Raw genomic sequence first — 72089 nt, forward strand, 5'->3', positions numbered from 1 at the left:
CGGTGGAGCATCCACAGGCACGCCTGCGGGAGGTCCACAGGAACTGCAGGACCAGCGGACCCTCCGCAGCCACGTCTGCGGAAGATCCACCAGAGCCGCTGGACTGGCAAGCAGCAGAGCGCCCCCCGCAGCGTGCCGCCATGCTTGGGGTGATGAAATGGCTAGAGCCGGCCCTGTCCGCAGAGCTGGCTGAAAAATTTTCTGCTAGCCTTTTCTGTTGGAAAATGCTGTTTTGTCTGGAATGTTTTTCAGGTCCAGAATGCAGGGAAGAGAAAGAAAGAGAATCTATAGTTTGAATAGGCAGCACAGAGAAGTCAACCTCCCACATCCCTGCTGAGTGTCCTGACCACTAGGCTATTGGCTATTCTGGGGTGTTGCTCTCACACTGTCTCGCCAACAGGAAAAAGTTTCCTCAAAAACTTTGAAATGTCAACATTTTTTTGCTAAACGCAATTGTTGTATTCCATTCAGTCCTAGTGCTCAGCATCTTCGAGGAGGCCGTTAGTGCTTTGCAAGTTTGGGCTCAGTCCAAACAAGTCCTGAAAACCATGAGGCTGAGACAGTCAAAGCTGTATGCTTTCATTTGGTCTGGTTCACTGAGGGCTGGGCCACATGCACCCTTGTTTTGATATAACAAAATGTGTGAATTAAGACCAGTTTAGTTATTTTGAATGCAGACCAGCTCCGAGGGAGGAAATCTGTAGTAATTTACTATTGCAAAACACAGCAAGTGCTCAGTGCATCTTGAAAAAATCTGTGTGGAATGCTCATATGCGTTGTTATGATGGCAATGCAGTGCACACACAACATGCCAGAAACAAGGGCATGTGAGAGGATTCAGCCCCACCAAACCTTGCTTGATGTGTTAACAACCCCTCCCCTCAACCCCCCCCACAAATAAATCAAAACTCAGTATTAGTTAATGCTACAGCTATCCAGTACAATATTAATTCTCACCACATAGTAGGGTTGTCAACAGTCTAATCACACAAACCCAAACACCCTTGCCCTGCCCCTTCTCTAAGTCCCTGGCCCACTCACTCCATCTCCCTCCTTCAGTTGCTTGCTCTCCACCACCCTCGCTCACTTTCACTGGACTGGGGCAAGGAGTTGGGGAACAGGAGAGTGCAGGCGCTGGGCTGGGGCCGAGGGATTTGGAATGTGGGAGAGGGCTCCAGGTGAGCCTGGGACAGGGGGTGGGGTGCAGGAGGGGGTCTGGGATGCAATCTCTGGGAGGAAGTTTGGGTGTGGAGTGCAGGCTCAGCGCTGAGGCAGGAGGTTGGCTGTGAGAAGGAATGTGGGTTCTAGTAGGGGGTTCTGGGCTGGAAAATAGGGTTGGAGTGCAGGAAGGGGTGAGGGATGCAGGCTCAGGCCAGGCAGTGCTTACCTTGGGCAGCTCCTGATTGGCAGCACAGCAAGGCTAAGGCAGGCTCCTTGCATGCCCTAGCCCCGCACCTCTTCCGGAAGCGGCCAGCATGTCACTACAGCCCCTGTGGGGGGAGCAGGAGGCTCTGCGAGCTGCCTCACCCATGGTACACGGCCAATAGATGTATGCATGCATATCTCAGTCAGCATCAGCATCAATCAGCATCCCAATGTAAACTCAGTGGGCTACAGAGGTACTGCAGATCTGTGGCTAGGGCACTTGCATTCAGGAGGCCTGGTTTCTGTTCCTGGCTCTGCAACTTAATTGTTGAATAACCTTGAACAAATCTCTTCATGTTGCTGTGCCTCAGTTTCCGCATTGGTAGAATGATACTGACCTCCTTTCTAAAGGGCTTTGGGACCTATGGAGGAAAATTATTATATCAGAGGCATTATGAACAGACAGTGCTGAGCATCATCATGAGGAACTATGGAGTTTGCACTCACTTCTAATTACCTATGACCAGCAGGAAGCTACTGGTATTTTCAGCTCTTGGAGGAAGAATGAGTCTCATGTCACTCATAAGTGATGTATTGCTGATTAGCAATGGCATTAACTATTTAGCACTCCTGGCTGGAAGACAGGCACAGCAATATAGGTGTCTATTCACAGGGATGGCACTCATTATACAAGAGAGAAATGAAGGCTCAGGGCTCAATCCACACTTCCCATGTTTTCAACGTACCAAAGCTGGATCAGTCCAGGCAGCAACTGCAAAGAGTTCAGGAAACCTAATTCTAAAGGAATGTAGCTAGAAATGGAAAATTACGCTTGGATGGTTAGCAATTAAAGCTAAATTAAATGTGAACTAAAGTAAACTCCAATAGAAATAATAAATGCTAGGTGACATTCTGATCTCAGCTACATGTCTGCAAATCTGGAGCAAATCTCTTGGTCTCAGAATCTAGCCTGCTGTGTTTAAATTGCCAAAAGCCTTTTACTTAGAAAAGCCCCAAATAAGTGATATAACAACAACATAAACTGCAAACCAGACTGCCCAACATTTCACCAGCTTGTCAGGAAAAACCCAAAGAGTTCCAAGTGGATTTCACATAGCAGAAAAATCTCCAAACCAATTTAAAGGAACAATTTATAATTTAGGAAGGAACTAAATTGGTGCAGTGCTTGGCTTAAACTATGCAGTCATTTTCTTTGTAAGAAAAACACAGCTAAATATGACCATTTTATGGAATGCTGCAAAACATCAGCCATCTCAAACAAGTATTACTGGTGCCAGGAACCAGCATGTCACTCCATATTCTGTGCAATTACTTCTTTGGGATTTCTCTTAACCATTGGCAAAGCCATTTTGTTCTCAAGGTCACACTGCCTCCTCAGACTTAGTTGGGCCCTCCTGTATTTCTGATCTTGGGGACAGTGGGACTCCCTGGAGCAGTGGTCCCCAACCTTTTTTGATGAGCCACGGAGGACCATGGCAGCGGATGAACATCCTCCGAAATTCCACTGACAAGTGGCAACGTCAGTAGGCATTGCGACCGAAATGCTGCTGACAAGCAGCATCATCCAGAGGCATGGCTGCCGAAATATCCTCACTGCCCAAGGATCAGGGGAGCACAAAGGTGACTAAGATTAGGTTGGCCGAACTTGGGGTTCTGGCCAAAGTTTTCCAAGTGATGGTGTGACCAGCGTCTGAGCACATGATCAGCATTTCCCAATAAATGCTAGCAATGCTTTCTTAGTGTTTTCAAAGAGTGCCCACTCAGGGGCACATTATGGCTGGTCTGGGACAGATGTGGGGGAGGGAGGGAGCAGGGCGCTCTTTCTATCCAGCCTCTCTCACAAAGGAGGTAGCTGTAGTGCTGCAGTCAGGACTTCAATTCAAAGAGGAGGGCTGTTCCAGATGGGGTGTTTCTGGGTGGTTTGGTGGTGTGGCCAGGAGGGCAAAGCTGGTATCAGTGCAAGCTATGGATCTTGTTAAGCTGTAGCAAGTGCCCTCAGTGACAGCTGTTCCTCCCCTCTGTTCTTGCCACTGGCAAGTAGTACAGAGCCCTCTCCGTGCCCAATCCACAGAGGCTAGGAGTCTGTTACAGCTCCGGCTAACAAGCCTTGACTCTTTAGCTCAAGCTAAAAGCTTTTGCTTTAGCCTGGTGTATCAGCCAAGATGACAGCTGTCACACCCTGATGACATTATGCCTGCCTCTGCCCTAACTTATTCTCATCCACCCCCACTCAGGAAATGCACCTTCTGCCCCACATCTACCACAGTTCTGGCCTTACCTGAGCCCCAAGTGAGCAATTAGGGGAAGTAGGCAAATGAAATTGCTCCTACAGATATGGAGATATATATTCCCAGGAGTGCAACTGAAGTGCCTAGCTGCAGCTGAAAATAGTTACATCTTTGCCCGTGAACAGTTGGGCTCCTATCTGTCTAAATAACGAAGCTTTTCCCATTTTCATCAAAGCAGGATCTGGCCTCCTGGTGTCACCACCTACTGGAGTAACTCTGCACAGCTATGCTGCACTCAACACAGTGTTTGGGCCCTGATAGCATTTCTAATGGCTATAGCCAGCTGTGTGCAATTATCATTATGCGCTACCTTAGGGTGGGAATCAGGAGTCATTGTGGAATATTCTTGCCTTGACTGTACAACCCTTCCCTATGTGAGTGAGATCTTACTCATGTGAGTGATCCCACTGACACCACTGTGAGGAAATGTTTAACAGCAGGTGTTGAATATGCTGTAGCTCTTATACCCCCGACTGAGTATGTACAGCCTGAGTTTTTGAACCCACTGTACAGTATTCCTTGGAAAAACTAGCTCTCAGAAGCCCAATTCACAGCTATTCAAGTTCAAGTCAGGTATGGCTGTAAGTGTTAGAATTTATAAACAGAACAAATTCATCACAGAATGCTTAATGAGCCAGCCCTTGAAAATGGAGGACACCAGTTTCTTTCTTTAGCATCCTGCCTGGTCTGCATCTGACATATTCAAGCCAAGTATACACCATCAAAAGTATTCACATTCAGGCCAGCAGTGGAAAAGCAACAAAGTAGCATTTCACAGTCTAAGATGGTACTATTGTTCTGCATAAGATCTATAAATTAAGCAAGTCTCAAAGCTTCTCAATAAATAAAGGCTTCTAAATCAATGCATTAATAAAACTGAGGTTTTAAAATGAGCAGATTTAGCTTTCCACGAGAGTGCTATTGTATATTGGCTATGAAATATATCTTTGTTTCTCACGTTGCTGGTTTTCAGGTTAATTTTATTTGGAAACTTGTGCCAAAAGAGCCTTTCTTTTGTGGAATGGGTATCAGAAAGGTTAATTTCGGTAAATCTAGGAGGCCTCTTGAGCTTTTGGAGAAGGGAAAGCTTAAGACTTAAGGGGCCTGTAGACTTTAGGTATTCTCCTGTGATATTTTTCCAGACAAGCTCAGCTTGAGCTAGACTGTTACTTAGAAAAATGGAAATGTCTGTAATTGCAATGGATCAACAATAACAAGCTGTGGCTCCTCTGCTTTGATACCAAGGGAGGAGGTGGAGAAAGGCATCAATAGACAGCAGCAAAAGGCCTGCTGCAGCTGGCTTACATTTCAAAGCTACGAGCCACACTTATTATTTTTTTTACTGTTAACTCTTAGTTTTGAGAAGTTGCAAGTTAAGAGCCACATTCTGATCTCAGATAAACCGGTGTAAACTCTACAGACTATTCCTGATTTACACTCATGAAACTCAAATCATAATCTGACTCTAAATAAGACCGATATGTTAGGAGTTGCAGCCACAAGGGAAGGATGAGTCCAGCTCTCATATGTACTTCTGGGTATACTCAGACTATCCTGATTTAACTCTGCATGTCCTAAGACATTTTATTATTATTTATTTCAGCATTTTCCTGTAAATCATTCCTCAGACGTGGGATATTTGTCTGACACTCCACATTTAGCATTGTAGCGGTCATAGTCCCATGACAAAAAGATGAATTACTAACTTCTCCCCAATGCCTTCTTCTCCACTCACTGATTTGAACAGCTGTAGTCCGTATAATGGAAACCAAGCCACAAGGATTTGGAAAAGCTTGAGTTGTCCCCTCAAAAGAAACTACTGATTTATGTCTACGGGACCATCTCTGATTATAAACAATAGATCAAATACTGACTGATACTAGAGATAAACTTAACATTATTTGTCTTATTTTCATCCGTTTTTACAAAGCTCTCGCCTGGTTTGCATACCCACTGCCTTGCCTGAGTCAGGCTCTCTCTGCAGCTATGCAAGTGTGGGAACAGATTAATGAATTGTCCAGAATTAAACAAGATAGCTATCCTACCCCCTCCCCCACAAATTTGACACCATATGCCCAGTTTTGCATTCCTTAGTAATTGTATTGCATGCATTAAAAAAAAAAAGCAATTATTTCTCTCCTCCCCCCCCCCCCCCCCCCGTAAAGTCATTAGGTACGTGACATTTCCACCGAAACAATAATGTTTTCAAATGTTGCCAGTGAATGTTGGAGGGTTGAATTGAAGTGACAAAAGACAGATGTGAACAAGTTAACAGCTTATTTCACCAACTCAAGGAAAGCAAACCGAGCAGTGTCTCCTTTCAAAGAAAGGAGCTTGCAAATGAGTTTCTGAACGTCCTAGTGAGCACTTATTGTTTTGTTTATTTATAGATGTCTCATTAAGTATGTTTTCTGTCAACTGCTAATATGCTTAATGTAATTCAGCAAAGTAAGCTTCATTTAATTAATAGATTGCAATATCAGCTATGACTGAGAGATTTCTTGGTGGTCTTATTATTAGTAATGCTACAGAAATAGCTATAAATAAATGTAAAAGTTTGTTCTTTTGTGTTCTATTTGTTATCCTGGAGCTCAGGCTCCCCCTAAAAAGCCAGTCTGTCCGATCCTGACCTCTCCCTATTACTACTAAACATTTACACTATGGTGGCATTCAGATTCCCCAGGTGGGTTGGGGCCCCATTATCGTGGGCTCTGCACAAACCCAGACAAGACTATGTTAACCCTGATAACAGACGGGAGCGTCACAGGTGTAGTCTCATTGACCTTTCAGGACAGTGCAGGTAAAGGTTTTTCTGGGGGCCTTTTAGACCTGGAACTGATTTCCATGAAGCATGTTCTGTTATCAGAATTTGGTCTTTTTTGGAATTTGGCCCATGCTGATGCTGACTGAGATATGCATGCATCCAGCAAGTACAGTTCAGCTTGGTTATCCCTATATTCAGAGATTTTTAAAACCAGGTGGGACCATTTGATCATCTAACCTGACCTCCTGTATGACACAGGTCACAACATTCCATCCAGTTACCCCTGTACTGAGCTGAGTAATATGTGCTTGACTAAAATGTGTCTTCCAGAAAGCATCCTGTGTCGATTTCAAGACATCAAGAGATGGAGAATCCATCCCTTCTCTCAGTAGTTTGATCCAATGGTTAAAAGTATGTGCCTAATTTCTAATAAGCCTCATTTACCTGGACCCTCTGTTATCTACAATAAGGTCGTGTCCCCTGCTATCTATTAAAGATGTTGAAAATTGCCCTTAATTATCATTGCTTATCTGAATGTATTCAATGTCCCGAATATATTCAGATAATCAAAGATACAATGTAGTGATAAAGGCATTGGGACTACAGAGCTGAATGACATTGATCCCCCAGCCTCTAATTAAAATCTTCCTCCCTAATTATCTACCTTTTAAATCAGCCATGGCTTTGTTTATGCTGTTCATCCTGGTGTAGAAAATTGCCCTTAATTATCATTGCTTATCTGAATGTATTCAATGTCCCGAATATATTCAGATAATCAAAGATACAGTGTAGTGATAGTGGCGTTGGGACTACAGATCTGAATGACATTTGTCCCCCAGCCTCTAATTAAAATCTTCCTCCCTAATTATCTACGCTTTAAATCAGCCATGGCTTTGTTTATGCTATTTATCCTGGTGTAGAAGAGGGTGTAAAGGCAGAAGAGGCATAGAAGATATAATTTGAACTGGGGAGAGAGAGGTGATGGAGGTACTACTGCCACATGTGAGACCACATTAAGACTCGTAGGTACAGCACTGTGATGGTCTGTGTTACTGTCCACAATCGACCATACTGGATAGCCATAAATTATACAGTCAATGTGTGTGAAGCTTCTAAAATGGTTTTGTGCTATCTGCATATATACCCTGTCCTGGAGGGGTACGGGAAGCTGCCCAGAGGTATCATTTATGTTTACTTCCATTCACTATATATGTTACACCAATTTAGACATGCTTTGGGCTCCCTCTTCTATCTTTCTCAGTACCTACATTGCCTTCATCACTAGCACCCGTGTGCCTCCCATGGATTTATGGATTTATTCTCGCAATATCCCTCTGAAGCAAAGAAGTAGTATTATCCCCAGTTTATTGATGGTGGAACTGAAGCACCGAGAGATTAAATGACTAGTCCAAAGCTTCTTAGGAAGTCTGTGACAGAAATAGGAATCCAGCCCAGATTTCCTAAATGAAGGTCCAGTGAAATCCCAAAAGATCTTCCTTTATTCTGTTCTATATAGGTTCTTGTACCACATTCATCAGCACAGTATCTGAGCTCCTTCCAGTATTGCATTAATCTCATGACTAACATCTCTAATTGCATTGTTTGTTCTCTCATCCACTTCCCAGAGAGAGAAGTATGTGTGGTAGAGCATTGTGTTTTAGTAGATCTTTTTAAAATATATACATTTTGCTGTATATTTATGTTTGAATCATAGGACTGGAAGGGACACCAAGAAGTCATCCAGCCCAGTCCCCTGCACTCCTGGAAGAACTAAATATTATCTAGACCATCCCTGACAGGTGTTTGTCTAACCTGCTCTTTAAAATCGCCAGTGATGTTGATTCCACAACCTCCCTAGGCAATTTATTCCAGTGCTTAACTACCCTGACAGGAAGTTTTTCCTAATGTCCAACCTTAACCTCCCTTGCTGCAATTTATGCTCATTGCTTCTTGTCCTATCCTCAGATGTTAAGGAGAACATTTTTTCTCCCTCCTCCTTGTAACAACCTTTTATGTATTTGAAAACTATTACCTTGTTCACTCTTAGTCTTCTCTTCTCCAAACTAAACAAACTCAGTTTTTTCAATTTTCCCTCATAGGTCATGATTTCTAGACCTTTAATCATTTTTTGTGGCTCTCTCTAAACTTTCTCCAATTTGTCCCCATCTTTCCTGAGATATGGCACCCAGAACGGGACACAATACTCCAGATGAGGCCTAATAAGTGCTGAGTAGAGCAGAAGAATTACTTCTCGTGTCTTGCTTACAACACTCCTGCTAATACATCCCAGAATGATGTTTGCTTTTTTTGCAACAGTGTTACACTATTGACTCTCATTTATCTTGTGATTCACTCTGACCCCCACGGGCTTAGTCAAAAACACTTTTCCCTATATATTTTTTAAAGTACAATTAATTACATGTGACTCTGATCTTGAGCAGCCATGTTGGGTTTTACTTAGTTATTAGACTCAGGCAAGTTTATTGTGTTTCATTTTCATTGTCCGTCATTTTCTCTCTCTTTTCTAAAATTGTTTTGTTTAGAATAATTGAGATTTAAATGGTTGTTAATGAGGGCAAGCACTGTTGGATGAAAACAAATTCAGATCTTGGAGAAACAAAGGTATCCAGTTAAAGGCATAGGCATTGGAAAAATGGCCAAGTGAGTGGCAGGCATGAGGGATGATTGATAAATACATTTTGTGGGTTTCCCTCAATACATTAGAATCCTGTAAAATAAAAATTTAGCACAGAAGAGTTCATCATAAGCTCATCATCCTGTAAAGATCAGCACAAATGTTTCTTGCTTATACATTTCCAGGACTGTGCTAACATGCATTTCCAGGCTCTGGATCCCTAGGGCTGCGCCCAGCTGTGTTAGTCTATATCTATCCAATGTGGTCAGAAGCTTTTTCTTGCTTTTTCAAGGCAGCAAAAAGGAAAAGCCAAAGGAAGCTCTGAGAGGAAAGCTAAATATTTTCTACAGAGAAGTGAGGCACAGATTGTTAAATCTGAAATTATGTGTCTTGAAAGCTTTGTTCGGCATTATCAGGATAACAGGAACATGATGGTTGAATCAGGAATCTGGGCAAGTATTAACAAGTCAGAGTACAGAGTTCGGAGACATAGACACAATAAAGCTCGAGCAGGGGAAGCAATTGAGTCTGAAGAGAGAAGCAGTGTAAATATTTTGGCTTACACGGTACAGGCCATTTAACGGAAGTTAAGGACAACAAAGGAGTTCTGGGATGGTGGGATGGTTCGGGTGGTTCTGAGATATTTTTATAGACCTCAAGATAGTGAGAGGAAGTAGGGCAAGAAATATTTGACACAAGAGATCTTAAATAGCGAAGGGTTTCTTCTCTCCCTTTATGCACATGTGGAAGGGAGCCTCTGCACACAAATCTACCCGCTTCCATGGTGAAGGGAGCTCAGCCATCTTCATTGCACTGTTCCTCTCTTTCCCAGATCCTGGGAGAGGAGGAGGTGGGAACTAGAGGGCTGTGCTGTGAGGGGAGAGTACAGGGCTGAGAACAATACACACAGACTCCCAGCTGGTCTTATGGGAGAGAATGTGATCTCTCCAAGGAAAGATCATACAGTTTGGGGCAGTGTTATCTCTGTGGTGGGGAATCCCTTCCTAAAGGAAGTCCCTGGGACTGGGAAGAATCTCTGGAACTACAATTCCAAAGACAAGTGTAGGGAGAGCTATTAAGAACCAGAGCTGCTTGCAGTGGCAGAGAGCTGTTGGGCAGATGGCCATCGTTTCCTGTTGAATCTTAGGGATCTTTGGAGCTAGGGGCCAGGTCCGGAGTCTGTTCTGTACAGGGAGCAAACTCCAGCCCCAGGACAGAATCCTATGGGGTGAACTCTGTGAGATCTTCAAGATAATTACACCACTTTAGACTCCTCCCACAGGTTCTACGGCAGGAAGTGGTGGTCTGGCACTTGTCACAGCAGTTTCTTGGTATTCAAGTAGTGTCTGGAATAATAACTGAGCAAAAACTACAAGCCAAATTCTGCCTTGTATAGCTGAATCCGCCGGCAGAATTTCCCCCTAAAGCTAGAAATGAGAGGTAGCAACGTATTTTTGTCGTGGTTTTAACTATGGTTTCCTGACTCAAATTCCAGCATGGATACTCTGCCTACTGAGATCTCCCCTGTAGTTTCCATTGGTATTCTTCTTCATTTCCTTCCCTGACTAGTTGTGTAGTATTGCTTTACAGTATTAAAGCGGGCATGTTTTATTTCAGTGGAAAGTGTGAAGTGATCCTTGTGTGTTCTCCATTTAAAAAAAACCCCACACCATTGCAAAACAATAAGTCGGCAAAAATGAAGCACTCAACATTAGGAAAATTAAGGTTGCCTGCAAAATCTTTACTCTGGGCCTTGTGCATGTGCATAATGATACAGTCTTTAATTCTATGCTCACAAACCATTATTTCTAAGGGACATTCTAAACTGGAGCTTATAGGAAAATTTTTGCACAAGAATTTTTATGAAAAAAATCCTTTTTTCCCCACAAAAGTGTTTTGAAAGTAGACATATTTTTTCTCTGCTTTATTAAGAATCCAACCTGGATGGGGCTCAGCTGGATGAATTTCACCGCTGAGAAAATAGCCATATATTGGCTATCCACCACTTAACTCTGATATGTCACAAGATAGGCTTTAACTGATGCAGAAGCTTTTTACAAGGGTGAATTTTGCAAAGGGATGAATTTCACCCTGAATTAACAGCAGTTTGATATTGATTAAAATGCACCCTCTTGAATGAATCTGCCTCAGTCGCAGCAGGCCTGCAGACTGACGGAGTCTCCAGCCTGCAGACTGACGGAGGCAGTGATATGGTGTATCCTCCAAGATTGTATGGAATGATGCTGAGCTCTAGTAAATACCTGAACCTTGAACAAGACATGGTTTTTCACAATTAACATGAATGATGTAAAATTCCACCCAACTTTATATGCATATTAGTGTCGATAGAAGACTGAGCCATCACTGCTAAACCAGATAGGGAGTCTGTCTATCAATTTGCTCTGCTGGAGCCTATGGAGAAAGTGCAAGGCCTATGCACCATGTAAGTCCCTCTTAAAGCTTATTTTGAGAGCTTAAGTGATGCATTGTCCTTCTGCTGTCCCTCTGCCCAGGGTGAATGTCATGCCCATTTAACAAGAAGTTTGTTGAAGAATATTCTGCATGGTCAGAGAGACCACAATAAACCTAATTCTAAGCAATGAGCCAAGTGTGCAATAAGTTGGACTTTGATGGCACATCAGGTGTTCACAATATTATTAGATTTCAGTGTCTGGGTGGGGAATGATTGGAGAAAACACAAACACTGTGATGTTAGGAAAGAAGCCTTTGTGGTAATATGAAGTGACTAACCATCTCAACTTGATTTCTGTAATGGGTGGGCGGGAAAATGGGAGATACTTCTAAAAAGGGTATTTGCCAGGAGGCTGCAATTTAAGTTCAGCTGTAAACAGGGGAAAGAGCAACAAAGGCCAATGTGGTTAGGTACAGATGTAAAGGATAGTATAAGCAATAGCTTCGAGGCTTTTAAGAAACATAAACAATCCGGTAAGACAGAGCATTGGGAGAGCTATAAAAATAAGCAAAAGGAAGCTAAAAGGATATTATATTTAGAGGAGCAAAGTGAAATATTGAACATTGAATTTTAGTGAATATTTCTACCAACTCTAATGGATTCTTCAAAAAATATTTGCATTAGACTGCAGGGGAAAGAGACAATTGGTCCTTTTTTTCTCTCTCTAAAGACAGCTGGGAATTGGAGACTGGGGTAAGGAAAGGAGACGTATTAAGTCACTCATTTTGGTACTTCATTTACTTACAGAGCTGGAGAGCAGCATATAATAGTAATTGGTATGACAAGGGGGAGTTTGATAGTAGCACTTAAACCTAGATATGGGAATAAAAAAGTTCTGGGGTTCTCAGATCAGACAAAATCTCATAGCCAGTTGGCATGTGTCTCAGATATTTAAGATACTCATGCATGAAGGATAGACATGAGTCAGTTCTTAATAGATTGTTCCTCTGCTGACAGATCACTTTCAGCAACTACTGGATACAGGCAAGTGGCCCTCAATATTAATTTTTTAAGGACTACATTACCCATATGGAGAGTATGAAGGAGTAAGAACCTTACTTACACTACTGCATAGACTACTGCTGTTTAGAATCCAGGCATGCAGGAGTTGGACCCTATTCCTGCTCAAGTCAATAGTAAAACTCCCAATCATGCAGGATTGGGCCCTACGTGGAGGCTACACACCCATTTACTCCCTCCCCAGAGCAGATAGGAAGGGAAGAGCAGCGATCAATCCATCTGTATTGCATTCTTTGCAAACTGGGGAGAAAAGGAAGCAGAGTAATGTTAGAAATCTAATAATGTCTTTACTGTACAAAATACGTTTTTCCTTTTCTATGTAAATTGTAACAGCACTTATGGGAATTTTGGATCCAAAAGAGCAGAAAGCTCTAGTCCAAGGTGCATAAGTAAACAGAAACAAAAATTGACTAAATAAAGAAAAGACAGAGAATAAAAAATGCCTTTTATCAAAGCTGTACAAATGTGCTAAACATGTCAAGAAATGTAACTTTTTTCACTTAGATCACTGCACATCTGTGCTAATGTGTCTAGAGAAGAACTGCACTTGGAGGGGAAAAAAAACAATGGAGTAGAGATGGCCATAGCCTTGGATATAAACCTCAGGGCATTTTTTCTCTCCCTTTTGGATAGATTTTCGTGGGAATTTCGAAAACCAGACTTGCAGCTAGCTCACAGTCAATATAGTGAAATGCATCTTCCTATGCTTTACTGACATAACGTAATGATCTCCATTTCCTCTGGGTCGATCTTTGATCTCCGCTGGCCATTAGGCGGTGTATTGGCTTGACACGGAAAGGTCATCCAGGTGACCCCCCTCTTTCTACTTCCTTGAAGGCTTTTGGTTCCATCTGCTTCAGGTGCTAACACCTGGAAACTCACTACTCCTTTGCAGCTGCAGTTCCAATCTCAAGCTAAACTGCAGATGTAAATTTGGTTCTGTGTCAGTTCTGTAGTAATATGAGTCATCAGTCTGGCTATAGCTTCATTTCCTTTGATGCTCATGATTTATTTGTTTGCTTGTTTTATTTTATTTTATTGGTCTGGGTTATTCACCCCAGATTATTTTACTCCATGCACACTGTACCGTGGATGTAAATTGTTGGTGTCCACATGTTAAGATGAAGAATTGTTTTCTCTAGAAACATTTTTGTGATTGGGCATCTGTCACAGCAACGTTTCTCCCTGAGGTTACAGTATGGAGCTCTCAAAGAAGTTTTAAATAGATGAAATAGACAAGATTTCTACCTTCAGCTTTTGATCTTAAATGGTTGATGGCAGTTTCCTTTTTAAAAGGAAGCAAGGAAATCCCGCTCTATTCTCTCTCCTTAGATGATCCTGTAGATTAGCTTTCAAGCTATTCAGCCCAGTGAGTTTGGGTGGTTTGACAGATGTTACAGGCAATGGATTGAGTGAAATGTAAGCATAGCTTGCAAAACATGAAGGAAAACTTGTGTTAAGCAGCAGAGACTATATTCTAACTGCCAATTGCCTTTAGAGTGGGCATCCGCTCTGGTTTATCCAGAGCATTGTGTACACACATAATTTCTGAGATTTTTTTCTCTGGTGGTTTCTTGGTAGAGATGGGCCCATATTAAAATCCTGGATCCAAACATCCCCAAATATTGGTGAAGATCTGGATCCAATTTCTGAGGCGCAGGCCTCCTACATCTTGGTCTTTCTGAGCAGAGTATTCATCCCTATCAGGCTTCAAAATTGAAATAGTTAACTTTAAATCTGTTCTGAAAACACCTGAATCTGGGGGCAATTAGCTTTTACCCCTTAAACAATTCTCCTGTTGAGATCCCGGAAAAATAAAGTAGGACTCTCATTAGTGACTCCCAACTTACCAGGAGCAAACTGTACTTTCAATGATTATACCAGCTCCCAAAGAGCACAACAAATATTGGTAAAGGAGTCTTCTGGAATACTTTATTTCAATATGCTTTACATAAGTGAGTGACAATTGGGAGGAAGGATGATCTAATGTTTAAAGCACTGGATTAGGACACAGGAGATTCCAGGAGGACCTGGAATTCCAGGCTCTGCCACAGATTTAGGGTGGGACCATGTGCAAATTATTTAATCTCTCTGTGCCTCTGTTCCCCATCTTTGTCTGTCTTGTCTCTTTAGCTTATAAGATTTTCAGGTTAGGAACTAACTGTTACTGTACATATATATACAGTACATATATATACCGTCTAGCACAATGGGCCCCGGGTTTCAGTTGAGGTCTATAGGTGCTACTATAATACAATTATATAATAATTAATAATAGACATTCAGTCATAGTATTTAGTAGTCAACAACAAACGAGGGAAAGTATAGGAATACAGAGAGAGGATGCTGTTTAAAGAAAGAGGAGAGACCCATTTAGAAATTAAAATTGCTTCCAGAAATATCTTGTGGTTAAGGAACTGGGCTGGGTCTGTTCATTGCTATGCTACAGACTTCCTGTGTGACCTGGGGCAAGTCTCTTAATCTCTCTATGCCTCAGTTCCCTATAATTAAAAAGGAGATGAAAATACTTCCCATCTTGAGAGAGGGATTATGAGGGTGAATTCATTAATGTTCGATTCAAATACTTCAGTGATGAACGCCCAAGAAATAGCAATGCATAAAAAAACAGCTTTTCTGACCAGAATTGCAGCTAGATTTTGGAGAATCTGATAGTATCTTGAGGTTTTTTTAAAGAAACTTCAAACACTTAAAGAAATGCTCTATATTTCACAAAGTTTTATTGAATTTGTGCAACTTTCCCCCTTCATTAAAATAGTTGTTTTTCAAGAAACAGAATTTTAAAAATATATATTTCCGGTGCTAGTCTGTGCTGCACAAACAATAAAGATTCTTGTTACTTTGCTTCTGGGACTAGCTGGGGAATAAAACAAAAACATGCAAGAACCCAGAACTCATGCTATTTCAGGCCAAACAGAACTCAAACCTTAAGGTCCTGATCCTCATTTACATTAAGGCCACTTTATACCTTCATAGCTGTGTGAAAAGTACTTAAACTGAGCAAAAATATAATTTGCATTTACTTTAACGCCCCTGTACACTGCAAATCTAAAGTGGATTTAGACAATGGTAATTAAGGCCTAAGGTTATGAGTTTTGTTCTTAAATCTAGAACCCATGATGCCTGAGTGAGTTCCTAATTTGGGAAATATTCTCCCTTCCCTACTTGTAGACACCTGATACTTGTGAAATTTCATTTAGGCCTAGCAATGTCAGGGGTTTCAACATTCCTAAAAGTATACCTAAGAAGAAATCAGTGAAGAAATACAGTACTTCCTGTGTTAGACTTAGAATCAGGAATTCTTGCAATACTTATTCGGAGCCTGGAGGGTATAGCTTTAATAGACTTTCACTCTAATTCTAAAGATTTCACTAAAAGAAAAGAATAAAAAGGCTGTCCTTGAAGGTTGCCAAGTGAAATGAAGATATTATATTGTTTAACTTCTTTATCATTGTCACTGTACACAGCTCATAGATGCCAGTAAGCTAAGCATTTTGGAGTATATCTCAGTGTAGAAACTAAAGAGGATGTTAAATATTTGAAAACTCTTCCAGCTGAACCAGTACAATGAATAACTACCTGGGGTTAAAGTGAGCCATAGTTTTAAATGGAGTTTCTGCAGAGATTAATTTTTTGACTTGATGTATTTTCCACTCAATTGTGTTAGGAGTTAAATGTTCCTAGGTTTAAAAAAAAACCCAAACAAAAACACACCCAAGAACCCCGTTATGTAATTGAAATATCATTCAGTAAATGAGAATTCTACATAATATCTGAGCCAAAATATTTCACAGTTTGAAAAAGCAAAGTCATCCATAAAAAGATAGGATGGTAAATTTGGCACCTGTATAAGCAGAAGCAACTTGACTGAAATCAGCGGAAGTCTGATCAGGGATGAATTATGCCCAACATGCTTATTACAAGGGCCACTTAAAACTCAACAATGATCCTAGAAGACTAAGCCTGCCCCTGGGAATTCATTAGCAAAAAGCTCATTGAGCTCAGTGGCAGCAGACTTAAGGGACATGGCCAGATCTTGAGGGGCGAGGAGTTAATTCCTGGCCTCATATAAGTCAATGGTAAAACTCTCATTGACTTCAGTGAAGCCAAGATTTCACCTCAGATTTTCAACAGAACTCATTATGCTGTGTTGAGGAGTTGAGTCTGGGCATGCGTGGTGTATATGGGTGACTTCACACCTCTCTGAGCCTCCTGTCTGCAGATGGATGTGCAGAGCCCCTTCCTCATTCACTAGGCCCAGATCTTGGGTAGGGGGTTTGCATCTCTCCATTCTCCTGCCCCTTCCTGCCACCAGTTGGTACAGGCACTCCTCAAAGCTTCACCATCTTCCTACCTTCCCATGGCCCCTACAAGCTTACCAGGGGGCATAGAGTGGTGTGAGTCTGGTGGAGGTTGGAGTAAATGGGGGAGGGGACTGGGCACAACAGGCATAGTAGAAGTAATGTTGGAACAGTGGTAGGGGAGTCTGAGTAGTTTGGGGGGATGGGAATATGGGAGCTGGAGTAACATGCGAGAGTGTTGGAACAGTGCAGCATCCTCTGGGCTCCTCTGCATTTAAATCAGGCAGCTTTCTTTTCTATACTGCCTTGGTGCCAACAGGGATTTTTTTGAGAGCACAGGAGACATGTTGCAAGTACTGGAGCCTTGCACCAGCCTGCCTCACAGTAGTCTAGATCTCCAATTGCAAGTAAAGTCCTGCTCAGTTGCAAGCTGGAGCATACCTACTAATAGGGTGACTACCCTTCTCTAACTGGGCAGGATAGTCCCAACATATACATTTCAAGACCCGGTCCCATGTTGAATGACTCTGGGACAGCATTTTTCTGGATTCCCCGCGGGACTGCTCTGAATCTGCCTGAGGCTCACCTCTTCCTGGGGTGGGAGAGTTGTGCTGAGGTGGGCCCAGGCTGCTGTGGAGAAGTCCAGAGTCCCGGGCCCTCCAGCTGCCTGGGGTAGCATGCCTGGGGGTGGAGATATGGGCTGGGGGCTGCTCTTGAGTTACCCCGGTCCCCCTCCCAGGGCAGGTGGAGGGTCCAGGGCTCCCCACAGTGGCCTGGGCTCCTTGGGGGCATAGTTCCCACCAGTGCCCGGCATTTTGAAAAGGTGGTCCCCCTACCTACTAAGCACATGCAAAGTATGATTTTTTTTCATAGGTTTATACCTTGGCCAAATTTGGGTGGTTTTCCATGTGGCTGGCAAAAAGCACATCTGTGATACAAAGGCCACCCTTCCGCCAAATAGCAAGGCCTTGCTCAAAACTGTGGGGAGCTCAAGCACCTCAAAGTAAAGGTTGCCAGATTTTTTCAGCATGGGTAAACAATGTGTTTTTCTCTTGTCTCCTTCTCTGAAATGACTGAACCATTTTGACTGAAATTTTCCCAAAAATTCAGCCTAAGGCCAACACTAAGAATAGAAAATTTCATCCCAAATGGTTAAAGTTTAGCAAAGTTATAAATAACTGAAAATAAGGTCTTATAATGGGAAGTGTCAGGCAACCTTAATAGTAGTCAATGCTACTAGCCTGGCCTATAACACATATACCTGCATGTCTATATTTATACATATCAACATTTTATGACTGTATGGCTGAATTGTTCTGTTTCCCCATTCACTGCTCTTTTTTGTATGTGTGAAGTATTGTAGATTAGAGGGACTTAAAAGCATAGAATGATTGTGGGGTATTTTCTAATTTAACTTTGATTCTCTAGTGGCATGGCTCTGAATCAGACAAGTGTGGGCTTTGTGCTTTTATGATTTATACCTCAACAAGATATTTTCTAATGAAGTATAAAAATCTTGGGACTCTTCCCAGGTTTGAATTTAATCACTAAAATGTGTTTTTTGATTTGACATACATTAACTCATGTTGTTGTCCTATAATGAATGTGTAAAGTTTGGCAGTTACACAAACTTAAAAAAAATAAGCAACTTTTATTTATTCTTTGATCTGCAGCTTTTGAGAACCTAACCCACATCGGAACAAGGTTTTCTGGCATGGATTTAGTGTGTGGGGACCTGGAAGCAACATTATTCTCACAACCCTTATCATTTTCACTTCATTCTTGCATATTCATCTTACCACATAAGCAAAAGCAAAACTATCAGTTGTGTGTTGGAGACCAAAGAAAAATATACGCCAAATACTTTACTGACTTTTTACAGGCGTAAATGAAAAATGTATTAACAGGAAAGTTACAGCACAATTAGAATTTCATTATAATAGCACTTTAATTTATTTTGTAATTGCTAATGGTTGAGGGTTAACCAGAGATGGCTTTTGAAGTTGAAGTTCTTGCACATTATCTTAGTGAATTAATAACAATAATATTTTGTACATATATAACACCTTCTATTTGAGGATAGAAAAAAACTTCATAACTAATTATTTTAGCTTTATAGCACCTTTTTTGAGTTAGGTAAGTGTTATTTGATTTTTAAACATGAGGAAACTGAGGCACATAGCAGTTAAATTATTTGTTTAAGGTAACTCAAGATGTCTCAGATACAGACTTCTAGTCCTGTACTATAGCCTCAAGACCATCCTTCCTTTCTTAATATTGAAATAAATGTATTATTGAGGCAGTTTGTGGGTGTAGCTCAGGGGTTGGCAACCTTTCAGTAGTGGTGTGCCAAGTCTTCATTTATTCACTCTAACTTAACATTTTGTGTGCCGGTAATACATTTTAACATTTTTTAGAAGGTCTCTCTCTATAAGTCTATATATTATATAACTAAACTATTGTTGTATGTAAAGTAAACAAGGTTTTCAAAATGTTTAAGAAGCTTCATTTAAAATTAAATTAAAATGTTGATCTTACGCTGCCGGCCTGCTCAGCCCACTGCCGGCCTGGGGTTCCATTCACCTAGGTCAGCAGCGGGCTGAGCGGCGCCTGCAGTCAGGACCCCAGATGGCAAGGGTCCGGCAGTCAGAACCCCAGACTGGCAGCGGACTGAACAGGGCTGGTGGCTGAGACCCCAGCTGGCAAGGGTCTGGCAGCCAGAATCCCAGTCCGGCGGCAGGCTGAGTGGGGCCGGCAGCCGGGACCCCAGACCAGCAGTGGGATGAGCAGCTCAGCCCGCTGCCGGTCTGGGGTTCCATTCGCTGATTTCTGCCAGCCAGTGTCCCAGCTGCTGGCCCTACTCAGCCCGCTGCTGGTCTGGGGTGCTGGCCCTGCCCACATAGAGTGGGTACCTACCTTCTCCCTGGTTTTAGCCCATTCTCTTCCTCTCTTTGCACTGAGCACAGGGCTGGGGGTGAAGGAGCAGGCTGGGGGTTGAGGTGCAGGGTCTGGCCAAGAGCTAGAATGAGGGAGTGGGGCTCAGGGTTGGGGCAGGAGGTTTGGGTGTGGAGTGCTTACATAGGCAGCTCTCATTTGGTGTGAGGGGTGCAAGTGGGAATGTGTGTGTGGGGTGCAGTAGCTCCTGTTTGGCTCTCAGGGTGGGGGGTGAGGATATAGGGGGTATGTAGCAGAGTGGACCTCTGCTCTTGCCCTGAAGGGGTTAAAACAGCCCGGGGCGGGGGGGGGGGGGGGGGGCGCTGGGGCTGGAGAAAGCAGCCTTTAGGTTGGGCTGATTGGGGAAGTGGCTGCAGCTGGGGCCATGCCCCAAACTGAGCCGCAGGGCCTAATAAGAAGGCCAGGGAAGCCAAGGGCAAGCAGTTTCTCTCTGGTTGGAGAGGGAGACAGGCCTGGCTGCTTGGGAACTCACCTGAGGGACTTAGAGGAAGGCAGGACTGGGGAAAGGTCTTAGGAGCTGGGAAGCCCTAGGCCAGCAACTCCCCAGGCTGCAGGGTCTAGTTCTAGACCTCCTAGGTACTGGGCTTGCAGAGGGGCAGCTGGAGGGTGGGTGAAGGCAGCCAGTCCAAACCCCTTGTTGCCTGTGATGATTGGCTGATACACTGCAGTCTGCCGCAGGGCACAGGGGCTAAACAGAGACTGGCAGTAGCCACGACTGAGGTAAAGAGGGGATAGTGGGGAGAGGGTTTCCCTGGGAGTGGGGAGACCCAGTTAAAGCGGCACTGGGGTCCAGGGAGGGACACAGGGGCCAGCAGTGGACAGGTGGATCACTGGCCTGCAGAGGGTGCTCCAGGTGGGAGTTTGAGCTAATTCCTTGAAGTCACCAGCAGGAAGTGCTGTGGGGGTGAGTCCATATGTCTACAGGGTGCAAGAGTCAGGGTATGGGGTGAGAGGGGCTGGGTATGTGTGGGGAGTGCAGGCATCAGGGCAGAGGGCTGGGGGCATGTAAGGGAAGTGCAGGAGTCAGGGCATGGGGTCATGAGGGGTGTGAGGAGGTGCAGGGGTGAGGGCTGGGGGGTGGGCTGGGATTGGGGGGTTACTCCCAGCCCCCTGACTTGAGCAGCTCACGGCAGGGGGCTGGAGGGATATGCCTTGATTCCACCCCCTTCCCCAAGGCCCCACTCCTGCCTCTTCTCCGCCTCCTTCATAGTCTGAGCAGCAAGGGCTCTGGGGCTCCTTTTCTCCCCTCCCTCGCAAGGGCCATCGGTGATAGGGAGGGAGAAGAGGTGGGGCTCAACACAGCCCCCTGGGGGAAGAGGTGGGGGAGGGGGAAGCTTGGCTGCTGGTAGAACCTGCCCTACGTCAGCAGCCGGCAGGACCAAACTTGCTGCTTCCCCTACCACTGCAGGACCAAGCGGTAGGGAGGGGTGGAAAAGAGCGGGCTGGGCTGGGCAGGGCAGGATTTTTAATGGCACACTGCTGCCTGACGGTCGGCTCCGCTCAGCCTGCTGTCAGGGTTCAGCAGCGGGCTGAGCGGGGCCAGTGGCGGCCTCAGCGTGCCATTAAAAATCAGCTTGCATGCCGTCTTTGGTACGTGTGCCATAGGTTGCTGACCCCTGGTCTAGATAAGTTATTTTTCATGTTTCACATCTCAAAGCCTATAAATGGAACCCAGTTCTGCCATCTATCTTCAGGCACGCAAACAGAAGAGTCACTGACAGCAGTGGGAGTTGTATCTGAGGACATAATTGACATCTTTTTAGCTAAATACCCCTCTTTCATTTTGTTCATTGTATTTCCCCTTTGAGTTAAAGTTCAGTGGACCCTTTGGATAGTTCTACACTGCTGCTGGGCCTGGGAGTGAATCTTCAGCCCAGGTTAGGGTGGACCAGATGTCCCGATTTTTGGGTCATTTTCTTATATAGGCTCCTATTACCCGCCAACCCCATCTTGATTTTTCATACTTGCTGTCTGATCACCCTAGCCCAGGTAGACAGAACTGTGCTAGCGGAGCTCACAGTAATGCACTGGAAATAGTAATGTGGACGTTCTGACTTTGATTGGCTACATAATGCACCACTTTCACTCACTACTAAAAGTCCCTGTCCACAGTGCAGCGTGTATTTAGGCACATGCTTAAGTACCTTGATGAATCGGGGCCTTGGCTTGTAGGAAGCAAGAGCAGTCGCTACTCTTCCTATACTAAAAACGACCTTTGAATTCTCTGGAGTGTTGCTTGCCTTGTCAGAAGGGCTTTCAGCAGGAGTCTCTGTGCCAAAGCCAGTTGAATGTGACATGAATATCAACAATTACAATTGAACATTATAAGGTGTTTCTCATATTTCTAGGTCACTGGTTCAAACACTGCCCAGCACAGTAGTTATCAAAAGTTGTTACCAGCTTGTGACCCTTCAGTGATCCACATGAGCTTGGTGTTATTGATTTCATGTAAGTGAGTTTGATGGCTTCCCAACACCAAATACTAAAAATGGGATCAATAGGTAGCCTTATTGGTAGTTGCAGCAGATAGGTCAATGGCCAAATGGACATGGGAACCAAACTACGATCCCATCCGAGAGGTGTCTCTTCAAATCAGGGTTGAATCATGTTGGTGGTACATTGTGGGTAAGCATACACTCCAGTTACCCATGTTAGGCCCAGGGCTTCCAGGGTTGTCTCTCCAGTGCATTTCTACAGCACAAAAAACAAACAAAACAAGCCCCAACAGAAAAAGAAATTTCACCGATAAAGTTTGATGAAGACAACTTTAGGATCTTCACACATGCAAGAAAATGGAGGATTTTCAAGTGATGTCTTTGCTGGGACAGAATTTTCAAAGGCATTTCTGAAGGAGGCATTCCTGATGCACCGAAAAGCCCAGGGCTGCGTTTTACCTGCATCAGATATCTCTATTGAGATGAGCAGGATAAGAATGGAGAAATGTGATAATAAATTAAATACAATAAACAGCTGGTATTTACTGGAATACAGCAAATTGCCAGCTTCAGAGATATAATCATTTGTTAAGGAAGAAGGCCAGGTCCTCATTTGCTGTAAATCAACATATTTACATTATTTAAAGACCTAGCCCAGAATTTTGAAAGATCAAATACGAAACATTACCGCTGCTAATAGACCTCAGGCTATTGGACACATGTTTGCTGCACTCCTAAGCAATGTATTATGTTTTACAGGATGTTGTTGTAGCTGTGTTGGTCCCAGGATATTAGAGAGACAAGGTGAGTGAAGTAATATTTTTTTATTGGACTTGTGTTTGTGAGAGACAAGCTTTTGAGCTTACATAGAGCTCTTCTTCAGGTCTGGGAAACATATTCAGAGTGTTAGGTGGAACCAACTGCTTAGCATAAAGTAGTTAGCACCTATGCCTTGAAATGTGTTAAAGTTTCTAATCTGCCGACTCCGGCCAGGTCCTGCCCCCACTCCACTGCTTCCCCCAAGGCTCCTCTCTGCCCTGCTTCTTCCCACCCTCACTCCACCCCCACCCTGCCTCTTCCCAACCCTGCCTCGACTTTTCCCCCACCCAGTTCCGCCCCCTCCCCCGAGCATGCTGTGCTCTTGCTCCTCCCCCATTCCGCTGATCCACAGCAGGTGGTAGGCACTGGGAGGGAGGGGGAGGCACGGCTCGGCAGGGCCCGCCAGTGGTCAGGAGGCGATCCGGGGAGAAGGTTCTGGCAGGGGGGCTGCTGATGGGTGCTCAGCACTCACCATTTTTTTCCCGTGGATGTTCCAACCCTGGAGCACCCACCGAGTTGGCACCTATGTTTCAAGGTGAAGTGGCCTGTTAATACCCCTCCAGTCAAAGGGGGTGGAAAACAAAGGGGAAGGCAGCTGGGTGGGGTTGTTAGTGGGTTCTAGATTGTTGTAATAATCCATAAATCCAGTGTCTCTATTCAGTCCCTGATTTTTAGGTTCTAGCAGAGTTATGAATTTAAACTCCCAGGCTCCTCTTTTGAAAGTGTCATGCAGGTTTCCTTTGAGGATGAGGACTTCCCAGACCTGAAGAAGAGCTCTGTATAAGCTCAAAAGCCTGCTTCTCTCATCAACAGAAGGTCCAATACAAGATATTACCTCATCCACCTTGTCTCTTTATTATGTTTTTACATAAACTTGAATGCTTCAATATTATCCTGCAAATATCATCATCAGTCATTGCATTTCCTATTAAAAATATAACTGTGACATTAGTAGCCTGTTTTACAAAACTGCAACCTGTGATACTTAGCACTTTTTATTTGCAGGGCTCAAAACAGTTTACAAAGGACGGTAACACTAGTCCCATTTGGAAGACTGGGAAGCTGAGACATGGAGAGATTAAAGCAAAATAGTTTTTGTTTTTTTTTTAAGTAGGTGCCTAAAGATAGGAACCTAAAGCCATATTTAGGCACCTAAATCTAAATCCTAATTTTCTGAGGTACTGAGCATTCACAGAGCCTACTGAATTCAGTGTGAGTTGTAGGTGCTCAGTACCTGTGAAAATCAGGTCTCTTTTATACAGGGATTTAGGTGCCTAACTTTATTTAATCACCCAAGTTTTAAAACATTGACAATAATATTCAGCACCCAAGATCCTTAGTTTTGGAAGATCCAAAATTAGAATTCAAGACTCCTGACTACCAGTCTCGTGCCCTGTTCACTAGACTGCACTGCCTCCTGCAGAATCCTAGCCAATTTAAGACATCCTTAACTGAAGAATATAAAAATGTATATAAAATTCAATGTCTCATATTTATGATTTACCATAAAGTCCCCCTAACAGCGTTTTTGCCTATTAAAATTCTCCTTAGGCTTCACTGCACAGTCAACTCTCATGATGATTCCCAGAGGCAGCTGCCCAAAGTTCCTGGTTTAAATTGTTAAACATCAGATTTATGGTATGTACTTCCTGAGCCTTAGCGCTCCTCAGATGCACATACTGTAATGTAGCCTCATTCTATCACTTTACTATTTAAGTATATTTGGCTATGGTGGACGAAAGTGAAAGGCAGTATGGTGGGTTTGTTACGAAGGGTGAGACACAGTTCTGTGGCTGTTATTGTAGCTGCAGCAGCCTATAGCTCAGAGCAGCCTAATTAGCAAGTTTGGGGTATTACTGGAACTCAGTCAGGCTTACTGTCTTCACTAGTGTTTGATCCTGCTTCAAAAATGTGTGCACTCTGGAGAACATCCTAATCTGAGTTGGAAACAGTCCTTTTTCTGGATGACTGAGTAAATTTAGCTATTCTTTTTTCCCGGCACAAGACAGAGGGAAAGCTCAGCACCACCAACCTTGGAAAAAGTGTAACCATGAAAGCAAAAGCAGATTATTTCAAACACATTTCTCTATCCTCCAGTATTCTACTGTCCATCCAAAATAATTGATCACCTTCGTACTTTGTTATAAATGGTTTTTAAGGATCTGATGCAAAACCCTTTTGAAGTCAACACTCACATTAACTTAAATGCGCTTTTCATCAGGCCGTTAATGTGTGCATATAAATATGATCAAGTGGTAAATTAAAAATCTCAGTCAGCCTGTGAGGATAGTGCATCTTTTGTTTGTTTTTGTTTTATTTGTATAATAATGGGGCAAATTTCGACCTGCTAGATGTGAGTGCAGCACAAGAGATGAGAGAGTTGTATTTGTCATACAGGACATCTGTGAAGAGCTACATGCAGAATTCATGTCCCCTCAGATCGTTTTTCTCCACAGAATATAGATTCTTCTGGAGAGGCATTATAATTACACTTTTTGCCCTCCAGGGCTGCTGTGGTGCCAGAAGAGAGGGCAGCCAGCTGGTGTAGAGGGCTAGGGAGAAACTGCATTCCCCACAGCGGGGCCAGGTGCAGGGGCGGCTCCAGGCCCCAGCACGCCAAGCGCGTGCCTGGGGTGGCAAGCTGTGGGGGGTGCTCTGCCAGTCGCTGCGAGGGCGGCAGGCAGGCTGCCTTCAGTGGCTTGCCTGCGGAGGGTCCTCTGGTTCAGCGGCTTTAACGGACCTCCTGCAGCCGTAGGACCTGTGGACCCTCTGCAGACGAGCCCCCAAAGGCAGCCTGCCTGTAGTGCTTGGGACGGCAAAATACCTAGAGCCGCCCTTGATGAACAGAGCAGGCACACAAGGTTGCCGGGAGGCCATAGATTGGGGTTCAGAAAAGCTAGTGTGTGTGGGGGGGGAAAGACTGGGGCATGGGCTCAGGAACTAGTGGGTGACAGCACTGAGCCAGAGGCTGAATGGGATGGGGTCTGCAGGGCCACATGGGGACAGGAGAGGGGGCTGGAGGGGCACATGGGGATGGGGTAGAGAGGTGTATGGACACATGGGGATGTGGTAAGGGAGCTGCAGGGACACACGAGGATGCAGGATGCAGGGATACATAGGGATGGAGGCAGATGTGCCTGGATTAAATGGGACAGGCTAGGGGTCAGCCAGGGTCTGCACGGGGGAGGCACCCCAACTCCCTAACAATCTCTTCCCCACCCTAAAAAGCCTTGTTCCATATTTCTCCCACCCTCAACCAACAACCCTCCAGGTTCACTCCCATGCTTCTTTCCTCTCAGCCCCTGCATTACACCTGATTCTCCCAAGCCTTTGCACTGCTTCTGAGGGGCGCAGGAAAGACATTTCTGTACTATATTTTAATGAATTATTCAAAGTTCTGTATGTATGTGCCTATTAAGGAGCCTGTTTGTAAAAAAATAATCCAGAATCTTTCTTTTGCCTGTATTGTTACATAAAAACTTGCTGACAGGTATTTTGAAATAAATTACCAAAATAATTGAAACTGCTGTGATTATATTGCGTTCTTTAACAAATAAAATATAGAGAATTTGAAAATACTATGTGCAGAATGTTTAACTTTTGATGCAGAATTTTTAATTTTTTTGGCACAGAATTCCCCCAGGAGTAAACTGCAGCACATAGAGGTACACCCAAGTTAGCTTTAATCTAGTTCTGTGAGTACCAACAGCAATGAAGCTGAAGCAGCACAGACTTCAGTCTGGGCTTTGCACCTGGGTATTTATCTGGGCAGCTAGCCCAGACTGAAGTTTTGAGAATCTCTAAACATGAAGTGTAAGACTAGAAGGGACTGGAGGCAGGACTAAGTCATCACTAGACCATTCCTGACAGGTGTTGATCTAACCTGTTGTTAAAAACCTCAGTGATGGAGATGCCACAGCCTCCCTAGGCAATTTGTTCCCGTGCTTAACTATTCTGACAGTTCAGAAGTTTTCCCTCATGTCCAACCTAAACCTTCATCACTGCAATTTAAGCCCATTGCTTCGTGTCCTATCCTCAGAGGTTAAGGAGAACAATGTTTCATTCCCTCCCCCCTGTAAAAACCTTTTATGTACTTGAAAACTATCATGTGTTCCCCCCCCCCAGTCTTTTCTTATCTAGACTAAGCAAACAAATCCAGTTTTTCAATCTTCCCTCATAGGTCATGTTTTCTAGGCCTTTAATAATTTTTTTTGCTGTCCTCTGGACTTTCTCCAATTTGTCCACAACTTTTCTGAAAGGTGGAATCAGCGTGGAGTAGAGCAGAAGAATGACTTCTTGTGTCTTGCCTACAACATTCCTGCTAATACGCCCCAGAATGATGTCTGCTTTTTTTGCAACAGCGTTACACTGTTGACTCATATTTAGCTTGTGATTTACTATGAACCCCAGATCCCTTTCCACAGTACTGCTTCCTAGGCAGTCATTTCCCATTTTGTATTTGTGAAATTGATTGTTTCTTCCTAAGCGGAGTACTTTGCATTTCTCCTTCTTGAATTTCATCCTATTTACTTCAAACCATTGCTCCAGTTTGTCCAGATCATTTTGAATTTTAATCCTATCCTCCAATGCACTTGCAACCCCTCCCAGCTTGGTATCGTCTGCAAACTTTATAAGTGTACTCTCTATGCCAGAGGTTCTCAAACTGTGGTCCGTGGACCACCAGTGGTCCACGACCTCCGTTCACGTGGTCAACAGATAGTTTGCTCTAAGGTGTGTGTCTGGGCAGCTGCACATGAAAGAATGAAGGGCCACTCACCTAATTAGTGGAGTCGTACAGGCATGGCTCCACTAATTTGGTGCCTGGACCCTGGAGATGATGCACATGTAAGGTGAGGTGGTGGCCTTGAGGGGAATAGGGGATGGGTGGGAAGGGAAAGGCGGTGAAAAGGGGGGAATTTGGAATGTGCAGGGCTGTGGTGGTCAGAGAAAGAGGAGGCATTCCTCACCTCTGGGGCTGCGGCTGCTGGGGAGAGATGGCCCTTCATCCCAGCCTCAGCTCTGCAGCTGCTGTGGCAGGAGAGAGATCCCCACTCTTTCCCAGCCCCTGCTTGGGGGCTGCCATGGCTGGGAAGAGAAGGCATATCCATCACATTAGAAAGGTAAAACTGCTGATATTAAAATATGAGTTGTGTGCTTTTATTTGTAGAACAAAAAAAGTTAATTATTATTAAGGTTTTTTTATATAGCGCTTTTATCCACAGCACTTTACTATAGTTACCTAATGGTACAAACAACATTTAGAAAGATCGTTAAGTGGTCCACCGAGAGCCTGTGCAATTTTCAAGTGGTCTGTGAAAAAAAAAGTTTGAGAACCACTGCCTGTGCCATTGTCTAAATCCTTCATGGTAATATAATTATATGTAATTATATTATTGTAATATAATGTAAAATATGAAATATACTATAATAATAATATAAAAGTTTTAACGAAATGACAATGTGAAAATGAAACATTTCAGCATTATCAAAACAATTCATTGAAATTTCCCATAGAAATTATCAGTGAAAGCCACACAGTTCCATGAAACATTTCCATTTTTATGACACTGCCTTTTCCAATGGAAAACCATTCTATCAAAAAGGTGTCAACCAGGTCTATTGTGCAGGAACTCCTGTGGTAGAGCCAGAGAATGAACACAGAGGAGAGCCTCTGTACATGGAGGGGGCCAAACATGAGCGGCACTGCAACCCCTGTGCACCATTTTGCAGTGCCACTCACTCAGTTTTGGCCCCATTGCCCCCCTCCCTGCCATGACAGAGGGACCATGGAGCCAAACCAGAGTGGGCACTGTGCCTCCTTGATGCTGCTGTGGGGCTGCCGCCTGCACTGGGGGTCCCAGCCCCAGCCCCCAATGGCCTGGCTGGCCTTGCCGTGCTGCCAGCAGCCCATGTCCCCTTTCAGGGTTGAGGAGTGACACTGTACCTGGGTGGGCCAGGCTGCAAGGCAGGGGCTGATTGGGGTGTGGACTCAGTAGGCAAGTGTTGGGGCCAGCAGCTGCAGTGGGAATGGCTCCATAGTGATTGACGGTGCCAATGCTTAAAATGCAATTTTTACTTTCATAATTGATGCAGCAAGCCCAGAGTTGCTGGGGCTATGAACTGCCAAACCTAGTGGTGCCAGGGCTCAGCCATGGCACAAATTAAGCAATGGATGGTACGTACTATGGAAGAAAAATTCAGGGGGCACCCTTGACCCAGGCCACAAAGCAGAGCAGTGCCAGAGCCAGGAATAGAAGTCAAGTCTCCTAAATCTCAGGTCAGAGCCCTCCCACTGGATCATACTGCAATCTGTCTCTAAATATTTAACCAGACCTTAGTTGGATGCATTTGAAAGGGGCTTGGCCTTCCCTGCTTGGAATTCTATTTAACTTTTTAAAATTAATCTTTGTCATTCGGTTAATGGTTTTAAAGTATTGCTCAAGGAATGGGAATTTGCTAGATGGTACCATCTGCTTTCCTTTGGGAATACAGTACTGTAAAAGGAGAAGTGGATTTACCATATTTTTAGTTAAAATCCCCCAGGTCTTTCTTCTTTTATTTTATTCAGTGGAAATTTCATGGGAATATTTTACTGTGGCTTATTTGTAATGACATGGCATTGTGTTTCTCCTTTCATGTACAGTAAGCCATAGGAGAATCTGTTCTAGTGATGTAATGATGTGCTTGACACAAACAAGACTAATATTGGTGAGTAAGGTTTGATCTGCATGACTCAATGTCTAAAAGGGCCTTTATCCTTCAAAAAGCTGGTGTTCTATGTCATTTCCTTGCCGCTGCTGAAGTTATATAGTTCTGTGAATTCTTTGTAGAACTCCCACACTGCTGAACTGTGGGCTTTGTATTAGCTTTAGGACTATCTGAAATACCATTCTGAAGTCCAAGTGAAAGATTTTACTGTTTCTCTTTTGTTTCCTCCCTGTCATTTCCTCAAAAAAAATTCTGCCAGATTTTCATTCAAGAGTTACCCTTTGTGAAGCCATGATGACTAGGGAGTTTTCTTATTTTTTTAATCAGCTCTTATTCTCCAGATGTTTTGTGATCTCATCTGTTATTAATGTAGGGAAGAACTTGCCTACTACAAAGATCAGCTTTACTAATCTATGGTTTCCTGACTCCTCCTTCGTTCCTTTCTTAAATATTTCAAAGAATGGATTGTGGTTCTGAGTCTGGATTCCTGAGGCTTGAACTAAGCAAACATACATTAAAAAAACAAAAACACCTTACTCACCAACTCGTTTGTGTCCTTTTTCTGAATCAAAGGATATAACTTCCATTCAGAGTAACTGTTTAAGTTTTGTGCATAGATAATCAGTGAAGCCCTACTTAACTGGAATCTAGGAGTATGTCTTCCCTGCAGTCAGATGTGTGATTGCAGCAGCATGTGTAGACCTATGTGAGCTAGTGAACTCAAGCCAGTGTGAGTACTAATAGCAATGAAGTTGTGGCAGCAGAGGTTACAGCATGGGCTGTACAGCCTGCCCAGGGTACTTACTCAGGTAGCTACCCTGTGCTGGAGTCTGTGCCAAGTGGCTTCGCTGCTGTTGGTACTCTCACTAGCTATATTAAAAGTAGCTCAGGAATGTCCACATGTGCAGCTATCACACCTCTGATGGCTGTCTAGACATACCCTAAGTGGTACATAGGCCTCATGTGGGCTTTCTGCACAAAGGTGAGTTCCACCCTAAATTCATTTTTCATTAATTGGACTGTATGTGCCAAGAACAGTGGAAAGACACATTTTCATATTAAATGGTGTCCTTTTCTGCAACCCTTGCTCACAAGGCACAGCACTTCCCAGTGCGAGTAGTCTCATTGGCTGGGGAATAATCCTGGAAATTAGTGCCCCATGAGTGAGAGTCGCAATGGGTCAGAATGAGGCCTCTGCATTAGTTAGATCTAGGAGGCCTTTCCCTAGCCCTCTACCCAGAGGAGGGGGGATTGCAATCTTAACAAATAAAATAAGAAGACGCATGAATTCCGTAAACATGGTTACTAATATTCCAAAAATATCTATAAAGGTTTGTGTTTCAAATGTTCCCTCTGGCAACTCTCCCAACAATATTGTTGCTTCTGCTTTTCTTGTTAGAACATGAGATTCTGCTAAAAACTTGCATTCATTTCAGACTAGCTGTGCTGAGAGTTTCTGCTGTGGAAATATTCACTAGTATATACCTCCATAGGAGATCTTCTTGTGCATCCTATACTGTCCATTTTATTCAGTCTTCATTTCAGCTGCCAAATGTTTCAAAAACATTGCAGACAGTTGAAGGGAGAGTTCCAATTAGCAACCCACTTTGGAATCAATTATAACAATGGAAGCATACCTGTGAACTTGGCATTGAGTACAAGTCCCAGTTCCTGTTCACAAATTTATCTGGGAAATCCAAACTCCCAAGATGCTTAAACAAATACGCTCCCATTTTCCTGAGTGTCCTCTTTTGTTTTGGATACTGCACATTATTGTTTTAGAGTATTTGCCAACCTCTTCTTTCCCCTCTAGCTTCCCGAGAATAAAGCTATCTCACTCTATCCGTTTTCAATAGTTTATTCTGATCACAAGCTTCCACGGATCAGTCACTGTTATCTTCGGGCTATGTCTACACTACAGCCGGGATTGAAGCTCTGAGAGGTCGATTTAGCAGATCTAGTGAAGACCCGCCAAATCGATAGCAGATCGCTCTCCAGTCGACCCCTGTACTCTACCCCCGACGAGAAGAGTGTAGATCCTGCAGTAACTCGACCTAAGGTACATCTAGATATACCTTAAGTGTAGACATAGCCTTAGAGATGCACAGTGTTAGCAGAGGGAAGGGAGTGCAGTTGAAGTGCTTAGAACATTCCATTAAAGATGCCTATCAAGATGGGAGAGGGGTTTTCCAGTTCTCCCATCCCCTGGGAAGAGAATACTGTGTTGCATAATTTTCCAGACTCAGCCTTTCCAAGCAGGGGTTTCAAGTTGAAACTGTTACTAAGGTTGATTCTGGCAAGACAATGGAATGCATAAGCCTGTCATCTCTTCTCCCTCCTGTCAGAGATACGACTATGCCAACCGTAAGTGGTACAAGTCCTTACCAACTCTCTCCCCTTTCCTACTGGCAACCTTGCTACACAATCTCAAACCTATCGAAACAGATGTCAGGAAATGTGCTCATTCCAATGTCTGGATGATTTTGGCACTGAGTTATGATACTGGCATCCCTCTTGTGGAACAAGTTTTTACTTTTACAAATCCCAGTTAGGACCGCAAAAAACTCTTTAAAATGACATAGATTTTCTCTTTTTCAAATTACTGCTGCTGTAGGCATGCTATTTAACTAAAGAGTCTTGTCTTTTTTCAGGTCATATATACTTTTTCCAAAGGAAGGAAGGAGACCTGAGTAAAAAGGGTGTTAACAGGTCATAACTTAAATAGCATCCCCCACCCACCCCAAGCATTTGCTTTCCTAAATTAAACCAGTGGTTTGTGATTCTTCACATTATTCTTCTAATGTCATGACCTATGTGTCAAAGTGAGAGGTTGCTTGTGGATTTTTCTTGTCTTTGAAAGCAATACTTTCTCCAGGGACAAAGAGGCTCTTTTTCAGCACTCTCAGCAATTGCCACGAGGTGGGGGCTACAAACTGGGCAAGCTTGGGCAGTATGTATGCTGACATTTTTCATTCCTAGTGTCCCACAAGTATTTCTCCTTCAACAGAGCTTCTGTGTAAGGGAAAAGGAACTTTTTTGTTTCCTTGATTTAGTTCTACTATGTTTGAAAATTCCTTCTAGGCTCCCAATTTCCCTCTGGAAGCTGCTTTGCTCACAACATTTTGTCTTATACACCTTAAAAAAAATAGTTAATTTGTGGTGTTCCTTCCTGCCCACCAACAACTGAGGGACAAATTTCCTCTTCTTAATTTTCACTTGCAAAGCCCTTGCAAGCAATTTTTCCACAAGAGCCAACTCATTGCTGTGCACCTCAACAATGCTCAAATTGGCAGATTTGGCCCCCCCAAATGAAGCGTTTCCAACTTTTTGTAAGCACCATGGACTTATTTGTAAGGAAAAGGGAGACGTTTTGCACAAAGGGACACTAAAATACAGAAGAAACTGACAAAGTCAGTAGGAGAAATAAATGGTGGAGATGCATTTGAGAGGAAGCTAAACAGGTTTGGGGGAAAATCAGATGAACAAATACTCTGCCCAGTTAATCTTATGCTGAGAATAGGGAGATCCCCTGGAAGTTTGTAGCTGTTTCTACATTAGCTTTTCATCCCTAATGTTTCCCACTATTGCTATGTCTGGTTCAGGACACTAATTGTGCTATGCTGACTAAATACCAACAGCTGTTGATGTTTTAGGCCTCCATCCTGCCATGCAATGAGCACTCGCAATTCCTGTTGAAGACAGATGTTAGTCACATCATTTAATGTACTGTTGGAAGGTGGATCTGATACTATTGTAAGTGGGGGAAAGGTCCCACTATTGTGGGGAACTTTCCTGCTTCTGCACTACCCCGGTGAAGTGGGCTAGCGAAAGGATCTGAGTCCTCGCTCCCACTTCCTTTACCAAGAGACCTCCCTGCCCTGTGTCTGGCAGAGTCCTTGTAACCCCAACAAGGCTGGGTCCAGGATTCCTGGGGGGCTCAACCCCCAATCCTGCTGTGGTCACCCAGGACAGGGGCTAGGGTGTCCCCACGCTGGGGTACTCTCTTTGCACTGTGCACCTCCCTGACTCACCGATCACATCATACAATTTAAAGCAAATACTAGTTATTTAATTAACAATTAATTTTAAAAAAAGAATAAGGAAAAATGGGAAAAGTTAAAGGAAAACACATCACCCCGCTCTGTGGCAGGGACCATCACAAACAGTGTCTCTGGACATCAGGGCACTTCACAGTCTGTTCCTCAGGCCCTGGCTGTGCTGCAGGGACGCTGTGGGTTGGACACTTGCTCTGGCGGTGGCCACACATTCTCAGGCTCTCGGTGGCAGGACCCTTCTGCCCAGTGTCACCCCCTCTCTGTCAGGGTTATGATCCCTCTCCAAGTCTGGCCTGCAGGGCCCCTTGGCTGAGGGCATCGCCCTGCGCTGGGCCCACTGCCCAGGGTCCCGCTCGCTCTCCCCAGCTGCTCACTGCACCCAGCTCTGGACTGCTCCAGCCTCAGCTCCACACTGCCTCAGCACGCTCTGCCTTCAGCTCTCTGGGCTGCTTCTCTGGCCTCTCTGGCTCCAGTTGCTACAGCTCTGCTCCCAGGGCAGGTCTGCTCTGCAGGCTGCTTCTGTGACTCTGCTCCCAGCTCTCATCTGCTTCCTGGGCTGCTTGTCTGGCCCCTCTGGCTCTGGTTGCTGCAGCTCTGCTCCCAGGGCAGGTCTGCTCTCTCTGGTCTGTGCTCTGGCTTTTTGGGCTGCAGCTCTGCTCCCAGCAGCTTAGCTTGGGCCCCTGCTCTCTCCTTAGCTCGTCCCTACTCCGTCTGATCCAGGCAATTCCAGCTCACATGGAGGACGGGACCCACCCTGGCCTTCTGTCTCCTTGATTAGCCTGCCTGCCCTGTCAATCAGGCTTACCTGGAGCATTGGCCTCTCACCATTGTTCCTGGGGACTGTCAGTCTCAGGGTCCTGATTTGACATCGATCCCTCCCCTTTTAGTGCTGGGAGCTAGCAACCAAACACCCCCACCGAATGTTAGTAAGGGGATAACAGTCCCCTTACACTATGGTGATGAGTAGGGTATAAGAACCTCAAAAGAACAGAATAAAATCTGTGTGCATTGAGGATGTTCAGTCAGCACCTTGCAGGATCAAGCCTAAACCTCAGAGCGTGGTTAGATGACACAGAGATCGTAAAGAACCAGCAGTTAACATCATCTTCTCTATTACCGCTCCCACCATTGCTATGGTGGAGCTACACTGATAGCAATGGTGGACAGTTCCAGGGGGAAAAAGCTCAGTGTTGACACGGCTATGGGGGCTTTGCAAACACAGAAGGGAGCAAACTGACTCGCTGATTAGATTTTTGGATATTAGGTCTGATTCAGTGCTGGTCTGATTCAGTACTTTGTGTAGTCACTTAGAACCTGTGTCAAGAGAGGGTAAGTCCTACTGATTCATCACATGTAAGCAGCTGGCCAGTCTACATTGTTACTTACGTTTTATTTGTTGATGAACAGCAGTATGCTCGGGGCAGCACAAACCAAAGAGGAGGCAAAGGACCTGTCCTCAAGGGGTCTACAGATTTTGTGTCAACGAACAAACAGTCTATGACTGCAGACCCACCTAGAAGGGAAGTAGAAGGCCAGCCATGTCTGTTACTCCTCCCAATACCCAGCCTGGCTGCTCCTGGCTTGGTTTCCATCCCAGGCAGTCTCCTCAATTAAAGCACATTTTACACAGGGTTTGCTCACAAATTCAGCTTGTGTCACTTAAGTGGTGCGTATGCCTTGTGCTGGCATAGGGTGGAATTTCATGCAGGCTCAGGGTTATCTCAAGTGGGAACTCTGCATAAGTAAAGTCTGCAGGATAAGTCCTATTCTGCCACCAGTATGCTGGCTGACATAGTATTCCTAGTATAATCAAAGAATCATAGAAGATTAGAGTTGGAAGAGACCTCAGGAGGTCATCTAGTCCAACCCGCTGCTCAAAGCAGGACCAGCACCAACTAAATTATCCCAGCCAGGGCTTTGTCAAGCCAGGCCTTAAAAACCTCTAAGGATGGAGATAATAGCCCATGCTAGGATCTCTTATGTAAAACAAAGTTAACCAGAAACGTTTTTAATAAATTCACTGCTTTTTCTTAGCTGTGTTGCTGCTTGTCTTTATGATTCCTCCTTTGCTCCAATCTACCAGCACCTACCAGATGAGTGTCCCCCTGCATAGTCTATAATTTACATTTATGAACACAATTCATTCAGATTGGACAGGGTTGCGTTTCCAGATATTATGATTCAGCCCCAGAGAATTTGCTTTTTGCTTTTCCAGCACTGAAATGTCATGCCTCACAAGTACTGCTTTCACAAATATTACTGCTGGAACTTGTGCTATAGAACAGCAAAACGTAGCTTACCGCCCTTATTAGTACTTTGTAAGCAAAGGTGGGGGCAAGTGACAAAAGTTTTACCAGTTTCTTGACCAGCCAGCTTTCCCATATTCAGAGGTACCCAAGCCTTGGCTGGAATAATAATTAAATCCCTATATTAAATTAACCCAAAGGTACAATTTGGGATTTAGGGATGAAATTAATTATTTAAAGCCACAGTCTGCCATTCTGTTCTTCCCAGGGAGTTGGGTCAAGTGATATGTGATCTAAAACAGACCTTTATACTCAAGATCAAGGAAGTTGCATGATGGTTGATATCATGCGTGTCTGCCCAGAGGTCAGTTAACACAATCCAATGATCTTAGGCAGTGCAATACTGCAGCAGCATTTCTTTGTAGACCAAGAGCTGGGAAGGAGGGGCAAATGTGCAACACATATTTGGCAACTGATTCATGCTAAATGATCACTGTTTGCTTGGCGTTTTTGGAGTTCTTTGGGAGTAGGTGGGGAAAGAGTGGCAAAAGCGACCTTTGCCATGGTTAGGGGCATTGGTGTGGAATGTATCTCACTATTGTAGCATTGTTTGATGCAGCTGCTTAAGGGAAGTGAAAATAGCTCAGTGAATTCAGGCCCAAAACTCAAGTATGTTACCATGAGCTAGGGCAGGCCTACTGCCTTGAAATAAAAGCACAGCAAACCATAAAGTGTCATAGCTTGGTAAAAACAGTGCAAGAGAGCAAGACCCATGAAATAACACTCTCAGTGTCCTTAAGTACAAGCAATGGAAGTGTGCAAGGACTGCAGTGAAATATACAGCAGAGTTGTAGCTTTGAAAACAGGAGAGGAGTGCAAGGTAGTGTGATAGACCCAGACCAGTGGAGCACAGGAGTCTGGTAGAGGGCAAATATACTGCTCACTGGATGAGTAGTTTTCTGTTCCAAGAGTGACCAGAGCAGGGGCTGCACTAGAGTAATCAGGAACCTGCTGGAACCAATTAAGGCAGACAGGCTGATTAGAACACCTGCAGCCAATCAAGGCAGGCTAATCAGGGCACCTGGGTTTAAAAAGGAGCTCACTTCAGTTTGCGGTGTGCATGTGAGGAGCTGGGAGCAAGGGGTGCAAGGAGCTGAGAGTGAGAGGATGTGCTGCTGGAGGACTAAAGAGTACAAGCGTTATCAGACACCAGGAGGAAGGTCCTGTGGTGAGGATAAAGAAGGTGTTTGGAGGAGGCCATGGGGAAGTAGCCCAGGGAATTGCAGTTGTCGTGCAGCTGTTACAGGAGGCACTATAGACAGCTGCAATCCACAGGGCCCTGGGCTGGAACCCGGAGTAGAGGGTGTCATAAACAGATAGCTAAGGGTTAATGTCTCTTCCACCTGAAGCACCTGACCAGAGGACCAATCAGGAAACCGGATTTTTTCAACTCTGGGTGGAGGGAAGTTTGTGTCTGAGTCTTTGTCTGTCTGCCTGCTTTCTCTGAGCTTTGGAGAAGTAGTTTCTACTTTCTAATCTTCTGTTTCTAAGTGTAAGGACAAAGAGATCAGATAGTAAGTTATATGGTTTCTTTTCTTTGGTATTTGCATGAATATAAGTGCTGGAGTGCTTTGATTTGTATTCTTTTTGAATAAGGCTGTTTATTCAATATTCTTTTAAGCAATTGACCCTGTATTGTATCATCTTAATACAGAGAGACCATTTATATGTATTTTTCCTTTCTTTTTTATATAAAGCTTTCTTTTAAGACCTGTTGGAGTTTTTCTTTACTTCAGGGAAATTGAGTCTGTACTCACCAGGGAATTGGTGGGAGGAAGAAATCAAGGGGAGATCTGTGTGTTGGATTGCTAGCCTGATTTTGCATTCCCTCTGGGGGAATAGGAAAGTACTTTTGTTTCCAGGACTGGGAACAGAGAGGGGGGAAGGGAAAAAGGATTATTTCCCTTTGTTGTGAGACTCAAGGGATTTGGGTCTTGGGGTCCCCAGGGAAGGTTTTTCAGGGGGACCAGAGTGCCCCAAAACACTCTAATTTTTTGGGTGGTGGCAGCAGGTACCAGGTCCAAGCTGGTAACTAAGCTTGGAGGTTTTCATGCTAACCCCCATATTTTGGACGCTAAGGTCCAAATCTGGGACTAAGGTTATGATATGGTGTAGCAGTGGTGGGATATAGACAGAATCCAGAAGCCAGTAGGAATATTATATTTTTCTTTTCTCTGCTAAGGGCTTTTTAGCAGAAAGAAACAGTTTGGTTTTAAAAGGGAACCAGAGAGAATTTTTTTTTTCTGCTCTCTCTGGCAGTTGGTGGCTTGCATGTTAAGCAAGAAGCCATTACCAGACTGTTAAGGGTCTTTTGTCACACAATAGCACTCCCATTGAGAGTCATTACCAGCACTATATAAATGCAAATAAAGTGGTTTTTCAGGTTTACTTAACATTGAAAATTAGCTAAAGGCACTGTTGCTAGGCAGACTTCAGGAGGCAACAGAGAACCTGCAGTTCAGAAGATAAACACCGGAGGGCACCCCAACACAAGAAAACAGGAACCATGACTTCTAAGGCAAAAATTGAGGCCGAAGGACAAATCAAAGAAGCTGAACACCGGCGAGAGATGGAAAAACACAAACAGGAACTGGAAATAAAACAAAAAGAGATGGAGATGAAAGAAAGAGAAGAACAAATCAAACAGGCAGCACACAAAAGAAAACTAGAAGAAGAAGAGTTCGCCCACCGAAGGAAACAAGAAGAAGAAGAGTTGGCCCACCGCCGAGAAATGGAAAAACAACAAAAAGAAAATGAAGAGAAGGAAAAACAGAGAAAACATGAACTGGACTTGGTGAAAGCTGGGCTGCATGTGCCAGCCAACCCTAACAACCCGGCGCCAATTATTGCTCCACAGCACAGGAAATTTCCCGCCTACAAGGCAGGTGATGACACCGAGGCCTTCTTGGAAAATTTTGAAAGAGCCTGTCTTGGGTACAACATCCCCGAAGACCAGTACATGGTAGAATTGAGGTCACAGCTCAGTGGACCTTTAGCAGAGGTGGCAGCTGAAATGCCTAAGCAGCAAATGAATGACTATAAACTTTTTCAAACCAAGGCCAGATACAGAATGGGGATAACCCCAGATCATGCCCGTCGGCACTTCAGAACCCAAAAGTGGAAACCAGAGGTGTCATTTCCCAAACACGCCTACTACATTGCAAAAAACTATGAGGCCTGGATAACAGGAAACAACATTCAAACCTTGGAAGAACTGCACCTCCTCATACAAATGGAGCAGTTCTTGGATGGTGTTCCTGAAGACATCACACGGTACATACAAGATGGAAATCCCAAAGATATCGCTGAGGCGGGGGAGATTGGAGCCAAATGGATGGAACTGGCAGAAAGCAAGAAAGCTACTGTCAAGGGGAACGATTACCCCAGGGGGCACACAGACCATAAACCCTACAACCGAGGACAGCCAAAGACCCCACATACAACCCAAGTCAAGCCACAGACGCCCTACTCTTCCACCTCACCAGTCTCCAGTAACTCACTTCGGCCCAGTGACCCATCAGATGGAAGATGCTTTAAGTGTAATGAACTGGGACATATCAAGGCCAACTGTCCCAAGAACACCATGCGAGTGCAATTCATTACACCACCATCACACCAAAGATCCCCAGGCCCGGATGCCTCTCAAATACCCTTGGAGCGAAGGGAAAATTTGAGAGTGGGTGGAAAGAAGGTTACTGCGTGGAGAGACACGGGGGCACAAGTGTCAGCTATCCACCAATCCTTCGTTGACCCCAAATTCGTCAACCCAAAGGCCAAAGTTACAATTTATCCCTTCATGTCACAAGCTGTAGACTTGCCTACAGCTCAACTGCCTGTCCAGTACAAAGGCTGGTCAGGAATGTGGACTTTTGCAGTCTATGACAATTATCCTATCCCCTGCTACTGGGGGAAGACTTGGCCAACCAGGTGAGGCGGGCCAAGAGAGTGGGAATGGTTACACGTAGCCAAACCAGGCAAGCTTCCAGACCCACTCCTGTTCCTGAGCCGTCCACAGAGGCCCCGTCTGTGTTACCAGAGACCCAGACAGAGGTAATGGACCCGGATTCCATGCCTACCACTGAAACAGCCACAGCATCTCCAGTCCCAGGCCCGGAACTGGAACAGCAACCAGCACCAGCAAGTGCAACCACATCTTCAAACTCAACGCCAGAGGGCGCCAGCGAGCCAGAACTGGCAGAAGCAACAGACAGCCATACCCAAAAGGCTCAGCCAGAGCCTGAAATACCCTCAGGTGCACCAGCGGAGAGCGGTTCACCAGCAACGGAAACAACCCCATCACCTACATCGCTTCCAGAGGGACCAAGCCCAAGTCCACAGTCTGAGGAAGAACTGGTGACCCCAGCCTCCAGGGAACAGTTCCAGGCTGAGCAGGAAGTGGATGACAGCCTTCAGAAAGCTTGGGCGGCGGCACGAAGCACCCCACCGCCTCTCAGCTCTTCTAATCGATCCCGGTTTGTTATAGACCAAGGACTTTTATACAAGGAAATTCTTTCTGGTGGACACCGGGAAGAATGGCAGCCGCAAAAACAGTTGGTGGTTCCAACTAAGTACCGGGGGAAGCTCTTAAGCTTAGCCCATGATCATCCCAGTGGCCATGCTGGGGTGAACAGAACCAAGGACCGGTTGGGGAAGTCCTTCCACTGGGAGGGGATGGGCAAGGACGTTGCCAAGTATGTCCGGTCTTGTGAGGTATGCCAAAGAGTGGGAAAGCCTCAAGACCAGGTCAAGGCCCCTCTCCAGCCACTCCCCATAATTGAGGTCCCATTTCAGCGAGTAGCTGTGGATATTCTGGGCCCTTTCCCAAAAAAGACACCCAGAGGAAAGCAGTACGTACTGACTTTAGTGGACTTTGCTACCCGATGGCCAGAAGCAGTAGCTCTAGGCAACACCAGGGCTAACACTGTGTGCCTGGCCCTAACAGACATCTTTGCCAGGGTAGGTTGGCCCTCTGACATCCTTACAGATTCAGGGTCTAATTTCCTGGCAGGGACCATGGAAAAACTGTGGGAAACTCATGGGGTGAATCACTTGGTTGCCACCCCGTACCACCATCAAACCAATGGCCTGGTGGAAAGGTTCAATGGAACTTTGGGGGCCATGATATGAAAATTCATCAACGAATTCTCCAATAATTGGGACCTAGTGTTGCAGCAGTTGCTGTTTGCCTACAGGGCTGTACCACATCCCAGTTTAGGGTTTTCACCATTTGAACTTGTGTATGGTCACGAGGTTAAGGGGCCATTACAGTTGGTGAAGCAGCAATGGGAGGGGTTTACGCCTTCTCCAGGAACTAACATTCTGGACTTTGTAAGCAACCTACAAAGCACCCTCCGACACTCTTTAGCCCTTGCTAGAGAGAACCTAAAGGATGCTCAAGAAGAGCAAAAGGCCTGGTATGACAGACATGCCAGAGAACGTTCCTTCAAGGTAGGAGACCAGGTTATGGTCTTGAAGGCGCAACAGGCCCATAAGATGGAAGCATCATGGGAAGGGCCATTCACGGTCCAAGAGCGCCTGGGAGCTGTAAACTACCTCATAGCATTTCCCAATTCCTCACTAAAGCCTAAAGTGTACCATGTTAATTCTCTCAAGCCTTTCTATTCCAGAGACTTACAGGTTTGTCAGTTTACAGTCCAGGGAGATGATGCTGAGTGGCCTGACGGTGTCTACTACGACGGGAAAAAAGACGGTGGCGTGGAAGAGGTGAACCTCTCAACCACCCTGGAACGTCTGCAGCGGCGACAAATCAAGGAGCTGTGCACTAGCTTCGCCCCATTGTTCTCAGCCACCCCAGGACGGACTGAACGGGCATACCACTCCATTGATACAGGTAATGCTCACCCAATCAGAACCCCACCCTACCGGGTGTCTCCTCATGCCCAAGCTGCTATAGAACGGGAGATCCAGAACATGCTACAGATGGGTATAATCCGCTCATCTACCAGTGCATGGGCATCTCCAGTGGTTCTGGTACCCAAACCAGATGGGGAAATACGCTTTTGCGTGGACTACCGTAAGCTAAATGCTGTAACTCGTCCGGACAACTATCCAATGCCACGTACCGATGAGCTATTGGAAAAGTTGGGACGTGCCCAGTTCATCTCTACAATAGACTTAACCAAGGGGTACTGGCAAGTACCGCTAGATGAACCTGCCAAGGAGAGGTCAGCATTCGTCACCCATGCGGGGGTGTATGAATTCAATGTCCTTTCGGCCTTCGAAATGCACCCGCCACCTTCCAGAGGCTGGTAGATGGTCTACTAGCTGGACTGGGAGAATTTGCAGTTGCCTACCTCGATGATGTGGCCATTTTTTCAGACTCCTGGCCCGAACACCTACTACACCTGGAAAAGGTCTTTGAGCGCATCAGGCAGGCCGGACTAACTGTTAAGGCCAAAAAGTGTCAAATAGGCCAAAACAGAGTGACTTACCTGGGGCACCAGGTGGGTCGAGGAACCATAAACCCCCTACAGGCCAAGGTGGATGCTATCCAAAAGTGGCCTGTCCCAAAGTCAAAGAAGCAGGTCCAATCCTTCTTAGGCTTGGCCGGATACTACAGGCGATTTGTACCACACTACAGCCAAATCGCTGCCCCATTGACCGACCTGACCAAAAAGACCCAGCCAAATGCCGTTAAGTGGACTGATGAGTGTCAAAAGGCCTTTACCCAACTTAAGGCAACGCTCATGTCTGACCCTGTGCTCAGGGCCCCGGACTTTGACAAGCCATTCCTAGTAACCACAGATGCATCTGAGCGTGGTATAGGAGCAGTGCTCATGCAGGAAGCAACAGATCACAACTTCCATCCTGTCGTGTTTCTCAGCAAGAAACTGTCTGAGAGGGAAAGTCACTGGTCAGTCAGTGAAAAGGAATGCTATGCCATTGTGTACGCCCTGGAAAAGCTACGCCCATATGTTTGGGGACGGCGGTTCCAACTACAAACTGATCATGCTGCACTAAAGTGGCTTCATACTGCCAAGGGGAACAACAAGAAACTTCTTCGTTGGAGTTTAGCTCTCCAAGATTTTGATTTTGAAATTCAACACATCACAGGAGCTTCTAATAAAGTTGCTGATGCACTCTCCCGTGAGAGTTTCCCAGAATTCAGTAGTTAAAAAGTGTTCTTAAAATGTAGAAGTCTGTTAGTTATATACTTAGTAGTATATGTAAAGGTGCATGTGTTGTAGTAATCTGTTTATTTTAAAGTTCTAGAAGGAAATCGCCGCCAGTGAGCTTCCCCACTGTCTGCAATTTGGGGGGCGTGTCATAAACAGATAGCTAAGGGTTAATGTCTCTTCCACCTGAAGCACCTGACCAGAGGACCAATCAGGAAACCGGATTTTTTCAACTCTGGGTGGAGGGAAGTTTGTGTCTGAGTCTTTGTCTGTCTGCCTGCTTTCTCTGAGCTTTGGAGAAGTAGTTTCTACTTTCTAATCTTCTGTTTCTAAGTGTAAGGACAAAGAGATCAGATAGTAAGTTATATGGTTTCTTTTCTTTGGTATTTGCATGAATATAAGTGCTGGAGTGCTTTGATTTGTATTCTTTTTGAATAAGGCTGTTTATTCAATATTCTTTTAAGCAATTGACCCTGTATTGTATCATCTTAATACAGAGAGACCATTTATATGTATTTTTCCTTTCTTTTTTATATAAAGCTTTCTTTTAAGACCTGTTGGAGTTTTTCTTTACTTCAGGGAAATTGAGTCTGTACTCACCAGGGAATTGGTGGGAGGAAGAAATCAAGGGGAGATCTGTGTGTTGGATTGCTAGCCTGATTTTGCATTCCCTCTGGGGGAATAGGAAAGTACTTTTGTTTCCAGGACTGGGAACAGAGAGGGGGGAAGGGAAAAAGGATTATTTCCCTTTGTTGTGAGACTCAAGGGATTTGGGTCTTGGGGTCCCCAGGGAAGGTTTTTCAGGGGGACCAGAGTGCCCCAAAACACTCTAATTTTTTGGGTGGTGGCAGCAGGTACCAGGTCCAAGCTGGTAACTAAGCTTGGAGGTTTTCATGCTAACCCCCATATTTTGGACGCTAAGGTCCAAATCTGGGACTAAGGTTATGATAGAGGGTGGTCCCGGGTTCCCCCAAACCCTGATCAGACACAGGAGGAGTTTCTCCAGACTGTGGGTTCCACCAGAGGGGAAGATCACTGAGGTGAGCAAATCTGCCAATAAGCGCAGGACCCACCAAGATAGAGGAGGAACTTTGTCACAGTAGATTCATAGGCTCCTTTGAAGGGAGTTAGTCACCCAACCCCCATTGAATTTCAGTGGGTTATGGGTACCAAATTGCATACCCCATTTGAAAATCCCACTACTAATCTTTCTTTATTTGTCAATGAATCACCTGCAAAATTAAAGTGAAAATAAACAATAAACAGTAAAAAAGAAGCATAAGAGAGTAGTAATTCACTGCAAACTCACACATCAATATTTCCAAGACCAATAGGAAAAATAACCAAAGAAGAATGATAATAGCTCTGCTGCACTGTACAATATTTATTTCATTTCTCTCCCATTAATCTAAAATACATCATACCACATATCACAGTTAACCTTTACTCTTTTATAACATACAACATACACATACTGTCCACTCTGTGTAAACTGTGTATGTTAATAGGGGCTTAAAACAATCATGAACAATAATAGCCAACTTTAATATGACTTATAAAGTATATTTCCTAGCTACTGTCATTTATAGGAGAAAGATTTTGGTTTGACACAAACTTTGAGGGTTACACCTATTCCAAACCCATTTTTTAAAAGATTCTGATAATGGCCACGTGTGGGGTATTTGGGGATAATCTATGTATCTTGTCTATTTTAATCCTCTTTTTATCACTTTGCCTGGATGCTGTACAATTTTCCTCTAGCCTTTGTCTGTTTGTTTTTGTCTTTTCAGAGTGTAAGCCCTTGTGGGTAGGGACCGTGTCTTCTTTTTTGTTTGCAAAGTGCCTGGGGCATTGTGGCTCTTGCTTGAAACAAATAATACTAAAAAATTGTCATTGATAACAAAATAATTGTTCACTATTAGATTTCAGAAAACTTGAGCACATTGTTAGTGCTAACAGCAACCCCTTTTTATCTAATCAGGGCAAGTCTACACTACAAAATTAAGTTGACCTAGGTGATGTCAACGTACAGCCACTGCACTGATTGAATTGGTTTTACACCTTCACAGTACGCTCCTTGTGTCAGGGGTGTGTGTCCTCCCCAGGAGCACTTGTAACCGATTTCACTGCCAGTGTGGAGCATTGTGCGACTGTTTCTGAAAGGCAGCAACAGTCGATGTAAGCAATGCAGTGTCTACACTGATGCTGTTTCAGAGGTGGAATTATTAAGTTGATATAGTGCCTGAGCTATTTTGGTGGGAGCCACATTTTAGTGTAGTCACTTACAGAGTTAGGTCGATGTAAGCTTCCTTACGATGTCCCAACTCTAGTGTAGACTAGGCCTCTATTAGGCATAGAACCAAAAGGAGTAATGACTCATATACAAATGCTTGGTAGCTAGGCAGTGATTTGTATTTGTAAGTTACAGGTACAGTTGGAGCTATAACTTTGCTTTTTAGAGGGCCAAATTCTGGTCCCATTTAAATCAATGGGAGTTTTGCCATTGGCTTCAGGACAATATTTGGCTCAAAATTGTTTACTGTGCTTAGTGTCAAATCCTAATTCCATTGAAGCCAATGGCAAATCTCCCATTGACTTAACGAGATCAGGACTTGGCCCTTACTAAGCAGTAAAAACATTGTTAAGTAAGGGGGAGGATTCTCTCTGTAAATCCCAAAGGGCTGGTTTATGTGCTATAGTTATTAGCTCATACTCCACCCTTAAGCAACAGCTCCAACTGTTAGATTTATAAGACTCCGAAGGGGGAGTATCTGCAGTATCATCGACATATCTCTACATGACAGATGTAATCAGTAACGAACTTTTCATTGTGTTGGGTTGTGGCTTCAAAGTGAACAGTCTCATCACCATTGTATATTATTAAATATATAAATGATGCCACATTTTAATGTATTTTATGTTTCTTTTTGTAGAAGTCGCAATTGTTAAACCTGGATACCTAAAATTAGACTCTTAACTGCATATTCTGGCAGATAAACAACTGCTGTTGACTGTAGTGTTCTCCGTAGGATAGTGTAGATGGGGAAACAAGGGCTCACCTCCTTCTGTAATGGTGCCCCTCAGGGCTTCATACAGGGTGAGCCCTCAGGGCTGACCTCTTCTGTAATATGTGCCCCTCAGGGCTTCATACACATTTCTGTCACTTCATGCTCTGGATTGACCTGCAAATAGTACCTGGGTAATTTTCCTCACACTATTTTTGGCACTTCTTTTACTGTTGTAATCTAAGTGCTTCACAGTCTTAAATGTGTTTATCCTCTCAACACCTCTGTGAGGTAGAGAAGGTCTGTTACCTCCATTTTACAACTGGGAGCTGAGGCACAGCAAGACCGAAGCCAGGTCAACATTACAGACTAATATTGGTGTAACTGCATCGCTGAGGGGTGTGAAAACTCCTCATCCCCTGAGTGACATAGTTATACTGACCTAACCCCCCATGTAGACAGTGCCATGTCAATGGGAGGGTTTTTTCCATCAACATAGATACTGCCTCTTGGGGGAGGTGGATTAACTACACTGACAGGGGAAGAAGCTCTCCCATCAGCATGGTAGTGTCTTCACTAAAGCGGTACAGCAGCACAGCTGCATCGGTGCAGTTGCACAGCTGCAGCGTTGTATATGAAGACAAGCCCTAAATGATTTGCTCGAGGTCACACAGGAAGCCTGCAGTGAAACAAGGAATTGTACCTAGTTCTCCTAAATCCCAGCCTGGCACTCTAAGTGCTGGCCCATCCTCCCTCTCGTCTACTTCTATTTCCAGTAAGAACTGGGTAGTGCAGAGAGGTTTAACAGGGATTTTCATTCTCTTCTTTTATTTGTTGACAGTAGAGCTGGTCAAAACCATTTTCATCCAAACATATTTTGGATGGGTTTTCATTTTGTTTTATTAGACAGAAAATCTTAATTTTAGACCATTCTTTAAACATGTTTTTAATGAAAAATCAGAAACGGACAAGTTTTTAGTAAAATTTGTTGGCGTTCTGTATAATATTTTGGGTTTGGGTTAAAACTATTACTTAGTTATTTTTCATTACCAAAACCAATTTTTAAAAATGAAAATATTCCAGTTAGGGTTTCAAGGTTTTCATTAAAAAAAATCATGGGAAATTCATTTTAAAATTAATTTTTTTCAAAATTTCTCATGGAAAATGATTGGGATTTTTCGACCAGCTCTAGCTGACAGTCAATACTACAGAGACATAAAGGAAGTTCCCATCCCTGACCCAAGGATTTTACAATGTAAGGGACCAAATTCAACTGATACACTCTTATAAATCCAGAGTAACAGCAGACTTTGGCCTCACGGGCCTGACCCTGCATACACTGAACTTGAAAGTGGCCATTAAGTTCAATGGGTGCAGAATCAGGCTTTAAATCCAATAAAAGGTGTGAATGTAATTTGATTTGCAGGGGACTGTTTCAGTGAGAGTCTCATTTGGCCTGAACTAGTTCACACATCTTTATAAATGGATCCAAAAGAAATGGCCCTCATTGATGTCAGTGGGAATTGGATCAGGCTGTGTATGATGTAAGGTTTTATTACCTTTCTAGTCAATACCTGGACTTACTTTGGTCCTGAGATCCTCCCAATCACATTCATTTTCTAGCCACTGCCTAGCTGTTATTCTTGCATCTTATTCGTCATTTGTAAGGGCTTTTTAGTCTATAGCATAGGGCAATGATTCAACATTTTAATTATGCACTTTACAGCTTTTGAGAGGGGAAAATATACATCATCCCACCTGGACACATTTGTACTATTTGTGGTTCAATCTAAGTAACTCCAATGGGTAATTGCTTGTAACACAGGTTATGAAATACATATATTATTGCAACACTTGATACATTTCATTGGAGTTAAAGTAGCCAAACCTGTAAAGTGAAGACACGATAAATCCATGAACATTTGGTTTAAATCTACTGCTGGTAGAATACTGCACAAACCAAAACAAAATCATGCACTGGAATAAAAAACGCAAATTGTCTCTGATACAGTTCACAGTCCTTTCATGCTCTTCTTGTGATTGTTTCCACTTGTGTGATTTTGTTTGCGAGAGTACTGATGGAAGCAGAAAGTGCTACATGCAAATGTTGCCGCATGTAAATACTTGTGCGAATGGTTTTTGCACAACTATTCACAAGAGAAGTATTCATAGGGTCATACTGGAAACGTTCCAGGGATTTGTCCATTCAGGATGAAGAAACAATAGCCTGTGATTTAGGTGACCAGTTACAGACTGTGAATAGCATTACTGAATGCCTAAAGCAACAGTGGGTAGTTTGTAAGTAATCCATAGGATTAAATATGTTCACAGAATCACTCATCAAATAATGAAACTTTTGAAAAAGGAAGGCCGGTCATGGAAAACTTGCCAACATTCATCAAATACATTGTTCATTGTGTATAGTTCACCTGGCTCTACTGGTGGACATGCTGGACATTTTGTTGGCCTGGTCAATGAGAGAAAATGTTGCTTTTACAAAATAGATACATCTGGGGTTTTCAAGGCAGCATAAGGGGATTAGGTGCCTGAATCCCATTGCATTTCATTGGAAGTTGGGCGCCTGACTTCCTTAAACCCATTGAAAATCTCAGCCTAAAGAACCAGCGTTTTGGAAGTGTTCAAAGAAGCAAGGGAGCTTTGAGTAAGAATTACTTTGGCTACATACACATGTAATATTTGATCTGAGGGTAAAGAAATCATGCTTTGTTATTTGTCTGGCAAATTTTAGTCCCTGCTCTGTTATTTTCTAGCCATTTTGGATCATGTGTAACAAGTGAGAAATTCATCTGTGTTCTGAAATGTTCCCTTTAGTGCTCCAGGATGGAATGCTGTGTTTGCTCCGAACTTCAGCACATTTGTCCTTTTATGTGTAAAGCTTTTAGATAATTGGTGTAGAACCATACAACTTGCACTGACTGAATTTTAATTGCCAGCTACAAAGGGACATCTAAGCTACTTGTGCTTTTCTACCAAACATTTTGCTCATTACTGGTGAATAATCTCTTTGACATGAAACGCTTCATAGCTCTCAATGCACTCTTATGGAAAAGTAGCAAAGGTAAAGGTGCTGACTGGCACATTACTGCTGTCTAACTGAAACAGAAATTAGTGAGACTCAGGGTATGAGTGATAGTAAAGATTTGTCTAGACACAAGCAGGCTGCTAAGATTATTCCAGTAGAAATCAACTGATCCAATTTTTCTGCAGTTTGCAATGTCACATAGACAGCCTTAGAGACAAAACAAGTTTATTTACAGCTGTGTAAAACTTTGGTTGTTGCATGGAGGCAGAGGAAGTCTGCTTAGATTCCAACCATCTGGAAGTATTAGAGCCTAAAGCATAACATCTTTCCAGTTTTACTTGTGGGACAAGTAGCATATCTTTTCAGTAACTCAGATCTGCAGGGAGAAAACAGATGGCCTGGTAACAATTGTCAGGAATATGGAAATGTCAATTTTCAACTTTTTGAAAGACAATAAGAGTGAGCTTAAAAACTAATTCTTGTGCAATACAGTTTATTGCTGAATATATTGTATGAAAAGGTGTCCTTGTTGTGGTTTAACACTGAAATAGAACAATTCATTTTCTTATTTTTTCACTTACACACATGCGTGCACAAACACACGCACACTGATGATAACGACAACTATTTAACCTGAATAAGAGGTGTTTATGCCACAGTATTTCCTATCACTCTACCAGCGGGGCCTGATCCTGCCAGTACTTCACTGGGAGTTCTGTGCAAGGCAAGCTTGAAAGATTGGGCCCTAAATCTGCTTTGTCAAGGGGTGGTTTGGGGTATAGACTGGGTCGTGGTGCCTATGAGAACTCAATAGAATACATGTAATCATTAGCCTCTGTCTTCTGATATGAACTCAAAGGGACCAGTATTATTAGCAGGAGGAACATAAGGAAACAGAGACTGTGCCCTCTGGTGGTGGCACTGTCTCAACTGTGGGTCTTGCCCTTTCGCAGAGCAATGCACATTACTGAAGGATGACTGTGGGCTTCGTTCTTGAGAACTTCCGCGACAAACTTGGTGCTTCCAGGGGGAAAAAAATGGAGCTAAGGCTAGTTTTCAGCTCACTACTATTAACGACCAGATATCACCAATTGGAATAATACTCTCTGACTTCCACATCCTTGCCTCCATTTAACACAGAGGCTATGCCAGATATGCATTTGCCAGTAAAGAATGTCAGCAGCAATAGCAGTAGCTACAAGAACACTCTTGAGAGGATGAACCACTGTTGAGCATGTTAGGCAAGATTTTAATTGCTTTTGAAAGGTGCCTTATTGGCAGTCTTGGAAATCTCTTTGCCTCAGATTCTGCAGTTGAGGCAATAATACTTGCTCATCTTTGTACAGTGATTTGAGATCTGTATAATGCTAAGTAGTATTACAGCATCTATTTTTCTTGTGTTTGCATAAGTGCTGGACCAAAATTTTCAAAATTGGCAAGTGATTCCAGATTTCTCAATTTTTGGATGCCCAACTTGAGACATTTTAAAGTGTCTCTAGTTGGCCACCCAACAACAGAGAGGTCCCCAAATCACTAGTCACTTATTAAAATCTTGACCTTGGTTTTCCTCCTCTCCCAACCCTCCACCCCAACATCTGTTCTCAATCAGGTGAACAATACACAGTGACTCTTATGTCAGATTCAGAGTGAAATTGTACAGACACAAAGGAATTAATGACTCTGAATCATAGTAAATACTTTGGAAAACTTGAAGTTTCATCCATATCATTCATTAGTTAAAATCATATTATTATTCAGTATGTAGATTGCTGTATGTAGTGTAGTTAGAGCCATGTTGGTTCCAGGATATTAGAGACACAAGGTGGGTGAGGTAATATCTTTTATTGGACCAACTTCTGTTGGTGAGAAAGACAAGCTTTCGAGCCACACAGAGCTGATGCTGGAACTACCTTTCCCAGACCTGAAGAAAAGCTCTGTGTAGCTCAAAAGCTCGCCTCTCACACCAACATAAGTTGGTCCAATAAAAGATATTACTTCATCCATCTTGTCTCTCTAAAAATTTGCTAGGCGCTTTCCAAACACAGAGGAAGACACTGATCCTGCCCTGAAGAGCATCCAGAATAAGAAAACAAAAGACAAGGTAGGTGAGATAATATCTTTTATTGAACCAACTTCTGTTAGTAAAAGATCCCTCCATATCTGACCTCATAGTCCTCATTCTCAAAGGAAACCTGCACAACAGCTTCAAAAGATGAGCCTGGGAGCTTAAATTCATACCTTTGCTAGAAACTAAAAACTATGGTTTTAATAAAGACGCAGGATTTATGGCTTATTACTACAGTCTGTAACCCACTAACCCCATTTTTGTCCTATGACAGGAGAGGTGTTAACAGGCCACTTCATTTTGAATGAGTCCTTACAATATATGTAATCTACTTCTGCTAAACAATCTGTTCTACTTTGTATTAGTGGTGATGCTTTGATGTCCTCTCCTCAATGGTTATTGAGAACAATTTATCACCCTCCTCTTTATAACAACCTTTTACATACTTGAAGACTATCGTGTTCCCCCTCAGTCAGACTTTAAAAGCCCAGCTTTTTCAGTCTGTCCTTGTAGATCATGTTTTCTAGAACTATAATCATTTTTGTTGCTCTCCTCTGAACTTTCTCCAATTTGTTGACATCTTTCTCAAAGTGTGATGCCCAGGACTAGGTACAATACTCCAGATGAGGCCTTATCAATGCAGAATCAGTACTTCTTGTGTCTTGCTTACAACACTCCTGCTAATACATCCTAGAATGATGGTTGCTTGTTTTGCAATGGTATTATATTGTTGACTCATATTTAGTTTGTGGTCCACTGTAACCTGAAGACCCTTGTCTGCAGTATTCTAGGAAGTCCTTTCCCATTTTGTATTTGTGCAATTGATTCTTTCCTAAACGGAGTAGTTTGCATTTGTCCCTATGAAATTTCATCCTATTTATTTCAGGCCATTTCTCCAGTTTGTTAAGATCATTTTGAATTTTCATCATATCCTCCAACACACTTCTTATCCCTCCCAGCTTGATGTACATGATGTGTTCCTGCTTGCTGACTGGATACAATCAAGTTTTTGTTACTAATATTTCCAGTTGCAAATTCAGAATTTGCTTTCAGTATCTATTCAGTAGCATTTACCTAAAATTCACCTGCTTTCTTTTTGCTTGCTTGTTTGTTTTCGCTGTGATTCTTTTCAGTACGCTCATTAGCTAAATATCAATGGAAACAAACAAACAGAACACTCAGATCATGTCTACACTATGAACTGGGGTCAACACAAGTTACATTGGTGTGCAGTCACATCAGTTTCTATATTATTCAGGCATGTGCATACTTGGCTGCTTGCTTACTCACCAGGAGTGCTTATGTCAATGCAAAGTGCAGTGCACTCTGGGTAGCTATACCAGTGTGCCATGCACTGTTGTCTGGTGCAATTCCCACATTTGGGACATTGTTCAGCTCCTCCAAGGTATGCACAGTGGTCTGTGGGACGCTAGTGGGGTCTCCACCAAGTATGGCATGCAGTTCATTGTAAAAGTGACAGGTTTGCAATGCAGCACCAGCTCTATTGTTGCCCTCCCTGGCCTTGCAATATCCCTCACAACATTCCTTTGCTTTCACACAGCACTGCTGCTGATCCCTGTCATAATCCTTAGCTTGAATCTGCTGCGCAATCTGTTGATATATGTCCTCTTTTCTACAGCTGGTCCACAGTTGTGCGTGCACAGCTTCTTCTCCCCACTGGCTGAAGAGATCCAATACTGGTTATCTACTCCAGGCAGCAGTGCATCTAGTACCTCTGTGTGGGCATGGAGTCAGCATGGTCTGTTGGGCAGCGACACACAACAAAGATGAGCTGCTGTATGTTCTTGCGAAGGTGGGCAATCAGGGAAAGGCATTTCAAAAATACATGGGGCTTTTAAAAAGGAGGTGAGAGGGCAGGCTTCCAGTCTCTGTGATCCCTGGGCAGTGGAATTTAAAATTGTGACCAGAGAGATCACTGTCATGGGGAAGGGGCATTGTGGGACAGTGGCTGGAGGACTGTTAGGATCAATGCAGTTCATACAGTTCTACACTCTCACTGCATTGACCAAAATAAGTCAACCGTGGCTCTACACTGTTAAGAGAGGTGGCTTTAATGTTTTGCCATAATCAGGTGCTTACTTCAGATGGAGGCAAATTTGAGCGTAGACACCGTGACATTTCCCTCTGGTGTTATCTGGACCGGTGATCTGCTAGGTCACCCCAATCCTTGACTCTGGGAACCAGCTTCACCCTGCTCTGCAGTGAGAACCTCCCCTCTTGGTCTGCTCACACACAGCCTCTGGCACGTAAGCTGCTCCTTGGATTGTACAACTGAATGACACAAGCCAATATCTCTGGTTCCAGACAAAACCTTAGGAACCTCCATCTTGCAGTGTCCAGTTATGCTCGCTGGATGCTGTAAGCTTATATTAGTTCATCAATTTAACAAAGAAATTGACATGCAACAGGCTTGCTATCCCAAGGGGAGTCTCTGACACACTTCAAACCAAACATATTTCTTCAGGTAGAATAAACAAACACATTTATTAACTACAAAGATAGATTTTAAGTGATTATAAGTCAAAGCACAGCAAGTTGGATTTGGTCAAATGAAATCAAAGGAAAACGCATTCCAAGCTGATCTTAACACTTTCAATGCCCTTACAAACTTAGATGCTTCTCACCACAGGCTGGCTGGTTGCCCTTCAGCCAGGCTTTTCCCTTTGATCAGTCCTGGAGTTGCTTGGTGGTGATGTCTGTAAATGGAGATGGAAGAGAGAGGAAGAGCATGGCAAACATCTCTCCCTTTTATCATGTTCTTTCTTCCCTCTTGGCTTTGCCCCCCCCACTTCAGAGTCAGGTGAGCATTACCTCAATGCAGTCCCAAACTGATCAAAAGAAGCGAGGTGACTCACTTGAGAGTCCAACAGATCCTTTGTTGGATCACCAGAGTAATGCGAGGCGCAGAGTGCTAAGCAGACCACAGATTAGTCAGGACATCTCTCCAACTTTACATCGCTCCCTCTCGGCATAAACGCCCTAAACCTGTGCGACCTGCTTTCAACATAGCCAAACTGAAGGATGCTCAATGTTTCAACAACTTTCTGAAGAGTCTTGATGACAAACTGACATCCCATAGACAACTGATCGGTACTGCAACTGAAAAGTGGGACCAGTTCAAGCAGATGGTGACTGACAGAGCAATAACATCTCTTGGACCAAAGAAAAGAACACATCAGGGTTGGTTTGATGAGAACCAAGAAGAAATATGCTCAGCTCTGGAAGTAAAGAGAAAAGCCTTCATCGAATGGCAGAATGATCCCTCCTCAGTCTCCAAACGGGACCATTTCAAGTACCTTCGGAGCAAAACACAGAAAGACCTCTGTCAGATACAAGACAACTGGTGGGAGAGCAAAGTCAAAGAAATCGAGCACTATGCTGAGACCCACAACTCAAAAATGTTCTTCAGTGCTATTAAGGCTGTCTATGGACCTTCTAAACTAAGGACCTCCCCACTGCTCTCATCAGACAACACAACACTGATTAAAGATAAAGAAGGCATCAACGAAAGATGGTGAGAACACTTTAGCAACCTTCTTAATAGACCATCAACCGTGAATAATAACTTCCTCAATGAAATTCCACAACAACCTGCTCTCACAGATCTTGACTCTCTGTCCACTGTAGATGAGATTAAGAAAGCTGTTAGCCAAATGAGTTCAAGAAAAGCTCCTGGAAAAGATGGGATACCAGCAGAGATATACAAAGCAGCAGGTCCAGCAGCACTAGCGGCGTTACACAGCATCATCATCAGCATCTGGGAGGATGAAAACATACCACAGGACCTTCGCAACGATACTATTGTCTCTCTTTTCAAAAACAAAGGCAGCAAAGCAGAATGTGGAAATTATAGAGGCATATATCTCCTCTCCGTTGGAGGGAAAATCATCACCCTCATCATCTTGAACCACCTAATAGCCAGTATTTCCGAGGCAAATCTACCTGAAAGTCAATGTGGTTTTCGACCTGGCCGGAGCACAGTCGACATGGTGTTTGCTGTCAGACAAATACAAGAGAAGTGCATTGAACAGAACACGAACCTGTATGCTGTCTTCATAGATCTGACAAAGGCGTTTGATGCCGTCAACAGGGAAGCTCTTTGGACTGTTCTAACACTACTTGGCTACCCAAGAAAATTTGTCCAGATTTTACACCTTTTTCATGACAGCATGACAGGCGAAGTATTGTCTGATGGAGCCACATCTGACCACTTCAACATCACCAAAGGTGTGAAACAAGGATGTGTTCTCTCTCCTGTCTTATTTAACCTGTTCTTTGCATGTGTCTGCAACCATGCAATGAAAGATCTGGATTGAGGTATATATTTGAAATACCGGCACGATGGTTCACTTTTTGACCTTCATCGCCTGAATGCAAAGACTAAGACAATGCAGAAACTAATTCTTGAGGCACTCTTTGCCGACGACTGTGCCCTCATGGTTCACACTGAAAATGATCTTCAGCACATTGTCAACAAGTTTGCCGAGGCCTCGCAACTCTTCAGACTAACTATCAGCCTCGGAAAGACAGAAGTTCTCCATCAACCTGTACCTGGATCAAATGCTTCTGTCCTAAGTATCTCCATTGATGGCACTCAGCTTAAATTAGTGGAGAACTTTAAATACCTGGGTAGTGTCATATCCAGTGATGGATCACTGGATAATGAGATCAACGCACAAATATCCAAAGCAAGCCAGGCACTTGGCTATCTGCCTGTCAAAGTTTTAAACCACCACAACATCTGGGTGTCAACAAAACTGCTTGTGTACGGAGTTGCTGTTCTTTCATCTCTTTTGTACAGGTGTGAAACATGGACACTATATAGGCGTCACATCAAGCAGCTTGAAGCATTCCACATGCGTTGCCTCTGCAACATCATGAAGATCCGCTGGCAAGACAAAGTGCCCAATCTTGAGGTCCTCGAGAGAGCCCAGATGACAAGCATTGAAATGATTATCATGAAGTCACAGTTACGTTGGACCGGTCATGTCAGCCACATGGATGCCAACAGAATCCCCCGCCAGCTTCTCTATCGTGAGCTCTCCCAGGGCACCCGGCATATAGGTCATCCACAAAAACGTTACAAGGACACCATCAAAGCCAATCTGCAGTATAGCAGTATCAAACCCAGGGACCTTGAGGATGCCACCAGCGACAGAACACAGTGGCGTGCAACAGTCAGGAATACCTGCATTGTCTTTGAGGAAGACCGCTACCGGCATGTACAAGAGGGACGTGAACGATGTCACAGAGCACCAGCAGCACACAACCCACTGACTGCAAACTTCCCATGCACCATCTGCAGCCAAATGTGCACCTCTAGAATTGGCTTTGTATACCCACACTGAGACCAACAATAGATGATTAGCTCAGATTTGTCGTCATTGGATCGATGGACTACCAAGAAAGGCCAGTGTCCTTTGTTCCTATGAGGCTGGGTTGAGTTTCTCCCATACATGCCCTGATGAGGTGTGAACTGCCTCTCTGCTCTTGGAGTGTTTTTGCCTGGGCTTGCTTTTAGTCCTGAGGACACATTCTCAGCCTCATAACTATACACATGAAATTACAACATTACTGTAACAATGATTACTATAACATTAGTATCACAACAATGCTCAGTGCATCATGAGCCTTCCGAAGACACCCAACATGACAAACTTTGCGTTAGATACCACATAGTCATTTTATAAGGATGAACAAGGGGGTGCTGAGTGTTCCCTCGAGATACAAAAAGTCAGACACATGTATAAATAAGTTGATGCCAGGCAACTTACATTGATGAGCTTTGTAGTGTAGACAAGGCCTCAGTCAATGCTCATTCAATTTAAAAATCTGAATGAATCTTCAAGGATATTTTTTCTAGTATTTGCTCAGCTCATTCATGGATAAATATTTACACTTTTAGTTCACAAACTGTCAAGATGCAGTACAATCATGATTCATCCCCAAGTGTATAAGTTATAGCTGGGTTTGGTTGTGAATTAATGTTAGTCCTATACGACGCTGATTGATGGTTGTTTATGCTAATTAGAGTCAGAGTTCATGGAAGAAGTACATTCAAAGACTTTGAACGAAGTGGGTAGTGTTATCCACTTATTTACTTTGTTAATGTCAGTGAGTCACTTTGAGGAAGCATTTTTTAAAACATTTTGTGCATTAGATTTTCTTTTAGCTGGATTCAGTACAAATCTACAGTACAAGCTTGGTCAGCTCAGAGTCTCAAGGGACACAAAACCTTTGGCAAACTGCTGAATCAGCTAATCAGAGGGATCAGTGTCTCCGAACCATGTGTGCACTCCTCAAAGACAGATGGACAATACCCCTATGTACAGGTAGCCTTTTTTGGGCTCTACTCCTACCCATCTTATTCCCAAGTCCTACATTCCTTTCCCTCTTCTCCTGTGCTTCCTGATTCACCCTTGATTATAGCCAAGTGGGAAAGTTTTCCCAGCCAGCGACATTTTTTGAGATTTTAAAAAAAATAAATGTTACCGTTCTGCATTGCGATGAAACTGAGACTTTGGAAAGTTTTCATGAACAATTGGAGTAGAGTCAGCGTAGACTAGCCAATAGCCTAATAGTTTAGGGCATTCATTTGGGATATAGAAGAGTCAGGTTCAAGTCCCTGCTCCAAGTCAGCCAGGACAAGGTGTGGGGGACTCAGGGTCAAATTCCTGCACTGCCTAATTTGGAGGAGCAGCAGCTTGAAGCTGTATTTCCCATATCCCAGGTGAGTGCCCTAACTCCTTAGGGGGTTGGATCTTTCTCTTGGGTTTTGAGCAGAAATTCCAATCTGGACCTGATAAACCTTCCTGACTAAAGTTTCATAGAAATTGACTTTTTCCTATGAAAACCTTTTGTTTAGACTGTCACAGATCCACAGGATCTGTATCATGCCCCAGCTTTTATACAGTCTCCCGGAGGAACCCCTTCAGTGTGGCTGACACCCCAAAGTGTCCCACTTTTCCGCAGGGTAGGCCCCACCACCTCCTAGACTGAGCCTCTGAGCTCCAGCACTCCTGTTTCGCACCATGAGCTCTGCCAGTGAGTCCAGTTGAAATAGATTCCTGGCTAAAGACTTGTATACTCCTCAGGGACTAATGCGCTCCTGCCAGTATTTGCAGTGACACCAAGCAGTATTTTCAAAACAGAGTAGGATTTATTAGTCAGCTGGAACACAGCACTGGAAGTCCTTAGGTTTGCATAGAGAAATAAAGGTTAAAATATAGTTCTTTCTGGCCAAGCGAGCACAATTCATCAGCTAAGCTGCTGTGAACTCCCATTTCAGGCTTGCTCTCTCTGACCAGCTTAGTCAGTCCCAGAAGAAAGCAACCAGCTTCCTCCAGATGCCCACACTTTATCCTCCACTGGTCACATCTCGAGCTGGGGATCTCTGCTCAGCCTCCCTGCTAAGAGGTGGTGGGGTGGCCTCTTGGCTGTTGTTTCCTCAGTGTCAACATTTTCATCATTAGGGCTTTCTCTTGTCTCTTCGGGATTCCTGCATTGATATAGGATTATTTTCAGGAGTTTCCAGTCAGTTCCATAACAGCCCTATTCACTCTGGCCCAGACAGCAAGGTGACACCCGCACCTCGTGTCCTGTGCTGTCCGCCAAGAGTGGACTTAATGTTTTTCCCTCCACTGGGTAACAATGCGAAGTGCAGAGGGAAACTGAGACACACATAGGCCTCATAAAAATACTACAGAAAATTCCCACTTTGTCACAGAGACATAAAAACTTGGTCAAAAAATTCCTTATCAGCTCTGCTTGATCCATCTCTGAGGAGCATAATTTACACAGATCTGTGGCCTCTTGCTCCCTTTGCTTCCTTATACTTAGTTCTCTCCCTCCAACCAGCAAGTGTTGCTGCCCCTTTCTCTTCTCCCAGTCCAAGCTCGGCAGTGATGGTATTTGGCTCCTTTTCTTGTTGCTTCAGGTCATCTCTCCTCTTCTCCCTCACTCCTTCACTTGCTGTGAAGCCAGTTCCAGTTATCTTTTCACTCCTTTCTCCTGCCACTTGGTCATTAACTACCATCCCTCCTGCTTTCTCATTTTTCATTCCCACTAATTTCAGGTCTGGTTGTTTCTTCCTCTCACTTTCTCCCCTATTCTCAACCAGGGAGAATTCAATTTCCTCATCTATGACCCAGTTTGATTCCCTACCATTCACTTACTTTCATTAACCATCTTTTTGATCTCCAGCTTTGGAATGACTCTCCCATTTACCAGCTCAATTACCCTCTTGACCTTCTATCTTGCTGTCTCCAGATTCCATCTCTCTGACCACCACTTGCTGTCCTTTGACACTGCTCACCCTTCCCTATCCTGACACTCGCTCCTTTCATGATCTCCAGCCTCTTTCACTCCCTGAACAGGCGTCTTTCCATTGGTTCCATAGTGTCTGCCTTCTCCTCACCTCTTGATTCATTTCCTTTCCCTTCACACTGCTCTACTTCTTTAATCTTTAATCTTGGTTCTTCCGCACCCACCATACTCATTTATATTCATTTATTGATTCATATTTCTTGAAATTACTTATCTTCTAGCTTTAAGAGCTTATGCAATGGTAACATCAAGTATAGAAACTAAGGAGGAAATCCCCCCTTGTCTTCTTGATCAATAAATAACTCCTGACCAGAGGTGAAAATAAACTGGTATGGGCCAGACCGGTGTTCTGGTAAGAAAGTGGCCACCAGAAAGTGACCACGGCAGCATTTTAAGCCCCATACTGGTAGGGCCACTGATGGGAGCGCTAAAGGGCAATTGCCTCAGGGCCCGGCGATTTAATAGAGCCCAGGGCTCCAGCTGCTGCCATGGTAGCTCTGCCCTGGGGCTCTGGTAGCCATGTAAAGAGCCCAGGGCTCCTGGCCACTGCCGTTGCTACTGCAGGAGCAGCTGGAGCCCCAGGCCCTTTAAATGGCTGCTGGAGCCCCATGTGGTGAGGGCCAGGCAGCGCTGAAGGGCTGGCTGGGGGAGTCTTTAAAATTTATTGCATAAACTCTTCATCTTCAATGTTTATCTTCACCTACCTGTATCTCTGTTCCTATGCCTTCCTATCCTTCCTCTCACTGCCTCCTTCTATGATTTGCTACTCCTTTCTTCCATGTCTCCCAACCCAGTTTTGCTTCCCATCCATTCTGTGTCATTTGTTATTTCCCTGCATCTTGTCTACCAGTTGCCTTCTTTCTTCTCCATAAGGTTCCCTCAGAAAATATAATCCTTCAAGAAATCTGTCTTAGCTCATTCTCTTCACTTTACCTTATACTGAAGTGTTATCCCATGAGTTGTTTTCTCTTTGTCGCATCTACTATTAACACGAGCTGATCAGGACAGGGAATTTGTCTTATTCTAAGGCTGGAACTACACTGGGAATTTAGGTTGGTATAACTGTCGCTCAGGAAAATTCCACACCCCTGAGCAATGCACTTAAACTGACCTAACCTGTGGTGTAGACAGCACTAGGTCAGTGGGTGAATTTTCTCGTCGACCTAGCTACCACCTCTCTGGGAGGTGGATTACCTATGCTGATGGAAGGACCTCTCCCACTGGAGTAGGTAGCATCTTCCCTGAAGTGCTACAGTAGCACAGCTGCAGTGTTGCAGCTACACCACTGCGGCATTTTAAGAGTAGAGGTAAGAACGGCCATACTGGGTCAGACCAAAGGTCCACCTAGCCCAGTATCCTGTCTACCAACAGTGGCCAATGCCAGGTGCTTCAGAGGGAATGAACAGAACAGGCAAACATCAAGTGATCCATCCCCTGTCGTACATTTCCAGCTTCTGGTGAGCAGGGACACTTAGTGAATGGTATTGTATCCCTGCCCATCCTGGCAAACAGAGGCTAGGGGACACCATCCCTGCCCATGACAAACCTAAGACTGTAAAGTACTGTGTAAATTAAAGCAATCCTATGAAAATCATAGAAGAAAAATGTTAATGTAAAGTTCTGTGTACATGATCGCAATCATAATAGCGAATAGTAACATACACATGATTTTAAGCGTGTAAGGACATAGGGCAGGATCCAGCATTAACTTCAGTGGGAGCAGACTCAGGCCCTTAGTTCATAAAGAGATCGTCTCAGGCCAGCCCGTTCAGTAGGACAAAACAAAGCTAAAACACTTTAGCTAAGCAGTGGGTCTCAATCATCTTAGTGCAGCTGAGCTAGCTGGCCTTGGGGAAATTAAATGGCTCCATTATCCAAACCTCACTTTAAAGTAAGTGAATGTGACCCTGTTTCAGATAATGGGATAATAGAGGATACATTATCCATCATTTGTAGGATTAGCTAGGGAACAAGACATTCATTACTTAAAAGTGTCAGAAGTCACAAAGCAAGACAGTTTATGATCTAAATTATTTGGACATGCGAATGCCAGTCATAGAACATGATGCAGTTGTTTTAATTACATATCGTTGTCATATTTCTAATACATTAAACATTTGATCCTCTTTTACTCTCATCGTAAGTTGGGTTTGGTTTTTTTCCACAAATGTGTTGGCACAGTCATGCCACATGAAAGCTCCCCAAGTCATTTTGCAATTCATTATTTTTTCCATTACTAATACTTTCCATATTCTCTCTAGACAGTCTTTTAGCCTTGGGGATTTTCTTTTGATACAATCTTATGAGCCACAACTAGTAATAAAGAGGTGAATTTTATATGTTTTCTTTCATATTTTCCTCTTACTGGGAGTATGAGAGGAAGGATTATCCAGTTATTAGGGCACTAGCTTGAGATTCAAGAAACCTGGATTCAGTTCCCTGATATGCTATAGCCTGCCTCTGTAACCTTGGGCAAGTCACTTAGGCCCAGATCCACAAATGTATTTAGGCTTCTCACTTTCATTGACATCATTCCATTCAATGGAAGTTAGGTGCATAAATACCTTTGTGGATCTAGTCCCTAGTCTCTTTCTGCTTTGTAATAGTACTTTCCTTCCTCACAGGACTGTTGTGAAGATAAATACCATAAAGGTAGTGATGTGTGCAGATAACTGTGATGAAAGGGGCCATGTACGTATCCTAGACAAATAGTTGTATTGCCAGCAGATCATAAGGAAGGTCAGTTTTTGTGATTCAGTTTTTAACACGGTCACTTTCCCCAAGCCGTTTTTCATAGGTCCTTTGTGTTATGTATGTAAAGGAGTTTCTGTCTCTGCAAGGTGTTCAGCACACAACACTTCTAAATTATTTTTTTTAACCACGCTAGCATGGTTATTCCATGGCAGTAGAATAAAAACTCAAATACATCTTCAATATTAATTTTAATTCATTTTTGCTATAGACTTGGGAAGATCCTTGTTTGTTACTCAAAGATCCGAATAGCTTCCTTTTACTGGGCTACTTGCATTTTATTTGTAGGTAATGGAAGCTGGAAATGTTAGGGAGTGGAAGGTCTCTTAATCACGGCTAAACATTACCGTGTGGAATACTGTGCTTGTCCAATGTGGGTGATGCTATGCAAGAGCTGGAACTCTCTAGTAGTATTGCCTAAGGCAGCATGTCAGTTCCCCTTTATTGAGGCACATCAAAGCAGTAAAGGAAATGTCCATTATTTGATCCTACTGCCTGGGGTTCAGTCTTGCATGAAAGCAGGCATGGATATGTGAGGGTCTGTTCTTTGAAACAGTATAGGTCACTGCTGGGAGTAGAATTTTCTTTTGCAGGGACTCAGGTTAGGAAAAATCCTATTGTCCAAAAGCCTGAGGACAACATAAAACCACTTCTGGCTCAATGTTATTTGATTACTTACTGTCCACCAGGCAAGCTGCTGCTCTGCACTTAAACATCTTGGTGTATTGTCTGACTAGTATATTTGATCTGAGGCTGAAAATGAAAATTGGTCTCCTCTGCTCAGTGCCTTGGGGAATACCAAAAGAATGGTGTCTGTACCCCTTGTTACACTTGGGGGAAGTGCATTGCCAGCACTCTAGAGCTGCCTTTATCTGTTTTTAAAAAGGAATGTAATTCAACTCCTAGAAAGCCAAATCATGAAGCCTTAAATGTTACTTTTTATTCACTCCTTATTCAGTAGAATCCCATTGATTTCAGTGACATAATATGACTGATGTCAGTGGCAATACTGACATAATTAAAGTGAAGCATGTGCTTAAGCACTTTGCTGGATGAGGGGCCTGATGCATTTATCTGCTTTTCTGTTTGTGAGCTGTCTACATTCAGAGTGATTCTTTTCATGTGTTTGCTATTCAAAGTGATTCTATGAATGGTTAATGCAAATATATTTCAGATTATGACTGCTTGTGAACTGTTCACTGTATCTATTGCGTCACGTGTCAGCTATCCATACCTCATTGATCACACTGTGCAATTGGTCTCTTGAGATACGTGGAATTATTTCTGTTCCCAGATTGGATGACCAACAAAGAGCACTCAGGGTGGCCATGGGAACATTTCTGGTGTGAAAACTCATGCAAATAAATCTTCATGAGTATTTAATTGCACAAGTATGCGTAGAAAGCAAATGAAAAGGGTTATGACTATTATTTGCAAATACTTTGGGCAGGATTCAAGCAGCAGCTGTAGTGACTATTATGCTTTACAGGCTTTTATGATACTGTTTATTGATTTGGGGCCTGACCTGGCTGTCTTTGAAGTAAAAAATAATCTTTTTATTGATTTCAATGGGAGCTGGACTGGATCTGTAATTTTGTGTATATTTTATATCGAGCCTTGAATTTGTAATGATATATTGATCCTAAATGTGCAGTCAGGTTAAGGTGACATGGACCGAAGTAACTATAAACTACAAAGTTGTCTGCTTTGAATCTTCTGTTCAGTCACTCATTTAGCATAGATCTGTCTAGGGGTGTAAGTGTTTGCAAAGCTACCAAAAAAATGGCCATTCTGGAACACCGTGCTGAAGGATGGTTCTTGGTTTTCTTCCAGCCCAATGAGTTACACCTAGCAAAGGACATAAAAGCCTATAAGGAAAGGTTCTATAAATATATTAATATTAAGAGAAAGTATAAGTCTTCTACTTAGTGGGGAAGAGGAGCTCATAAGGGACAAAATTAAGAAGGCTGAGGCTTCATTTCTATTTTGCTTGTCTTCACTAAAAGGTAAATTGTGACCACATATTTAACACAATTAATATTAACAACCAGAGGGAAGGAACACAAGCCAAAATGGGGGAATAAAAGTGTAAAGAATATTTAGGTAAGTTAGATGTTTTCAAGTAGTTAGGGCCACACTAGGGTACTTTAAAAAAATAGCTGAAGCAATCTCTGAACCGTCAGTAACTATCTTTGAGAACTCATAGAGGACAGGTGAGCTCCCAGAGAACTGGAGAAGGACAAACATAAAACTTATCTTTAAAATGAGGAACAAAGAGGACCCAGGGAATTATAGACTAGTCAGCCTGACTTTAATACATGGAAAGATACTGGGACAAATGACTACAAAATCAGTTTGTAACTACCTGGAAGATAATAGAGTTGTCAACGTGGATTTGTCAAGAACAGATCATTCCAGGTCCACCTAATTTCTTTCTTGGACAGGGTTATTTGCCTAATGGATAGGTAGTAGCTGTGCACGTGACATATCTTGTTTTTAGAAGGCTTTTAATGCGGTCCCACATTACATTTTCATAAGCAAACCCGGAAAATATGGTCTAGATGCAATTACTTTAAGATGAGTGTGGAACTGGTGGAAAGACCCTACTCAAAGAATAATTATCAGTGGTTTGCTGTCAAACTGGGGGGAATGTATCTAGTGAGGTCCTACAGGCCTCTGTGCTGGGGCCGGTGTTATACAATATTTTCATTAATTACTTGGACGATGGAATGGAGAGTATGCTTAGAAAATTTGCTGATGACATCAAGCTGAGAGGTGTTGCAAGCACTTTGGAGCACAGGATTAGAATTCTGAGCAACCTTGTCAAATCGAAGAAATGATCTGAAATCAACAAGATGAAATTCCATAAAGACAAGTGCAAAATACTATACTTAGGAAGACAAAATCAAATGCACAACTGTTTATTTGGCGTATGCAATCCAGTCAAGCCAAGCCACAGTGTTCTTTTCAACAATGTTCAAGGCACGAAGACCTCCAGGAAGTTGAGTCATTTTTCAGTCCTCAATAATGTGTGTCATGGTTTGTGGTTGCCCACATTGATATGGTGGACTGTCTTTAAAACACCACCAAAATTCTGCTGCAGCACAACTAGACAGTGGCAAATAACTGATTAGATGTTAGTACTGCAGAAAAGGCTCTGGGGTAAAAGTGAGTCACAAATTGAATGTGAGTCAACAATATGATGCAGTTGTGAAAAAGGCTAGTGTCGTTCTGGGATGTATTAACAGGAGTGTCATATTTAAGACATGGGAGGGAATTGTCCTGCTCTACTTGGCTCAGCTGGAGTACTTTGTTCAGTCTTGTGTGCCACACTTTAAGAAAGATATCTGCAAATTGAAGAAAGTCTAGAGAAGAGCAACAAAAATGATAAAACATTTAGGACTTGTATACACTACACAGTTCAGTCAACCAAAGGTAGCTTACATTGACCTAACTGTGCAGGTGTCTGCACTTTAATTTGGCTCCTGTTGACAAAAGTGCCCCGTCATGCCAACTTAATAACATCACCTCTTTGAGGGCTGTAAAGTAATGATTGATGTACTTAGGTTGACACAGTGGGAGTGTAGACTTTGCATTACTTACATCGACCCTAAGTCCTCCAGCAGCTGTCCCACAATGCCCCATACTGACCACTCTGGTCACCACTGTGAACTCTGCTGCCCAGAAGGCCTTCCTCCCCTTTAAAGCCCCATGCATTTTTGAAATTCCTTTTCCTGATTGCCTCACTTGGGAAGCACATCTAGTAGCTCTCCATTGTTGAATTCAACTCCCCAGTTGGCCATGCCTGCTTGAAGCAGACAGAAGATATGGGTCTCCTAGGCCTGTAGGGAGAAGAGGATGTGCAAGCACAGCTCTGAACCAGGCCTAGAAATGTTGATATCTACGAGCAGATTGTGCAAAGGATGCAGGAAAAGGGGTGTGACAGGGACCAGAAGCAGTGCCTCATGAAAGCCAAGGACCTATGGCAGGCACACCAGAAGGCCAGGGAGCCCAACAATCAATCCGGTCCCAAGCTGCAGACCTGCTGCTTTTACAAAGAGCTGCATGTCATACTTAGTGGAGACTCAGCCACTACTCCCCGCAGCACTGTGGATACCTCCATGATGCCCAAGTCACAGGCCCCTGCCATGAACAGCCATGAACTTGCCTACCTCTGCAGCCCACTGAGAATTCAATCTCAGGACCTCCCTTTATCCCTCCCCGCAACATTCCACATGTCATTAGGGGTCACTGCACTCCTCCCCAGGAGACATTAAAGACAATCACAGCTTCTCATACACTGACCTGTGAAAGCCATGATTGGTGTATGTGTAGCTGAAATGGACATGACTGTCCTTTCCACTTATAAGTTCTGTTCTCTTGTTTTATTAATTTTTTGAAGTATTTGTTTTTAAATTGCCAGGGTTTTTTTGTACTGATTTTGTTACCGAATAAAATTCTATTATTTGGAATATAATTTGTCTTCATTAGTTCACAATATATGCTGGCTGGTACTCATCAGTTCTTAAAGCAACCAATTACCTGTTACTGCCCAGTGTCACACAACTCATAAGACCATTCACAAACAACATTAATACGTGTATTGACACTGTTATATCTCTACATGTACAGCAATCACCACACAATTCATACCTCGCTGCAAAAGAGCAGGGCCAGGTAGAGCACACTACTACAACACACACTACTCTGACTCACTATAAAATGGTCTTTCAAAATCTCCCTGAGCTGTGTAGCTCTGCACTTAACTTTTCTAATAGCCCTTGTATCTGGCTATTCAAATTCAGCAGACAGCTGATCCACCTCTACCCTGGTGGAAACTTTTCCCCCTTTTCTTCATAGATATTATGCTGGACACAGCAGGCAGCTATAACCATTGGGTATTTTTCTCATTGAAGTCCAATCTTGCCAGTAAACAATGCTGGCATCCTTTCAAATGACCTAGGGGATATTCAACTATCATTCTGCACCTGCTGAGCCAGTAGTTGAAGCATTCCTTGGTGTGGTCAAGATGTACGGTTGGTGTACAGCTTCATGAGCCAGGGGAGCAGGAGGTAGGCTAGGTCGACCAGGATCACTATTGGCATTTCAACATTGTCAACGGTAATTTGCCGATTGTGAAAGAAAGTCCCTGCTTGCCACTCTCTAAATAGTCCTGTGTTATTAAAGATGTGAGTGTCTTTCCTGACCAGCCCACACTGATGCCAATGAAGTGTCCTTGGTGATCCACCAGTGCTTGCATAACCCTAGATAAGTAGTTGATCTATTCTGTTGCAAGGTGATCTGGTGCCAAAATAGGGATATGCGTGCCGTCTATCACTCCCCTGCAGTTCAGGAACCCCACTGCTGCAAATCCATCCACTATGTCCTGCACATTGCCAAAGGTCACTGCTGATTAATAGCCCTGCACAATTGCATGACAATGGCCGACACGGTGGATTTCCCAATTCCAAATTGATTCCTGACTGACGAGTATTAATCTGGCATTGCAAGTTTCCACAGTGTGATCACCACTCATTTCTCCACTGTCAATGCAGCTCTCAGTTTAGTGTCCCTGTGCTGGAGGGCTGGGCAAGCTCAGCACACAGATCCAGGAATGTGGCCATGTGCATCCAAAAGTTCTGCAGCCACTGCTTGTCACAGAGCAGTAAACCAGCCTTATGATGTGATGCCACCAGTTTAGGGTGACCAGACACCCCGATAAAATCGGGACTGTCTCAATATTTTGCGGCCCTTTTTTTTTTCTCCACCGGCGGCGCTCCACACTTTTTTCCCCTCTACCGGCATGCTCTCCCTCCCCAATGTGTGCTGATATTTTCTTCCTCTCATCTGGTCACCCTACACCAGTCTGTGCTTGTTTCTCAGGCCCAGAAGTGCACTCCACCATTTGCAGCTGCCCCGTGAATGTCACCAACAATCTTGAATTGGTTCTCGCTATGTCCCACAGCAATCTGTCCTCCAAGGAATCATCGTGTTTCCTGCAGTTCTCCTAGTGGCTCTTCAAAGACAGCAGGATCATGCACCTCGTGCTTGCAACACTCATGACAATAGTACAGAACTGTGCAGGCTCCATGCATCTACTGGAGATGTGGGATTATGAAAAAAAGGCACAAAAATTCTAGGATACAGATGACATTATGGGAGGGAGACACTTGCAAACTGGGAAGTAGACCCCATTCTCCTCATCAGCCCGTGTGACTCATTTCAGCCCCATCATTCAATGCCCAAACTTCCTGAACAGTGGCCAGCTGTACACTGGGATACCTATGCATGGTGCACTACACTGTGCATTGATACATGCACTCTTGATACATGCACGTGCTGCTGTCACCAGGAGCCAAGTGTGCATGCACACAAGCAATATACTAACTGTGGCAGATGTATGTTGCTGTATCTTGCATCAACATAAGTTTGTAGTGTAGACATGGCCTTAGAAAACCTGACCTGTGAGGAAGGGTTAAAAAAACTAGGCATGTTTAGTCTTGTGAAAAGAAAACTAAAGGGAGACCTGATAACAGTCTTCAAATATGTTAAGGGCTGTAATAAAGAGGATGGTGATCAGTTGTTCTCCGTGGCCATTGAAAATTGGAGAAGTAATGGCCTTAATCTGCAGCAAGGGAGATTTTGGTTACACATTAGAAAAAACTTTCTAACCATAAGGACAGTTAAGCACTGGAATAGGCTTCCAAGGGAGGGTATGGAATCTCTGTCTTTGGAGGTTTTAAAAAGAAGGTTAGACACACACCTTTCAGGGATGGTCTAGGTAAACTTTTTCCTGCATCAGCATGGGAGGATGAGCTAGATGACTTCTCAATGTCCCTTCAAATGCTACATTTCTATAATTTTATGAATCTATAGTCTGCTGCATTCCCATTGTTCAGCTGATTAGAGGCCGACATACATTCTACAAGATGTACACTACAAAGCTGTTCTCAAAATGAGTCCCCCTTGGGGTTCTCATTTTGAACAGCTAATGAAATCTTCATAAAAAGATGAATTTTCAGGACAGGTTAATTGGAGCTTTTGAGACATTCATTATGAACAAGTAGTTTTAGGGGCTTTTTTATTTTAATCTAGGGAAATTGATTTCCTATTCACACGCTTTGGTTAATGTACAAGCACGTGCCTTCATAAATAGTCAAAGATATTCAAGAAATGCCAAGAACAATTCAAAAGGCTAGTGAATATCTACAGGAAAGTTTTTAATAAACCCTTCAAGAATAAGTATCAAGTATTTCAAGGTCAGTACCGCTCTTATACTGAGTCCCTAAACTACAACTAGGATGTCACATCTTAGCATTTAATTTAAAAAAAAAATACAGTGTGACCACTTTCTCTTTATAGCCTCTATTCTGCAAAGACTTACAGATGTTCTTACAGTAAAGTAGGCAAGTAGTTCCATTGGCTTCAATGGGTCATGCACTTAAACTATAAGGGGTTTTCAGGATCCTTGCCGCAAATGACTGGACTTTTGTGGTCCAATACTCCAATTGCCTGTACATATGCCAACCATTTCCTTAAATGTAATGTATAATCATCGGTTTAGGGTCTGATGCTGCCAGCCCTTACTTATGCATGCACTCCTTATTTACATGAGTAGTCACATTGACTTCAGTGGATAAGGGTTGTGGGATGAAAGCCTACAGCTGCAGTCAGACAGACTCTCCTTTTATATGTATGGTTAAAATGTATGTATTTAAGATTATGGGCAAGGTGCCGGCATGAGATCTGGAGCAAAACATGCCAAGAACCAAACTACCCAAATATAATAGCCAAATACACATAGATTTAAAAGAACCAATGTATATTCAGAAAAAGATCACTCTGATCCCATGTCATTTGAAAGGACACACGGCTCTGCTTATAGGCAGAATTCTTTGATAAATTGTAACCGCTGGTGGTGTAGTGGAGTAGTGTTTATACAACTGAGGGCTAGTCTTCACTACTGTGCTAAATCAATGCCGCTGCAGCAAGTCTGATGAAGAGACATTACATTGACAGAAGAGTGCTCTCCTGTCAACATAATTACTCCACCTTAACAAAAGGCAGAAGCTATGTCGGCAGGAGAGCATCTCCCGCTGACATAGCATGGCGTAGACACCACTTTAAGTCGATATAAGTTATGTTGCTCAGGGGGTGGTTTTTTCACACCCCTGAGCGCTGTAACTTCAATCGACTTAAGCGGTAGTGTAACAAGCCCTAAGTATTTATCACCTAAAGTAATCCTAATAGAAAGATTAATCTTGAAGAAAATTATCTTGACTCTACAAACAATCATTAGAAATGCCCTATGTGAAACAGTTTTGAGGACACAGTTGGCTCTTCTCATAAAGGCATTTATAAACCTGTAGTTCAAAAACCACACTGAGGTTGATTCTTATTTATATTAAGGGCTTGTCTTGCTATGTATGCACAATAACTCTTAAGGTGAGTACGGCAGTGCTTTTAACTCAACATGACTGGTCAGTCAGGGACTGACTACAAGTTGAGTTAGTAGAACTGATCAGATGCTAATCCAATCAGTCTGTGCAGTAATCAGTCACTCTGCAGGTCAGGTGTTATTTTGCAGCATGGATGCTCTCACTAGAGCTAGGCAAACATAAGAGGAGTTAACTCTGTGGTGAAAACATGGTCTAAGGATATGTCTACACTGCAATGAGAGGAGCAATGGCAGCATGTGTAGACATAGCCAAGCTAGCTTGGATCATGTTAGCTCCAGTAATAGCAACAGCATAGAATCATAGAACTGGAAGGGACCTCAAGAGACCAACTAGTCCAGTCCCCTGCATTAAATATTATCTAGACCATTCCTTACAGGTGTTTGTCTAACCTGCTCTTAAAAATCTCCAATGATGGAGATTCCACAACTTCCATAGGCAATTTATTCCAGTGCTTAGCCACCCTGACAGTTAGGAAGTTTTTCCTAATGTCCAACCTAAACCTCTCTTGTTGCAATTTAAGCCCATTGCTTCTTGTACTACCCTCAGAGGTTAAGAAAAACAAATTTTTGTTGTCCTTCTTGTAACAACCTTTTACATACTTGAAAACTGTTATCATGCCCCCTCTCAAGGCTGGTCTACACTACGGGGGGAAATCGATCTTAGATACGCAACTTCAGCTACGTGAATAACGTAGCTGAAGTCGAATATCTAAGATCGGATTACTCACCCGTCCTCACCGCCCGGGATCGATGTTCGCGGCTCCCCCTGTCGATTCCGCAACTCCGTTGGGGTTGGTGGAGTTCCGGAATCGATATAAGCACGCTTGGGGATCGATATATCGCGTCTAGATGAGACGCGATATATCGATCCCTGAGCAATCGAATTTAACCCACCGATACGGCGGGTAGTCTAGACGTAGCCTTAGTCTTCTCTTTTCCAGAGTAAACAAACCCAATGTTTTCAATCTTCCCTCATAGGTCATGTTTTCTAGACCTTTAATCATTTTTGTCACTCTTCTCTGGACTCTCCTGAAATGTGACGCCTAGAACTGGACACAATACTCCAGTTGAGGCCTAATCACCACAGAGTAAAGCAGAAGAATTACTTCTCTTGTCTTGCTT

The sequence above is a fragment of the Gopherus flavomarginatus genome, chromosome 2 (genome assembly GCF_025201925.1).
Source record: "Gopherus flavomarginatus isolate rGopFla2 chromosome 2, rGopFla2.mat.asm, whole genome shotgun sequence".
Lineage (NCBI taxonomy): Eukaryota > Metazoa > Chordata > Testudines > Testudinidae > Gopherus > Gopherus flavomarginatus.